The sequence below is a fragment of the Leptonychotes weddellii genome, chromosome 10 (assembly GCF_054177405.1).
Source record: "Leptonychotes weddellii isolate Sample4059 chromosome 10, ASM5417740v2, whole genome shotgun sequence".
Taxonomy (NCBI): Eukaryota; Metazoa; Chordata; class Mammalia; order Carnivora; family Phocidae; genus Leptonychotes; species Leptonychotes weddellii.
In genome coordinates this window covers 109,116,278-109,172,475 of record NC_138378.1, presented here as the reverse complement: position 1 = coordinate 109,172,475, position 56,198 = coordinate 109,116,278, and the positions used below count along the sequence as shown (strand labels likewise).

The window sequence follows — 56,198 nt, the reverse complement described above, 5'->3', positions numbered from 1 at the left end:
GGGAGCATCCTTCCTGGCCTCTTCCAGCTTCTGTGGCCCCAGGCGTTCCTTGGCTTGCGGCTGCGTCCCCTCCATTGTCTGCCTTCTCCTCCGCTCTGTGTCCATCCTCTGAGCGTCTCTTATAAGGACCCTTGTCGCTGGATGATCTCATCTCACAATCCTTAATTACATCTATAAAAACCACCTTTTCCAAATAAGGTTACATTCATAGGTTCTGGGGGTCAGAATGTAGACATATCTTTTTTTTTTTTTTTTAAAGATTTTATTTATTTGAGAGAGAGACACACAGCGAGAGAGGGAACACAAGCGGGGGAGTGGGAGAGGGAGAAGCAGGCCTCCCGCGGAGCAGGGAGCCCGATGCGGGGCTCGATCCCAGGACCCCGGGATCATGACCTGAGCTGAAGGCAGACGCTTAACGACTGAGCCACCCAGGCGCCCCCAGAATGTAGACATATCTTTTGGGGGGACCCCAATTCAACCCATGACAGGTCATTACATAACACATCGCACGTCTACACTATCCAACCTCTGCCCCTCCCAGCTCACGGCCCCCAGACCTCAGCCCGCCGCTGTCCACTCCTGCCCCCCACTCCCGCCCCAGGGCCCCCGCTGTTTCTCTAGCACACCGGGCTTGCTCGGGCCTGGGTTCCGCTGCACCCAGGTCTTTCCCGGAACTGCACATGGCTCCCGCCATCAGAGAGAGCGTTCTTCAGGGGGTCAGTCTTCGGATGTGGAGGTCTCCCCGGCCACCTCGTCTCAACTTTCGACGCTCTCCCAAGCACTTCCGCTCTGTCTCCTGCTGTGTCTTTCCCCCAGCACTTATCACATTGAACACGCATGCATTTTCCTCCTTTATCCTGTGTGCTGTCTGCCCTTCCCTAGGAGGCAGGGCTGTTTCTGCTGGTTCTGCTCACTGCTCTGTCCCAGCAGCTAGTTGCCTGAGGCTAGGCGGCCTTGGTTGAATGCATGAATGCATGAACGCATGAATGAATGAACGAACAAATGAGTGAATGGACAAGCCTCCGCTCCGGCTGAATTCTGGGTTCCCAGAAGCCTTCATGGACATGCTAGCCCCACTCCCCTGAACTCCTGGGACAACCTGGCCTCGGAGGGCCCACAAGTCAACCTGTGAGCATCCTCCTTATCAAGTCTAAGTCTAGAAGAGGGTCATTGTTGGTTCTGCAGATGCTCCCTGAGCCCACAACCAAGTCAGCCCCAGGCCCTGGATCTTTTCTGGCCCTTCTTGCTCCCACCTGGCCCATTCTCGCCCTGGTCACATTCAGCCATGCGTGCCCGGGGACTGGTGTGGGAAGGACAGGCGGGCCCTGCTGCCCCTGTGCCCCTCCAGAGCTGCCATGGGGGAGGGGTGGAGGGTGGGACAGGTCCTTCTGATGCACTAAAGCCTGGGATGAAGGCCTCCACGGTGGGCATTAAAGGAACGCACATGGGCAGGGCTAACTGTGGGGGGAACTCCTCCAAAACACAACCTCTACATTTGGTTGAAAATCCCTAACCACCAGTCTCCACTTGAGAAGAGGTGGATGATGGTCCAGAAGAGAGAGCCCTGGGCCTGGAGGCAGACAGGACACTGGCTTTCCCCTCACAGCCGTTGCTGGCCTTCTGCTTCCTCATCTCCAAATCCGGGCACTCAAACACGGGAGGGATAGCTAAAATGGGATTCTCCTTATATATTGACTCAAAGAGCTCTGTGGTGGCTGCCTGGAGCACAGAGTTGAGAAGGATTCTGAGGTTCAGTCCAGGGTCACAAGAAGCACAGCGATCAATTAGTGATGTCGGCCATGGGAGACACGAGAGTGAGCGCCACGGTGTGGGAAGGCTCAGTGAGATGATACATGAGGGTGCTTCGGGCTACACGTCTACATGGGGCTGTGGATGCCTGCTGTCGCCCCACAAGTCCGTGCTGAATTCAGTTGGTGACTCTGTGGCAGCTAGCGGGCACTGCTGGCCGGGAAATCCCCGATGACCCAGTGGGGACACTGCTCCTTTGCTCGGCTGGGGTGGGGGCCACGGGGCAGTGAGCCACTGCCCTCTGACTGGTGTGGGGCTGGCGGCTGCCGGCACAGGCTGGCCTCTGGCCTGGGGCTGGGACGAACACGGCCGTGGGCCTGGCCTCCTCAGCTGCCAGGAGTGAGGACTTCTCGGGACAGGCCGCCTTGGGAGGAGCTGGCCCAACATGAATAGAGCCTCAGTTTCCCCTCTGTGAGGCAGCAATCACACCAGCTATTGACTTTCCAGGTGGGGCAGGTGTAGCTGTGCCTGGCAGAAAGGCAACGGCCGGGTGGGTGAGTGGGAGCCCCGTGTCCCGGGGCAGAGCTGTGCTCCCCTAGAGGAGGGACCACCTGTTCCTACTGTGCTCAGAGGGGCCCTGTGGACTGAGCGTAGCTCTGGGGTCCAGATCATGCCGAACCACCAGCTCCATCGTTCCAGCTCTTCGTGCTCTAAATGAGGCAGGTAGGTCCAGAAAGAGGGAGTCATTCCACGCGGCACCCGGAAGGTGTCATGGGGGAGGGAGGGTTTGAGCGGGGCCTTGCGGGGCCCGTAGCCACGATGACAGCCACAGCCCGAGTCTGGACCGCTGACGTCCCCCAGAGGGCACCGTGGCCCGCTCGGTGCTGCTGCTTTTCCCAGCACAGCGGTCTTCTTTCCTACTTCTATATTTTGGTTTCTGCTGATTCTTCTGTGACATAAATGCAAATGAGACAACAAGCACAACAACTTCAGAGCCAAGGAGGCCTGCGGAAGGAGCTGTCCCTGCGGGACCCTGCTGGGCAGGGAAGCTGGGCCAACCTGTCCCTCAGCGCCTGCCCTCCCGGGCCCCGCCGGCGAGGAGGCCTTTTCAGGGCCCTGAGAGGGTAGCCAGGGGCCAGAGTTTGACGCCAGTCAACAAGAGTTAGCACGGCTCATGGCTGGATTTTTCACATTCTTTGTTTTTTTGTTTTGTTTTGTTTTGTTTTTTACCACTGGAAACTTAATTCAAAGGTTTTCCTGTGTGGAGCCCCAGAATATAAGATGGAGGAAGCAGTGACCCAGAGCTTACTCCTTACCCACTTTTTGGGGGCCCTCCTGAAACACTTCTTGGGCCACCAGTAGTCTGAAAACTACTGACCCACAGGATGTGACCCAAATATTTACATCTCTTCGTAACTTCTCCTTTCTGTTTGCCCCCCGCCTCTGCAGCCCCACCTGTGGCCACACCAGGTACTCCCTGTCCCGGGCCAGGCCCTAACAGGTTTGGACACTATCTGCTTTGTCATCCTGATTGCTAATCTCGCTCCCTTTCTTCCTCCATCCCTCCCATTTTTTCTCCTGGAAAACTCCTACTCATCCTTCAAGACCCCAGCTAGGATACCACTTTGGCAGAGAAGCTTACCTTGATCTCCCTCCACCAGCCCCTTGCATACAAAGACAAAGTGGCCCTTTCTTCCTCTCTCTATACGTCATCCTCCCCACCCCCCACCACCAACATCAAAGTATTCCTTCTACTGTGTTTGAAGTGCCTGTTTCCCTGTTTGTCCCCACAAGTGTCTAATCTCCTTCAGAGTCTGGCGTCTCTTCACCTCCTGCATTCCCTGGGCTGGGAACCCATCTGCCCCATATAGGTGACTGCTCTGTGTGGACCCGAGGGACTCGGCTCACTGGACTCTAGGTGGGATCTGGGCCACTTGATTGTGTTTGGAGGTCCAGGTCAGGGCCACCCCTCATGGCCACACATATGCATCATTGCTAATTTCCACATGAAGAGGGAGACCAGAGGAGGGAGGGACCCTGGGCTCCCTCCATGTTTATGGTGTGGCCCTGGGGCTGGGGGAGGTGGGGGACGGATGTTACAGGCCTTATAAGGCCCTCCACTTTAGCTCCGGCCATCCCCCTCGGCTCCCAGCCCAGTAGGAAAAAGGCATCCATTCCAGGACTCTGAAGCAAAAGGTCACTTCCTGGGACGGGGTAACCATGGCAGCATGATCCCCTCCCTTCCCCTCTCCCCCAGTAGCCGCAGACTAGCCAAGTGTCCTCACAAGCTCGGATCGTGTCCAAATTTACAGTTTCAGGCTAAGGAAGGTCTTGTGCCAGTGTTTGAGCCCTGGCCAGATCTCCAGGTATCCTGGGTGGTGTAAGACCTGCCGCTGACTTATTTGGGGGAGGGGGGACCTTCTGAAAGCCCCTGAGCCTTCTGCTTCCGTTCTCTCAGCTGTAAGAGAAGGAAGCTGATTTTGGTGAGAGGTGATCAAAACTGGGCTGAAGAAACCTTAGGATTCTACAGACATAAAGGGACTTTTGCCAAGCAAACTACTTAGCCTGGAGAAAACACATTGATTTTTTTGATGTCAGACATGTTAAAGCTCTGGGTAAGATTTTTTGCTTGAGAAAAAAAATAAAGATTTTAACTGATAAAAAAAAAAAAAAACTTGAAAATTTCGATGCATTTAGAAATCCAAACAGTGTGTCCCGAAATTCTAGGAGGTTCTCAAAGATTGGGACTGAGAGAAGTTCGCGGGAAAAGGAGCGGCTTTGTTTCCCAGCCGCAGACCTCTGCTATGTTACAACATTGCACGGTAGGGGGGCCTGGAAAGCCTCTTTCCTCCCGGTCTCTTGCCTCCAGGGTCAGCCTTTCCTCCACATTAAGACTGACTACTTCGGGTACATTGCTGTGCTCTTTAAATTCTTCTTTGAAACCTCCCTCCTTTTGCATGGGTTCCTGGGATGGTCCGCTGAGCTTTTCCCTGGCATATGGGAGGGAGGGGACAGATGCTGGGGAGGTCGGGTCAGGTTGGGGAATGGCTGGAATGGGGTGGGGGTGTGTGGACACGCAAGAGGGGCACAGGGACCTGAAGCCTGAGTGAGCACCAGTCCCTGGGGCCCGTGGCCTATTGGAGAGATTACTAAACTCTGCTGGAAAAGTTTCTATTTTTCTGCTCAGGCTCCTGGCATCCAAGCCAGGCCAGTAGCAGGGGCTGTTGGGATTCCAAAACAGGAACTGGGGCAAGAAGATGGAGGAGCTGTTACAGCCCAGGGCTGAGCCAGGACACAGCTGTGCTGGTATGTCCCACACTCCCTTCTCCCCCGGGGGCCAGGGAAATGTCTCTCACGTGGGCAATGCTCCCAGCCACAGGGTGCCGCCTGGATTCATGCCCAGCTGGGGACATGAGCCTGCATCACCCCAATCACCCTGGCCACCTAGGTAAAGCCAATGAGATGTGGGTACTTTAAAGTCAGATTCTGATACATTCCAAACTGGGAGTCTGTCTCCGGGGAGAGAACTGGGACTGGAGACAGAGGCCAAAGGAACTTTGAACCTTCTCTGCAATGTTCTTTTTTTTCCCCCCTAAGGAAAATGTATTCATGGAGTACTTGGGTAATAATAATAATAAAAAAATAACTTAAAGAACTTCCCATAAAAATATCAACTGTCTTACAGTTGACTCCAAACATGTTCCTATTTCGAGATGGGAGTCGGGATTGACTGGTTCAGACAGTTCTCCTGACTTGTCAGGTGGTTTGGAATCAGATCTGGCTCCTTGGGCCTCAGTTTGTCCATCTCTACAACGGGGAGGTGGACCCGATAGTCTCCAAGGTCCTTCCAGCCCTGACATCAGGTACCAAGAAGCTTCGCTGTGTGAGGCAGCAAATGGCCTGTCCCTCTGGCTTCCCCCGGGCCTTCTCAAGGTGGGCAGGGCTCACTGCAGCTGCAATGTCCTCTGAGCTGCAAGTGTGCAGAGGGTTGGGCATGGTTCCAGGGCCGTGGGGGACAGCAGAGCAGCCCAGGGGCTCCTTGGGCAGGTGAGCTGAGCTGCCCTTCCTGGGGAGAGTATGCCAGGCCTCCGAAAGCCTTCAGGGGCCCCCAGCCTCGTGGCAGTCAGGACAAACACTGGCATAGCAGTAGGGTTAGTCATGTCTCTCTCCGAGTTGGGGATTGAACAGCCGTGACCTGTGTGTGTCATTAAGACAGAGATGGTCTGGTTAGGGACATTGGCCCAGTGACCCTGCCCCCGGCACCAATTGCTATGACAACAGCTCAATAGGGTCCCCAGGGCCTAAGAATCCTGCTTTCACTGAGAGCGAGGTTGGCTGAGGTCAGACAAAGAGGGATTAATAGAGCCCTGTTCTCATTAAGCCACAAAGCACCATTATTACAAGTCGAAATGGCCCTACCAGGAGATGCACCATGTTTTCAAGCCACAGAGAGCCCAGTACACCAAACAGAATGGTTCCAGCATCAGCCTCCAAGTCATCCTGAGCCCAGAATCAGAGGAGGAGGAGAAAAATGAGAAACACCCAAATGTCCAATAGATGGTTACATAAAGCACAGTGTGGCCAAACCACAGCCCGGCCCGCACTCACGCACACACCAACGTTCATGATATTATTGCATTGACGTCCTCATAGTACACAGAAACAAGTTACAAAATCTGTCCATGAGATGACATTTAAAAAAAAAAATCACATATATATGTACATCGTGTGTATATATATATATATAAATCATTTACATATATACATATATGTACACACAGTAAAAATACAGAAGAAAATATTTTAAAATATTGCCAGTGATTATCTTTGGAAAGTGTCATTTTTTTCTTTTGGTTTATCTGTATTTTTTTTTTTTATAATGAACATATATTGATTTCTCTTGTATTTCTAAAAACTTTTATTTTCTTAAACATTGGTACAGAGAATTAGAGGGTGGTCATCCTTCCCCTCTGTAATCAAACTTCAGTTAATAAAATTCATGAGAGGACATTGATTTGGAGGGTCAAGTTTTCTTATAAAGAATATTTATATTCTAATATTTATAATGTAATATTAACTCAAGAACAAATATATATTTTTAAAATTTTGCATCAACCAGTATATAAGGAAATTATTCTAAATGATACTGCATATCCTCAGGCGGTATTACAACAGTGCAATGAAAAGAATTTATCGTTAGCTTTATCATTGTGAACGGTCCAAATTCTACCGTATTATGGCAGAGGCTGATCGGCAGGGCTATTGGATGAGCAGAGTGTTTGTACGTGTGGTGAATGAATGGCCTCAGATTACCCAATTTATTGAGTACCTAGACCTGCTTTTTGTAATTTTTCAGTCTGTCCCACTGCTGAGAAACTGGTAGTATGAGCATCCTGCCTAGAGCAACTCTTTCCCGTTCTTTCTAGTCTGGTGCTTCAAATCTGCTGTCACCTTGGAAAAAGATGTAGACAGTGTACTTGTTAAAAGTGTGAGTGAATTAAGAGAACAGAGAGCTGAGTGAGGCTTCAAAGTGGAGGCCCTGACAAGCTAAGATCCAGAGTTGGGGACGTGTTCAAAATTACCGGCTCCTGTAGGCTGGGGTCAAATCATGTAGCATCACATAAGTCAAGTTAAAGAGCTTGGACTTTATCCTAAGGGCAGCTGGGGGCTATTGAAGAATTTCAAGAAGGGAAGTGAGGTACTGATATTGGTGTTTTGTAAAAAGATGACTACAAGGACAATTTCACGTGGGGCAAAATGGTTGGCAGGAAGAGACAGGGGTCTGGAAACATGAAGGGAAGGGAATTCGGTTGTGGATAAATAGGTTATTGGGGACATTATATGTGTGTTCTCTTCTAGCTGATGAGCCCAAACACATTCTCCCCTTAGGAGGAGCCATAGGAGAAATTTCTTTCTGGCCTCTGTGCCAGGAAAAGGGAGGCCTCCCTCAAGCTATAGATAGATTTTTATGCCATTGGCCTGTGAATCTTATAACTTTATAATTGCATTTTCCTCTTTGTTTTGGCCACTAGGAAGCCCTGTGTATGTAATTCACACACTGACTTTACCCTTAGTTCTCTGAGATGCATACTTTCATTTTGCCTAGAATTCTTTATGTATAGTATCCTTCTTATTTGAATTTCCATAAGTAGTATCAAATTATGTTTGGATCAATGTGTAGTATCAATAAAAAAAAACCTTTAAAAGTCTTAGCTTGAAAAAACAAAAAAGAGAATCAATAGCTTTTGCTGTTTTTGTATGGGCATATTTCTCTATGTTAAATATTGCTTTAAAAAACAGGGAAGTCTATGACAGCAAAAGTATACACTACCAAAGAAAAACAAAATACACTGGGCTTCATAACAATTTGAAACCTCTGTGCTTCAAAGGACACTATGGAAAAAGTGAAAAGGTAGCCTACAGCATGGGAAAAAATACTTGCAAGTCATAGATCTGATAGGGGACTTATATCTGGAGTATATAAGGACCCCTTATAACTCAATAATAAAAAGTCAAACAATCCAATTACAAAATGGGAGAGAATCTGAATAGATCTTTCTCCAAAGAAGATATAGGAATGGCTAATAAGCACATGAAAAGATGCTCAGTATCATTAGTGGGAAATGCAAATCAAAAGCACAATGAGATACCACTTCATACTCACGAGGATGGCTATAATGAAAAGACAGATAGTAACAAGTGTTGGGGAGGATGTAGAAAAACCCAAGCCTTCACCCAGCACTGCTGGGAATGTAAAGTGTTGCATCTACTTGGGAAAACAGTCTGGCATTCCTCAAAAAGTTAAACATAGAACTACCATATGATTCAGCAATTCTACTGCAGGTATATATCGAAGAGAAATGAACACATGTGTCTACACAAAAACTTGTGTGTGAATATTCAGAGCAATGTTATTCATAATAGTCAAAAGGTAGAAACAACCCAAATGTCCATCAATTAATAAATGGATAACCAAAGTGTGGTCTAGCCATACATGGGAATATTATTTGGCCATAAAAAGAATGAAATGCTGACACATGCTAGAACATGGAGGACCCTTGAAAATATTGCGCTAGGTGAAAGAAGCAAGGAAAAAAAGCCATATATTTGATCGTTTTACTTATATGAAATGTCCAGAATGGGCAAATGTATAGAAGACAGAAATAGATTGAATGCTTAGGTCTAGGGGGGTTGGGGAGACTGGCATATGGTAGCCAAAGAGTGTGGGGTTTCTTAGGTGATGAAAAACCCTCTGAAATTTATTGTGGGGATGGTTGTGCAACTCTGTGAATATAATAAGAACCAGTGAATTGTACATTTTAAGTGGAAGAATTGTATAGTATGTGAATTATCTCTCACACAAAGCTTGTTAAAAAATCCTGGGAAGTCGCCATGCTTGGCCCACTCAGTAGACTGAGTGTTCTTGGCAACCCAGGTCTACATAGCAGCAGAGATGCATTGAAACTATAGCTCAGCCACTTCCCTGCTGGGTAACCTTCTTACGCGAGTCCCTTCACCTCCCTAAAATGGAGACAGTGATATTAGATGCACGGTGGGCTCGTGCTGGTCCTAAGAGGGCTGGCACTCAGTAGGGACAGACCCTGCTGTTTTCTGGAGGGCCCTCCAAAGTCCCCCACCCCCACCTTTCCTAAATGACTGGGACTTGCAGATTCTCTTTATGGGAATTGACTGCCATTGGCCTTGTTAATGTTTATTTTTTATTTTTTTAAAGATTTTATTTATTTATTTGAGAGAGAGAATGAGAGAGAGAGAGCACATGAGAGGGGGGAGGGTCAGAGGGAGAAGCAGGCTCCCCGCCGAGCAGGGAGCCCGATGTGGGACTCGATCCTGGGACTCCAGGATCATGACCTGAGCCGAAGGCAGTCGCTTAACCAACTGAGCCACCCAGGCGCCCGGCCTTGTTAATGTTTAAATATTTAAATAACAGTACTTCAGACTTTACAGGTCTCAGAAACTCAGAGAAGGTGCTGGAAGGCAGGAGTGTAGCTGGGGCCACTTTTTCCACCCCTGTTCCCCAGGGAGCCTGGCCCAGGGTGGGCCTGGGATGGTCAGAGAGGTGGCTGTCTGCCTGTCAGTGGTCATTTCATTGCTTGAACCTCAGCTGAGAAATGAAGAGCTTTTCAGTCTACACCTTGTGTGTCTCTCAGGCCCTAGATAAGCTGCCCTACTTTTTTTTTTAAAGATTTTATTTATTTATTTATTTGAGAGAGAGTGAGCACGAGAGGGGGGAAGGGGCAGAGGGAGAAGGAGAAGCTCCCCGCTGAGCAAGGGGCCTGATGCCATGTGGGGCTCGGTCCTAGGACCCCGAGATCACGACCTGAGCCGAAGGCAGATATTTAACCGACTGAGCCACCCAGGCGCCCCATAAGCTGCCCTACTTTTTAACAATCCCCAGGAACAGCCTGGGTCTGGAGTTCTTAGTCGTAAAATTATAGAAAGTCAGTGCGAGGCCGCTGCTGTTCCAGATGAGGGGACAGAGGCACAGAGATGGGCAGGCCCGGCCACAGTGGCCTCCCCAGCCCAGTTCTCTGGCGGATTCAGATACATTCACGGACCCCCTCTAGTGTGCTCCGCTCCGCTCACTGTTCAAGTGTGTTCCCGCACTTAATCCCAGCAACAACTTGATGAGGTAGATGTTATTTCCCCTTCTACAGATGGGAGCCCAGAGACTTGCCCAAGGTCACTCGGAGAGTAAGCACGCTGGGATTCAAAGCAGCCTGCCTGATGCCAAAGCCCATGCTCTTTCTCCCGGACTGGTCTCCCGGTTTCTCCATTTCAGAAGTCAAGCAGGTCACAGGGAGAGGGGTCTCCTCCACCCCCGTCCCCCACAAAGGACTCCTGCTCTAGACTCTGGATTTCCAGAGTTTGCTTGCGCCTGGCCTGGTTGTGCAGCTGCCCTCCCCTCTCCCTCCCTCCCACCTCACTCATTTCTTCTTCCAGGAGCTCCATTCCCCCCAGCCCAGGTCTGGCCCTCTCTCAACTTGAGCTTTGGAGCTTGGGTTTCAACTCCCATGGGAGAGAAGGAGAAAGCATTATGGACATCCCTAATTCTAAGCCTTGAGTCTATCTCTTAGGATGTCTTTTGTTGCCAAGGAAAATGAAACAGATGTCTGGCAATAACTTCACAGGTTTCCTGCCAAACCAGGGGAGAGCTTGTCTTTGGTTTAGAAGCAGCCAAGAAAGACAAGTCCCAGCCCATATCATTCCCAGGAAACGCGCAAACACACACGGGCTTCTCAAACCTGGGAGGCCTGCACTCCAGTGGCCAGGATTTCAACATCAGCTGTTGAAACATGCTGCCCCCCTTCCTCCATCTGCCTCACGCCTTCCATCCTCCACGGCCCCCTGGGTTCCCCGCCACCCCTCTGCTCCCCATCATCTAGTGACTCCATGGCCTCTTGTCCTGGCAGGCAAGGCCAACTCCCTTGCTGGGCTTGTTTCCCAACATGCCTTAGGTACACTTTTGTGTGTGTGGTAAAACACACATAACGTAAAATTTACCATTTTAGCCATTTTACAGTGTACAATCCAGTGGGTTGGTACATTCACAACGTTGTACGCCCATCACAACTATCTACTTCTGATCATTTCATCACCCCAAAAGAAGAGCGATAGTCATTACACAGACAGAAATGGGCACTCCCCATTTCTCCAACCCCTAGCCCCTGGCAACCACGAATCCACTTTCTGTCTCTACGGATTTTCCCATTCTGGACATTTCATATAAATGGCTTCATACAACATGTGGCCTTGTGTTCGGTTTCTTCTGCTCAGCTTAATGTCTTCAAGGTTCACTCATGTTGGAGCACATATCAGTACTTCATGGGCTGACGCGCTCTGGCTGAATAATATTCCACTGTGCAGATCTACCACCTTTTGTTTATTCATCCATCAGCTGATGGACATTTCAGCTGTTTCTATCTGTGAGCGATTTTATGAATGGGGCTACCATGAATATTCTTTAATTTTTAAAATTTTTATTTATTTTTAAGTAGGCTCTTCACCCAACATGGAGCTTGAACTCACAACCCTGAGATCAAGAGTCACATACTCTACCAGCTGAGCCAGCCAGGCGCCCCTCTACCATGAATATGCTTGTGCAAGTTTTGTTTGAACACCTGTTTTCAATTCTTTGGGGCATATACCTTTGAGGGGAATTGCTGGATATTACAATCATTTTTTGTTGAACTTTTTGGGGAACCACCATTTTTTTTCCTCGCCAGCTGTACCATTTTACATTCCCACCAGCAGTGTGTGAGGGTTCCAATTTCTCCATAGCCTCACAAACTTGTTATTTTTCCAATCTGTTTAAATTAAAGCCATCCTAGTGAGTGTGAAATGGTTATCTCATTGTGGTTCGGATTTGCGTTTTCCTGATGACTATTGGTGTTGAGCATATTTTCATGTGCCATTTGTATATCTTCTTTGGAGAAATGCCTGTCAAAGTCCTCTGGGCAATTTTAAATTATTTATTGTATTGTTGAGTTGTAAGAGCTCATTATGCATTCTGGATACTAGATCATTATCACATATATGGTTTACAAGTACTTTCTCCCATTCTCTGAGTAAATGTTCTACTCTCTTGGTGATGTCCTTTGAAGCATGACCTCCCTTAATTTTGATGACATTAAATTTATTTTTTCTTTTGCTGCTTATGTTTTTGGGGCATATCCAAGAATCCATTGCCAAATCCAAGGTCATGAAAATCTGCCCTTATGGTTTTTTCCCAAGGATTTTATAGATTTAGCTTTATATTAATTTAGGTCTTTGATCCATTTTGAGACAATTTTTGTACATGATGTGAGGTAGGATCCAAGTGCATTCATTTGCATGTAGATATCCTCTCTGGCACCTTCTGTTGAAAAGACTATTCTTTCTGCATTCAATGTTCCTGGCACCTTTGTCAAAAATCAATTGACCATAGATATATGGATTTATTTCTGGACTCTCAGTCCATTCCATTGATCTATATGTCTATCCTCGTACTAGTACCACACTATTTTGCTTAAACTCTGGTATATATTTTTCAATTTTTTAAATTTAAATTCTAGTTAGTTAACATCTGGTGTAATATTGGTTTTAGGAGTAGAATTTAGTGATTCATCACTTACATACAATACCCAGTGCTCATCACAACAAGTGCCCTCCTTAATACCCATCACCTATCTAGCCCATCCCTTGCCCACATCCCTCCAGCAACCTCAGTTTGTTGTCTATAGATAAGAGTTTCGCCTCCTTTTTTATCCCCTTCCCCTATGTTCATATGTTTTGTTTCTTAAATTTCATATATGAATGAGATCATATAATTGTCTTTTTCTGACTTATTTCACTTAGCATAATACACTCTAGCTCCATCCACATCGTTGCAAATGGCAAGATTTCATTCTTTTTGATGGCTGAGTAATATTCCATTGTATATATACACCACATCTTCTTTGTCCATTATTAGTCGATGAACATTTGGGCTCTTTCCATAATTTGGCTATTGTGGACATTGCTGCTATAAACATCGGGGTGCATGTGCCCCTTTGAATCAGTATTTTTGTATCCTTTGGGTAAATACCTAGTAGTGCAGTTGCTGGGTAGTAGGATAGTTCTCTTTTTAACTTTTTGAGGAATCTCCAAATTGTCCTCAGAGTGGTTGTACCAGTTTGCATTCTCGCCACACTATTTTAATAAATGTAGTTTTGTAGCAGTTTTTAAATCAGGAAGTGTGAATCCTCCAATGTTATTCTTCTTTTGCAAAATTGTTTTAGCTATTCAGGGTTCCTTGCAATTTGATACACATTTTATGTTTATGTCTGGGCCTGCCTGGCCAGAGGATGGCCAAATCACCAGTTCTTGCTGGTCTGACTGGCAGGTGCCCAGAGAGAACTGATGGCCATCCAAGAGACACAGGTGTTATAGGGCACCTGGCTCCGTGGCAGGTGGAGGCTGCTGACTTGGCAGGAAAACGTCTGTTTGTGGGCAGGACCTCTTGCTCCCTTCCCTCTTAGCTGGAGAGAAATCCTGTAAGTGCCCACAGTGATGCCCAGGCCCCTGAAGCCAGGCACCTCTGTGAAGACAGTGATTTGAGCCACAGAAAAGGCAAGCTTGGAGGGTAAGTCCAGAAACAAGCCAGATGAGTCTAGCACCATTATGTGAGGTCATACCCTCATGGGAGCCCTCAGCACCTCTCTGAGACCAGGCCAGAGCCTGTGGGGGATCCTCGGCCAGGATTGGCACCAATAATTCCCAGGAGAATTGGACAAAACCATCATGACGGTGGTATGCCCCTTCAGAAACGATGGGTCAGGTGGACCCAGAGTAAATAAGAATATAGAATTCTGAGAAACATAATCAATAATTTTAAAATTCCATATATTCTACAATAGGAATATATATTTTAAAATACCCATTGAACATTTATAAAAGTTAGTTAAGTGCTAGGCTGTAAAGAAAAATTTTTAAATTATAGAAAGCAGAAATCATACAGATCCCTATTTCCAGACCATAATGCCATAAGACTAGAAATGAATCACAGATGGATAATAATAATAATAGTGATAAAACCTTGGAAGCAAAAGCACAAACACATCAACACTACTAGTATTTAAAATAGCTCCTCACGGGCGCCTGGGTGGCTCAGATGGTTAAGCGTCTGCCTTCGGCTCAGGTCATGATCCCGGGGTCCTGGGATCGAGTCCCGCATCGGGCTCCCTGCTCCTTGGGAGCCTGCTTCTCCCTCTGCCTCTCTCTCTCTCTCTCTGTCTCTCATGAATAAATAAATTTAAAAAAATAATAATAAATAAATAAAATAGCTCCTCACTTTTAAACAGGAAATAAAAACGTCCAATTTAGACTACTAAAAAATTAATAAAAATGAAAGGATTATGAAATCTGTGGGCAGTGACCCAAACTGTGCCAGAGAAGATTCTGTAGCCTTACATATTTTTGAAAGTAACAACAAAAAAGGGAAAGTAAATTAAAAATGTGATTCTAAAAAAAAGAACTAAAAAAAACCCCAAAAAACAAAAAACCCCAAAACAAAACGAAAAGGAGAAATGGATCAAGTTAAAGTGGAAGTTAATGAATTAGATGGAAAAGAAGTAAAATAGATCCTTAAAACCAAAAACCAGTTCTTTGAAAAGATGAACAGAATAAATTTCTGACAAATATACCCAACTAAAAAAAGAGAATAAAGGGACGCCTGGGTGGCTCGGTTGGTTAAGTGTCTGCCTTCGGCTCAGGTCATGATCCCAGGGTCCTGGGATCGAGTCCCGCATCGGGCTCCCTGCTCAGCGGGGAGCCTGCTTCTCCCTCTGCCTGCAGCTCCCCCTGCTTGTGTGTCTCTCTCTCTGACAAACAAATAAAATCTTAAAAAAAAAAGAGAGACAATAAAAAAACCTAGAAATTAAAATAGCAGTAAATGAAAATAGCCACCAACATGAAGACAATGTTTAAAGTTATAAAAGAACATGATACGTATTTGACATCTGGACAGCTTTCTAGAAAAATCTAAATGATCAAAATTAACTTCAAAAGACTTAAAAAACATGAGCAAATTCATGTTCTTCGAAGAACCGGAATAATTACAATGAGCTAAGCCCCTCCAGAGAGCAGGGCCTTTCAGAGGTGAGTGGCCGGTGGGGATGAGGGCCCAGCGCGAGGAGGAAGAGGGGCAGACCTGGGGGCTGGCCGGGGGGCTTCACCAAGTGCTGCGTCATCTTTACAGCACGTCTGTTCTGATCTCCACGTGAGCCTGGGGACCCAGTTCTTGGGTTCAGGCTTGGGGCTCCCTCCTCTCTTCTCTCTAAACTTGGGACCCTTAAGCCTCAGGTCTAAGGGCATCTTCCGCAAGCTGAGCCCAAAGACACCAATGCCAAGAGAAAAATTCCTTCAGGAACAGGCAGGGACACCAGCAGGAGCTGCTTCTCACTTATTAGCAAAAATAACACCTTAGGCTTCCATTCAAGGGAAATGAGGTACCCGTGTGTAAACCTCCTCAAATGCAGCCACGTAGCACGTCTGCGCGTAGCTGACCACGGGACAAAACGAAACCTCTCTGTCCAATGCCACTGCAGGATAAGACTCTCCTGGGAGACAGAGGCCCAACCCTGCCCACGCCAGCATCCCTACTTGCTGCAGGGCCTCGTGAGCAGTCTTTGGCTCGCTACCCCTCGAGAGCCACACAACAGGACTTCCTTGATCGCAGCAAGCAAAGGTTCGTGCACTTTCCAACCCAAAAGGAGAGCCGGTGGAGGCCTTTGCCAGGACTGAGACTTCAAAGCCTGCTCCTGGGGTCCTGGTGGACCACTGAGTTTCCTCCCAGGAAGGTTCATTCTCTCTCTCTTTTTCTTTAAGATTTTATTTATTTATTTGAGACAGAGAGAGCACAAGCACAGGGAGGGGCAGAGGGAGAAGCAGACTCCCCCGCTCCGAGCAGGGACCCCAGGATCATGACCTTAGCCCAAGGCAGATGTCCAACCAATTGAGCCACCCAGGTGCCCCAAGGTTCATTCTCTTGAGGGCCCATGTAGTCCAAGCCCCTGGAGCTTGATGGCCTTTGGGAGAGCCCCTAGCATGTTTTCCTAGGACCGAGGCCCCTCAGCTTCATTCCATGAGAAGACAGAAGAAGGAACACCTGGTCATGCTGCCTCATGATTTGCTCCGGGGAGCTCACCCACCTCCGAAAAGCACTGTGCCATCTTGCAATAAATCTTCTCCATCTGCCTGTGCAGGACAACTACAGGGAGGAAAACAAAGATGAATATCATACAGATGAGAGAAAAGCTTTCAAGAACCAAGAACCAAGGCCAGTCAGTGCCCGAGCTTCCAGGCTGACGGGGTTTTGACCCCTCATTTTCCCCTTCATGGGGGGCCTCCAGTTCCTTCCCTCAGGATTGCCCATCTGCTGGACCAGGAACCCCTACCACCATGAACCAAATGTTCGTGAGCCTCAGCTGGAGCCCAGGGCTCCCTGGAGGCTGTGGAGAGTGTCACTGAAGATGGGGCCCGGCCTGGGGCAGCAGGGCTGACCCCTTGGAGAGGCAGACAGCTTCTGGGCTTCTGGGCTAATGAGCCTCAACTTGTGGTTCCTCTTTTTAAAAATAGACTTTACATTTTATTTTATTTTTTTTTTAATATTTTATTTATTTGCGAGAGAGACAATGAGAGACAGAGAGCATGAGAGGGAGGAGGGTCAGAGGGAGAAGCAGACTCCCTGCCGAGCAGAGAGCCCGATGCGGGACTCGATCCCGGGACTCCAGGATCATGACCTGAGCCGAAGGCAGTCGCTTAACCAACTGAGCCACCCAGGCGCCCCTAAAATTATTATTTTTTTAATATTTATTTATTTATTTGAGAGGGGAGGGGCAGAGGACGAGGGAGAGAGAGAAACCCAAGCGGACTCTGTGCTAGTCAGCCACTGGGCTTGATCTCATGACACTGAGATCACGACTTGAGCTGAAACCAAGAGTCAGACACTTAACTGACTGCGCCATGCAGGCGCCCCAAAAATAGACTTTACATTTTAGAGCAATTTTCAGTTCACAGCAAAATTAAATAGGAAGTACAGAGAGTTCCGACATCCCCTCCTGCCCGCACACACAGCCTCTCCTGTTATCACCACCCTCCGCCAGAGCGGTACGTTTGTTATAAATGATGAACCTGCATAGACCCACCATCTCAACAAAGTCCAGGGTTTACATTAGGGGTCGCTCGTGGTGGTGTACATTCTATGTGTTTGCACAAATGTAGAATGACACGTATCCCTCCTTACAGTATCATACAGCGTAGTCTCACTGCCTAAACATCCTGCGTGCTCCATCTGTTCCTCCCTCTTTCCCCTCAGTCCCTGGTCACCACGGATCCTTCTACTGTCTCCATAGTTGTGCTTCTTGCAGAATGTCCTGTTGTTGGGATCATAGGGTGTGGAGCCTTTGTTTAGATTGGTTTCTTTCACATGCATTTCAGGTTCCTCCATGGAAGGAAGGTCTTTTCATACCTCGATGATTCATTTCTTTTTTGTGCTGAGTAATATTCCATTGTCTGGATGTATCACCCTTTGTTTATCTATTCACCTACTGAAGGACATCTTGGTTACTTGGATACTTCCAAGGTTTGGAAATCGTGAAGAAAGCTGCTATAAACATTGGTGTGCAGGTTTTTGTGTGGATGTAAGTTTTCAACTCCTTTGCGTAAATACCGAGGAGTAGGATTGCTGGATTGAAGGGTTAAGAGTATGTTTAGTTTTGTACTATGGTTCCTTTTTCAACAGCTTTATGGACATACAATTTACATGCAATAAAATTCCCCTATTTTAAGTGTACAATTTAATGAGTTTTGTTTATAGTCATGCTCAAATTTTAGAGTGTTTGTCACCTCAGAAAGTTTCCTCAGGCACCCTTGCCCAGCCCCAGCCCCTGGCAACCACTGATCTGCTGTCACTATAGTTTTGCTTTTTCTAGAATTTCATATAAATGGAATCACCCAGTTTGCAGTTTTGGGGGTCTAGCTTCTTTCACTTAGTCTGTGTCTGACATCCACCACGTCGTCGTATCTGTTAGCATTTTTCTTTTCTTTGCTGAGCAGTTTTGCCCCGTATGGGTGTCCTTGTTGGTTTATCTGTTGACCAGCTCGTGGATACGCGGGTTCCTTCTTTCGGTTGGGTGTGTTCTGAATCCTGGTGCTATGAGCATTTGCATATGTCTTTGTGGGTGTAGCTTCTTTTCAAAGGGGAATGCAGGAACCCCACCCCCAGTCCTGGGAGATGAGGAAGCTGGAGGAGGCTCGAGGCATAAAGAGGAAGGGGCATCACGTCCAGGCCCTCTTCACAGTCTGGGCAGGCCACAAGCAGCCAGGACTGCCAGAAACCTCTCTCCACCCCACTTTCCCGCCCCAGCCCCGCCTGGCCAGAGGCTCTGTACAAAAGGTCAGGGGCCAGGAGAGGGAAACAATGTGTTTATTTCCTCGTCTCCATGGTGCTGGGAAAAGCTGTACTTGTTTTGGCGTGCGGGGTGTGCTGGGACGAGCTCCCTGATGCATGGCCCTGCAGGTGTTACTAGTAATCCCCATCAGAATGATGTCTTCTCCAGAGGCTCGTTTCCAGCATGTTCCATCTGCCCTCCCTCTGGTCACCCTCCACGGCCCATCCAGATCTAGGACGCAGGTCACATCCCAGAGCCCCTAGCCACCAGGCCCCTCTGTGGATCTCTGTGGATCCCCTCTGTGGATCCACAGCTGTGGCCCATGACCCCGACCCTACGTGCAGTGGCTGAATAGGCTCTGTTGCCCCGTGTGGCACATGGGCTCAGATAAGCCAAGAGGCTGGCAGAGAACACAGCCTCTCACCTCTGGCCATCCTCATACAGCAAGCCCCATCGGCTTCCCCTTTCTCCCCCAAAGGTCTGGCTCTCACTCTCAGAAGAGTGAGAAGGAGCACTTGAATCCTAGACCTGCTTGCAGTGCAACAAACAACTGAGTCACAACGTGGTGGAGTTTCAGTTCTTCACATATAATGTGTACTATGCGTCAGGTCCCGATCAAAGAACTTTACAAATATTAAATCATTTTCTCCTTACAATGACCCCAATGAAGCAGATTATTATCCCCATTTATAGGTGAGGACACTGAGGCACAGAGAGAGTAGGTAACTGGCCCAGGACACACAGCTGGCTGGTGGGAGAGCAGAGAGCTGACCCACACTTTCGGCCACTGCGCTCTGCTGCCCGCGGGTCGGTTTGCTGGTTTCATTCAGTCGTTAATTTGTGAAACTGTTTTATTGAGGTATAATTTAATGGTATAACTTAATCTAAAATTCACCCATTTTAAATGTGCAGTAGAAGAACTTCATTAGATTTATAGAATGGTGCAATCATTGCAACAAACCCCCCAAAAGATCCTTTGCGTCCATCTGCAGTCACTGTTCGTTTTGACCTCTAGCCTGACGCAACTGCTAATCTACTTTCCGTCTCTGCAGATTTGCCTCTTGTGGAAATGCCAGGGAAATAGAATCATACGCTCTGTGGTCTTTTTGAGTCGGGCATCTTTCGCTCAGCATGATGGTTTTGAGACCGGTCCGTGTCGTGTAGTCATCAGCACTTCGTTCTTTTTTATTGCTGAGTAATATTCCACAGTGTGGCTAGTCCAAATTTTGCTTATCCATCCGCCAGCTGTGAACATTTGTCTACAACTCTTTGTGAGGACATGCGTTTCCCTCTCTCTTTGGGTATATTCGTAGAAGTAGAATTGCTGGGTCATATGGTAAATTCATGTTCACCTTTGAAGAAACTGCCAGACTTTCACCGAGGTGCTGAAGCATTTTCCATTCCCGTGCCCGTGGATTTTACAGTCGGCGGGGGCCAGGGTTCCTGTCCCAGGGCCACCCATAAAGCCGGACGAGCCTGATGAGAATCTCGTCTGAGATTCTGTCTCAGCAGGCAGTAAAGTGAGGCCCGAGGGCCCCCGGCAGGTCAAGCAGAGCCTCTCTGCTGCTCCTGATGGTCTGAGAAACAGGGAGACACGACGTCAGCTGTTTCGCTGTCATCTAGAAGGATCACCTTCCGGGACCAACAGCACTTGCCGGGGGAAATCAGCTATTAAACCAAAGGAAAATGTGGAGACGTCGAGAGAGATCTCACCAAGTAAGAAAAGCCACTGGAGAGAGCAGGGGAGGCCCCTTCGGGCGCCTGGTGAGTGGGCCAGTGGCCCTCACGCTCTGGAGGCCGCTTCCTGCCACCAGCTCTGTCACGGCCTTTTCCAGCTTCCTCAGACGCCCAGTGAGAAGAGGATGGGGTGACGGCCGGAGGGCAGCCCTGGCGGCCAGCGGCCTGGGAGAGCCGTCGGGTTTCCACTGAGCCAGGGTTCTGAGCAGGAGGTGCTGTGGCCCCGCCGGGAAAGGCCTCCTCCGCACGGCGCACCCCTCTAGGAAGGGGGACACAGCCCCCCGTCAGCCGGGGCCGCTCCGACCACGGCTGACTCGCCACTGTGTGCTACATGTTGCCCCAAAGAGTTGTTTTCTTAGTAAGGCTTGGGGTTTCCCTATTCAGTGAAGAGATGCAACGGTTGACGAAGAGGTTTTGACATTTCGGGTGGCAGCTCCAACGAGAACGCTGACCCTGGCCCGTGGCGGGCGGCCCACAGAGACTCCCCGGCACAGACAGGGTCCTGGCTGCCATAGCCACGGAGCCCACAGGGAGGGCACTGGCCAGGATGTGACGGGACGGAATGGGACGCTGCCTGCCTCAGCTTACTCCTAACAGCCCATGGCTCAGGACAGGAAGTAACGGAGACCCAATCTGGGCCTGTCATCGCTCGGGGAAGAGAAGGCACGGTGGCCCAGGGGGGTCAGGCCAGCCCTTGGCCGCGTGGGGAAGGACCTGGAGCTCCACATGTCACACACTAACCTCTGGTCACAAGTGATGACGGAGGCTGCGTCCGCTATCAGACGCTATCCTAAGTGTCTCCCAAACCTTATATGGTGAGTTCCAGATGGCAGCCGACGGGCCCTCAGAGAAGGTCCTTGCCAGGCCCTGGAGCAGACAGTAGAGGTGCGGAAATCATCACTTCAGCCTGCCGGGAGGTCCCAGGCCCTTAGTAACCATACTGGGTGAAACAGCATCCTCCCAAAATTCATGTCCACCCGCACCCGTGAATGGGACCTTCTTTGGAAATCGGGGCTTTGCAGGTGTCATTAAGGTAAAATGAGATCATACCGGGTCCTAATCCAATGACTGGTATTCTTACAAGAGGGAATTTGGACACAAACCCAGAGCAGACACAGAAGAGATGGCCACATGAAGACAGCGATGGGAGGGACGCAGCTACAAGCCAAGGAAGTCCAAGGAGTGCCAGCAACACCGGAAGCCGGAAGAGGCAAGGAAGGATTCTCCCTGGAGCCTTAGGAGAGAGTGCGGCTCTCCTAACACCTTGATTTCGGATTTCTGGACTCCAGAACTGGGACAGAACAAATTCCTGTTGCTTCAAGTCACCCAGTTTGTGGCACTTCGTTACAGCAGACGGGAGGCTGGGCTCAGGTCACACGCAACACTCTGTGCGGGCAGGTGTTGGAGGGGAGGGAAGACGGGGTGAGAGGCTGCACAGGAGGGGGGTGCCTCCTTCAGCTGCGTCTGCTGTTTGGACAGGAGGCCCATGGAACAGAACTAAAACTGGGGGCTCAGCACGGCTCATGGCAGATCCAGCTTTAATGGCTCATGGTTCTCCATCTTTGGGACCCGTCGTGCCTGGGAAAGGTACCGTACCCCATGGGTGCTCAGGAGACGTTCATGGCATCTCTCGCTCCCTGTGTCCCCCGAGCCCCAAAGCTGGGCCTCCTGCCTGGTCCTGGCCTCCCTCTGCTTCGCCCTGGATCGATGGCAGGACTGGCCAGTCGGGCTGGAGGGAGCTAACTCAGCTTTACTAAAAAACCAATTTAGAGGCTGCTGCTGGCTGCTGAGTTGGCAGAGATGCGTTGGCACCTCTGAAAGTTGTCAGGAGGGATTCCTGCTTACCCAGGCTACGGGCTCAGCCCATGATCGCCGCTCCAGAGGCTGTGGTTTTATCCTGAGTGTGAGCCATGGAGAACAAGAGCCCGAGGTCAGCCAGGAGCGGGATTAGCATCGGCCCTCCAGGTTATACTCACCACGTCGTTCCATTCACCACGTTGTCTGTATTCAGCACCTGGCAATGAGTGCTCAGTGCCCAGGCTGGATGCCGGGCCGAACTGAGCTTGCCGGCAGCTTCTGACCGCCCACCCAACAGCCGGCCGCTTCCCATCAGCGTTCAGCTCGTCCCGGGCAGGGGTCCCCCTGCGATGCGCGAGTGACCAGCCCATGGAAACTCTTCCAGCACGAATAGGACGTCAGAGTCCTGCTGGCCCCTTTACGAGAGCCCAGGGGAGTCTCTTCACGTGGCACTGTGGGCTGTGGGGTAAGAGGATGTCACACAGCCCAGCTGGACTGAAACCTAGATCCTTCCATGCCCTGAGCCCGATGGCTGGTTTCTCCAAGGGTCCTTCAGTCAACGATCCCCACCGGGGAGGCCTCAGGGTGCTGACGGGGAATGGTTTGGAGTGATCAGGGTTTGCACTGAATAGTACCCTCCAAAACTTGACACTGAAAGGTCAGCCACTCAAAAAGGCTCTGGGTGTTGACCACGCCTGCTCTGGGCAGCCATCAACCCACGCAAAGCCCCAGCAGACCGCGAGGTGCCTGCTGCCCCGTCGGGGCCAGCATCCGGGCCCTTCTCTCTTCCCCAGGGTATGCTCAGCCGGACGGCCGGGGAGCTGGACGGCTGAGCAGGATTTCCCACACCAGGCCTCCCTGGAGATCCCAGGGGTGGAGGCAAACCAAAGCCTAACGCTGGGTGTTTAATCTCCGCACAGAGCGTATCAACACGGTGCCAAGGGGGCAGTGAGGCACTGAGGCCAGAGGGCCCTGAAAAGCGGCTGGACTTTTGCTCTCTTGTCTGTATCCAGTGTGAGGACTCGAGCTCTGGGGCAGCCGCCAGAGCTCGTGGAGGAGAAGGAATGTTCCGGACAGTTGCACGGACATGAACACGGGGCACCAGAGCTCAGAAAGGTGGGTGCTCCCCAGAGAGCCCCACTGCACAGCCTGGCAAGGCCAGGAGCTAGGAGGGGGACTTTCCAGCAGAACTGGAGTTCCTGGCTTCCCGAGAGGAACAATGCCGGGAGGGAAGGGGACTCCGGCCACAGATGGCGCATCCTGCCCATGGAGCTCCCAGCAGCTTCCAAAGGCCGCTGTCCCCCAGTTCCACCTCTCCGTTTTGTCTGGCGAGCTCTCAGCTACAGGCTCTTGGCTGTGGGGTCCTTCTCAGAAGAGCCCAACTGTTTGTCCTTGGGAGCCAAGACCCCAATTCAAGCTTGGCTACAAGAGCCAAACCCAAGTGGTGGGAGGAGGCCAGTGTTGGCCCACAGACTGCCCCGGCTCAGGGCCTCGCTGGCTCCTGGGGACTAGTTCTAGTTCTCCAGTGGCTGTCAGTCCGCACAGCCATCTGCCCAGGACCTCTGGGGTCCTGGCACAAAGCAGCATCTCAGACTCTGAGCTCCAGCAGGGGTGAGGAGGCCAGGACAGGTGTGTGTATGGAGGGGTGGGTTTACTTGATGTCGGAGCTTAAAGAGCCGAAGACCAGTCCAAGCCTAGGCCAGTCCCCACCATGAGGAGACGGTAAGCCCGGAGAAAGGAAGGGTCCTCTTTCCAGACTGTTTCCAAGCATCCTGGCTGGCCAGTTACTGACCCAATGATTCCTTTGGGGCCTGGGCCTCTGGCCCCTCTGCCTCAGTTTACACAGTGGAATTCTCCCTCTAGCCTCAACTCACCCTACCGAGCAGCAGCCTGGGGGCCTGGGTAGAGCCGTGGCAGACCCCAGGGTCCTTCCAGGGCAGCTCCCCTTGCCGAGCCCACTGTTAACAAGATAATCTCCCGCCCTCCCCAACATTCCCCATTAGTCCAGGCACAGAAAAAAACCACCATTAACAAATGCTGGAATGAGTCACTGACATGAACTTTATTAGATCACTGGGTGTCATGGGTTCACCAGATCACAGACCCGCGGTGGAGGACCAGCCACAGTTCGAGCATCATTATCCGGGGACGTGCACATCCTCACTTAAGTGTCTAGGAAGCACCAGGCCCCCAGGGAGGAGGCCAGTCTGCGTGGATGAACCCACACTGGAATGACCCCTTCCGGGCACCTGGCAGCTGAGCCCCCTGCTCCGATGTCACAGTCGCTGAGTGGTGGTGGCAGAACAGAGAGGCAGCCCTCCCCTCAGCACTCACTCCTTCCCAGGCCTTGCGGGGTGGGGGCGCCAAGGCCTGGCGCTGAAAGGGGAAGTGGAGTGGCAGGTGAGAGGAGCCCTGGAGCCTGCGCAGGGCCCTGGGGAGAGAGGCCTTGGAGCCCGGGTAAGGCAGAGAAGGTGTGCAGCTCTCAGACCTCACGACTGCCTACTTCCCGTCCCTCTGGCCCAGGCTGGGGGAGGGCAGCCTCCTCAGACTGGACAGCTGCTGAGGGTGCCGGGGTGCAAGAGACGCAGGACAGAGCAGAGGGGGTGGTCCCACGCCCTACGGGTCTGGGCACAGGGCAGGAGCAGGGTACTAGAGACTGATGGTGGCCAACAACCAGCTTGGTTGGGGGCCTCCCTCAGGGCTTGCGGTTGCCCCCGATCAGGAAAGCATCTGGGGTCCTACTTCCAAACCCCCTTCCAGGGTCCTTTCAAGCAGGAGAAGCCGAGGGACAACAGGGGTTGCGTTTCACTAAAAACCGTGTTTCATTAAAAACTAGTTCGGAACATGAAGAATATATTTAAAAAGATATTCTTTGCTCTATTAAACATCGTTCACTGAGAATTTCCTGAGCACTGTGCCATGCCTCGACCCGGGTGCCAGGGCGTGGGGGGTCCAAGGGAAGTCTAAGGCACTGGCCCTGCTCTGGCACAGGGCTCCTTCTCCCTGGAGAGACGGTCTCCACTGCTGAGAGGCCGGTGAACATGTCCAGATCTGGGGGACAGGGAAGGCCTGGCACCACCCACCTCTGGACAAAGTGCTCCAAGCAGTAGCCAGGAGCATCTACCTAGGCCCCCCGTGAGTAGGCCTAGCTGTAGGCCCAGGCAGTGTTCGGACCACGCTGCTCAGAGCTGCAAGGGTGGACACTGGCCATATGGCCAGAGGCCCCCGGAGGCCATGGTCTGGCCAGGTATTCCCTGGGAAAGGAGGGAGGACGACCAGGGGCTTGTCAGGCTGTCCACACCCGAGAGAGGCAGGGCTGGGCCTCGTGTCTCCCTCAAGATGGGCACATGGGAAGGTACCTTGCTTAGCACCTGAGGACCAGAGGCAGCTCAGGGACACTCCACCCAACCAGGCTCTCCCAGGTACCCCCTCAGCATCCATCCCCCGGGGACCCTCTCGGATCCTGCAGGCCCCCAGGAGCCACACTGCCCAGGGACTCCAGCCCCCACTCCCAGGCTGGGTGGACCCTCCCTGCTATGCAGTAGGCACGAATGGACACAAAGTTTCCCTGCCCTGAGTAGGACATCCCAGGGTCCCTGCAGTCTCAACTTCATCCCGGGGGCTGAGCTCCTGGTTAGCAAGGCACCCCACATGCTCTCCCCTCCACATCCATGTGGCTGAGACAGTTCGGGCTCCAATTCCTATGGTGACCTCTCTCTCTGTGCCCTGCAGGGTTCTATGACCCCACAGGCAAACAAGACAAGACAAAAACCCAAGGCAGTACAGGGGTCCTATGACCTGGGCGTCCACCCCCCTCCCCTGGGAACAGAGGTCCTGGCCCTGCAGGGCACAGGGCCCACCTCACCACATCGCTCCGGGGAGAGGCTCTGCCGGCCCAGGGCCAGTCCAGGGGGTGGGGGCGTCAGAAGAGGCTGGGGTCGGCCCGGCCGGGCGCATCGTGGTCCCGGATATACTGTAAGATGTCCATCTCATCCATGGCTTGAATCTGTTGCTGCTTCTGCTGCCCCACCACGGCCTCCGACAGGCCCACCCGGGGGGGGACAGCTGGCTTTCTGGGAAGCGCCAGCCTAGCGGCCACTGGCACTTCACACTCAGGCTGGGGCTTGGGGGTGGGCTCAGCCCCCAGGTTCAGAAGCTGGTCCAAGTCCTCTTCAACTCTAGGGAACCAGAGGGGAAGCTCTGAATATGACGGCCCCGAGGCAATGGCACCCCACTCCGGGGAGCGCGACAGGCCGCGCCCCAACCTCTCCTTTCTGCCAGCCTGCCCCACAGCCCCACAGCACAGGGGGAGCAGAGCCGGCCCCTCGCAGCCTCTGGAGGGCTCTGCTTTTCACGTGGTCCCCCTCTAGACGATGGCCCTTTAGGGGACTTGTCCTTCAACCTCTCAAGAAGTAAGAGTAACAGCTGCTGGATGCAGAGCTCCCGCTCCGTGCCAAGCAGCCCAGACACAGTATCTTGTTTTATCCCCAAGCCCTTTGGGGGTACAGCTGCTGTCCACCCTGCAGACGTGCAGGCTCAAGCCCCAGGCCGAGCTGCCCGTGAGATGACCGCGTGTGATGCTGCCTGAGTCAGGACTAGGGCGTCTGACTTCAGAAGCTGAGCCCTCATCTGGACCAAGTTCAGCCCGAGAAAGACTAAATGAGGGGATCTGACCATGGTGGGGTGGGGCTGCCCATCCACGGTGCCCACTGTGGGCCACCCGGGTGCTAGACAGAGCCTGCCGAGAGCGGAGCCATGGTCCCGGACCTGAGAGCCCACCGTGCGGTGGGACTAAAGCCTGCAGCAGGGGGACGGTCACACAGGACCCGCCCCAGGTACCGGACGGCGGTTGAGCAAAGCAGACCACAGCCCAGCTCTGCCCTCTTTGCCTGAGGAGCACCTCCTGCCAGTTCCTGGCGGAAGAACTCCATTTGGTCTGGAACCAGGAGACAGAAGGAGACCCAGGGATGGGGGCAGGGGGGAGTCTGGTAACACTATCGTAGGGGCTTTCACAGAGTCACACGGAAAATTCCCTTTGAAATCCTAGGGCCAATTTTTGAATTCTTAAAAGAGGATTCCTGGCCCTTTACATGCTTCCTAAACCAGCGACCAGCAGAGACATCCGCACAAGTGCTGCCCACACCTGGGCAAGGTGTCTAAGGGCATCTCAGTAGGCTGCATGGGGACAGGGGAGGAGGGTTCAGGTGCCGGAGGCAGAAGACCCCGGTGTCCCCAACCGCGAGACAGTAACGGCGGCATCACCCAGCAAGGGCTGCAGAGCCGCCGTGGGCCCGGGAAGCACAGCACCGAGCCCGGAGCGCAGTTCCGTTTCTCTCCCACTACGCTTTCACCAGCGGCCTTGGGTCCGCTTCATCACGCTCCTTCCCTGGTCCTCAGTCTCCCCATCTGTCAATGGGATCCAGCTCAGACATGGGCCGGCCTAGGAAGAGGCCTGTTTGGGCGTGGCGTGCCCAGCACCACCCTGCCTGCCAAGTACCAGCTGCCAGAGGAGCTCCGGGTCACTGCCTGCGGCGGGGCAGAGACCCCAAAAGCAGAAGTCAGAGCCTCTGCGGATGGCAGAGATGTCCTTCCAGTCCAGACCGAGAGGGCCTGGCCCAAGCCAGGCCTCCGAAGAGAGGTAGCTGTCTTGGGCTTGCGGCAATCCCCCCAAGTGTAACCCAGCATGGGCTGCTCCTGACCAGACCCCCCAAGCAGCAGCTCTTCCCTGAGCTCCCCACGGCAGGTGCTGGCTCCTCCTGCATCCTCCACCGGAGCTGGAGCCCAGGGAAAGCTTGGGGGGCACTGAATTATCTGCACGCAGGGGCCCGTAGGGAAACAGACCAGCAGCTAACAGCCCATGTCAGCGTCCACGATTTATACAGCTGGGGCAAACACTGCTGGGAACTCACCAGAAGCTGCTGAGGTGGTGGGGGGGCACCCCTTCCCACGTGCTCTATTTGTACCCAGGCACCCTGAGTCACGGCTGGAATTGGGTCCCACTAACGCAAGGTCCGGCTCCCAAGGAGAGGCTGCGGGGAGCTCCAAAGACCCCAGCCCCACTCCCCCTCCCCAGGCCCCTGCAGGGGACAGGCCACCCACTGGCCTGGCTGCTCAGCAAGAGGGAGCTGAGGCTTGTCAGACTCCAGCACCTGCCGGGCACAGCGCTCCGGGGGGCTTCAGGCTCGCTGATGGCCACGATGGCATGAACAGACGCGTGACAGCATCGGTGAATGAATGAGCATCAGGAAGCTTTTTTATCACAAGCAACCCCGATCGCTGCCCGGAGAGTCACAGGGCCAGCACAAAGGCGAATAGAACCCGGCTCCCGCTCTCCGAACGTGAATTCTTCATCACCAGCTGTGTGGCAGAGTGAAGGCAGGGCCACGGACACCCGTTCTCCAGTAACCCCCAGAGGGCTCTGGGGGATGCCAAGAAGCACGCCAAAGGGAGAGGGTCCCCGAGACCAACGGGAACGTGCAGTACCCCACGCTGCTTCCCACTCATGCCCTCAGAGTCCTGCTGAACACTGGTATTGCCCCAGCCATCCGGCCACAGAACCCCCTTGAAGGCAACACCGGAGTTCTGCAGAACGCGGGTCGGGAGGCGCTGGTGTCAGACTCAGAAGGAACCGTGCCAGCGCAGTCCCCGGGGAATGGCCTCCCTGGGACGCACTGAGTCCTGGAGATGGCGGAGCCTCCCCGGGCAGGGCGCACTCAGGGGGGCCCTGCCGCCCTCCTCACGGCTGAGTCTGCTTCCCCGTGCCTCAGTCTCTCCTCTCAAGACAGCACCGCCCCAGCTTCTCCCAGCCTGCCGGGGCGGTCAGGGCCGAGGACACAGATGACAGTGAAGAGACGCCAGGGGCCACGGGGAGCTGTAAAGACGAGACAGCGTTCGCTGTGACCCAGGCATTGACAGGGCTGCCTAACAGCCGAGGCTGCTAACGAGGGCGCAGATGACAGCCTCTCGGCACCACATAACCGTTCCTGGAAAGACACAGCTTGGCCTCCCGTACACCGCTGAGCAAGGCTGCGTTCTGGGGGCACGGATGACGCAACGGAGACGCACAGTCCCAAGCACGCGGAGAGCGCAGCCGGCACACGCCGAAGCCTGGGGAGCGCTGCCGGCCCGGGGCGGGAGGCAGATCTCCCAGCCTCCTCTCCTCTAAGTGCTTCGAGAGTCCTGGAAGGAGCAGGGAGGACAGGACACAGGCCGGTGTCCTGTCCTCCAGTTGGGGGAGCCGTGGCCTTGGACCAGTTACCTCTCCCACACTCTGCTCTCTAAAACAGAGATCGAGCCTAGGTGGGGGGCCGTCGTGAGGATGAAATCGGGCCGCGTGTGGAGTCTAGCACACAGACCACGGCAAGTGCTCTGAATAGGTGCTGGCACTTGTCCACCCACCTCCGCGGAACAGACTACGCCTCACACTCCCTTCTCCAGCCCGCGCTGGGACCCTGCCGGGACTGGCCGCGGTCCGGCACATCTGCACTTTGCTCCCCCCAGGAGGGCTGTGTGCTACCAAGAACCCATCTTAGTTGTTCCCAAACCCACTTATGCCAATTATACTTGCTCTTGCAATTATATAGTTTAATTATTCTTCACATAAACTATAAAAGTGTGAACATGGAAAGGAAAAGACTTGTATTCATGAAGTTCTTTCTGGAACCTGCAGGGCTGCGTGGGGCTGCGGCCCACCCCCACCCCAGCCCCCCCCACTGCCTCCCGGTCAGCGCCCACCCACAGGCTCCTGCCTCGGAGGGGCCAAGATGGCCTCCCTTGGAGGCCGAAGCTGGGAGATGCTCCCACACAGGGACAGGTCCCTGGCTCTGTCTAGGCTACTCTCAGGGCTGGCGGAGAAGCACCGAAAGGGACAGGTGGTACCTGAACAGCTCCGCGTGGGACATGGGCCCTCCACTCTCACTGGCGGCAGGCAGCAGTAAGGGGTCACCCAGAGGGACTGCACCGCCGAGGTCAGGATCTTCAAACAACTTCAGGGCTGTGGGGAAGGGAGGAGCAGAATGGTCCAGAGGACGTCCTGGCCCGTCCTCAGCTGCCAAGAGGGTACAGGTGGAGACAGCCTCGCCCAGCCTCCTGGCCCAGCCTGGAGACAGTGGGCAAGGGAAAAGGCTGAGCACAGAGAACCCGAGGAAGAGGCCCAGGTGGGGAAAGAGGGCAAGGGACAGCACTCAAAGGCGACGCTGAAATTGTCAGGACATGTCCTCAGAGCCGTGAGGCCAGGACTGTGTCTGTCTCATCGGTGTGTTCTCAGGCTCAGCACAGAGTCTGGCCCTCAGTGGGTGGTCACCAAGTGCTGGCTGGATTAATGGGGGACAGCATTTGTCCATCCTGAATGAGGACCCAGGTGGGGTGACAAAAGGTCAGACCCAGGGACAAGTACAGAAGTCCCAAGGCTGCTCGGCTTTCCCCTTTCCGACTCTGCACAGGACCCTCCAGTGGGGTTTATTCAGGTCACACAAAATCTCTCATTAGAATCCAAATCGTACAGAGCCCCAGCACACCTGGGTGGTTGCATCTCCTTCCCAGACAGTGCCCACATCTGGCCACTGGAATGACAAAGATGCCACCTCCTCTTCCATGGGATGATCAGAATAAACATACAGCCCTGCAATGTTCCAGGCTATGGGGACACAAAGTGCAAGACTAGATTTCTCCAGCAGAAAATCTCCATAACCTGAGTGTGTACCACGTCGAAACAGGACAAGGAGAAGATTTCCACTGTGCTCACATGGGCAGGTCCAAAACCACTTACAAAAGGCTGGTTGGGTCACTGAGCGGACACCCAGAGTGAAGGAAATGCCTGGAGGCTCTACTTACGGTCCTGGAGGGGCATGTCCTCTGCGGGGCGCTGCGGGGAGAGCTTCGTGCTTGGGCCGAAGAGCCCCTCATCAGGGTCCACCTCCTCATCAAAAATGGTGAGTCGGGGTGAGGGTTTAGGCTTCACAGCCACTTCAGGGCGTTTCTTGGACTTCTTAGAGCTACGGAATCACAGACACAGCTCAAGGTTAGGACTTTTCATGAGAGCCCCGCCGGCTGGCGCAGGTGGCCTGGTCAGAGCCACGCAGGCGAGGTGAGCCTGAGCTTGTGTGAAGAAGGAACTTTCAGGTGCCCTGAGGTGTGAGGCCCTGCTAGCAGAAGCGGCTGAGCCCTGTGCTCCGTCAGGGTGTGCGGGAGGAGCAGGGAAATGTCTGAACGAACCAGATGACTGCCGGACAGCTCCCCGCCCAGAAGGGCCAGCCAGGACTCAGGCCTGCCCGCATGAGCACCGGGCAGAGAAGCTGCTCTCCTTCTGGACGCTGTGGGGGCCAACGGCCCCTCGTGCTCCCAGGGCCAGGCTCAGTCACTTCACAGCCACTTGGAAAGGGGGGTGGACGTAGTCTGAGGCTGGGAACAGGTGGTACCCAGGGACCAGCAGAAAGCAGCCTCGAGAAGTGAAACCTCCGTCACTCCAGCAAACACTTCAGTCCCACTGAGCGAACCCCACCTCCTTCAGGAAACCTCTCTGGCTACTCAGAGCCCCACTGGCTCTGTCACCCCCACCAAGGTCCCTTGATGTCTCATTCATCCACTGGCCAAGGTCCTGCCTTGGACCAGATGGTGCTTCGGAAAACTGGGAGAGGGCACGCCGGAGGCTTCTGGGCCACGGGACTGCATCCTTTCCTGCCCCGGGTGGTGGTGACACAGAGCGCATGGAAGCCTTTACAGACTCGAACCCTGCAGGTCTGCATACATAAATCACATGGCGAATAAATAAACAAACCTCGTTTTACTTTAACACAGCGATCCAGTCCCTGCTGTGGATGCCAAAATTAGCCATTATAAGGTTCCAGCAAATAGTGAAAATACGCTTTTTACTGGAAACAGGATTTCTGGTGTGCCCGTCTCCCTGGCAGGCAGATCCACTGGACAGAGGTCACCGTCTGAGCGCCTGTTGGCAACACAATGTGGGAAATTGCAGAAGCCCTGCCCGCCTTGATGGCACCGACCAACCAGCGGCAGATGGACAGAACGGCAGGCGGCCCTGGGTGCTGGAGGGCAGGGTGCTCAGAGGCGACCATTCCCACGTTTGGCTGCAGACTTCCGGTAGAATCTCAGGCTCAGCTGAGATGGGAGAAGCTACGGGAGCTGGAAAGGCACCCGCTGCTGGGTCACACCTCCAGGATGGAGCACACCTATGCACTCAGGGCCGAGGCCCCACTCACGGTCCTGTGCTCTTGTCCCCTTGAATTGTCCCCATAGCAGGGAGGAGATGCAGGATGGGGTGAGGACAACAGGCTTGGGCCTACACATTTCGAGGACGAGATGGAGAGCAGAGGCTCAGTGGCAAGATTGTGCCTGGAAGTCCCAAGCGCCCCTGTCCCTGCTTCCTCCATCCTGGGCACAAGCCAGACAGGCTCAGGGCACAGACCCCTAGGGACACGCCTCTGCTTTGGTGCCACCCCCCGGGCCCTGCTTGTGGTGCTGGGCAAGGTGGAAGGAGCCAGGCCTTCTCCCTCATCACAGCGAGTGCTTTCCAGAAACTTCAGCCATGCCACCTCACACACCCTGAAGGGCCAAGGTAGCCTGCTCCGACAGGGACACCTGCTTTTAGTTTCACAGATCAGGCCGAGCCAGTTCGCCTTCATGACCCCTGGGAAGTGGGTACCAATGACAGGCCATGCCCCTCGAGGCAGGCCAGCCAGAGACGGCCCTAGCTGAGAGCTACGGGGTCAGAACCCCAGGGCCGGCCCAGGAAGCTGTGTTGGACTCTCCGAGGAATCTGGAGCCACTGGCCCAGCCCGGGGCCTGTGGGTTCTGCCCCACTGCTGCCCTCAGTCACCCAACAGCCAGCCCTCACCTGGCGCCCTGGAGCAGGGGGCCAGAGACTTCCCACGGACCAGAAATCAGAGGACGGAAAGGAGGAAACTGTCTGGAGAACAAAGGAAGTGAGAGAACAAACGTGATGAATTCTGTCTGGAGAAGCTTCAGAGATCTCAGTGATTTCCCTTCTTACACCTACTTCTGGTTCTGAGGACACAGGTTAGGCCAGACTTTCCTGCTATGTGAATTTTCCTCTCAAATTGGATGAATGATCTTGTTTTTCTCCCCAGAGACATTTCTGATCTTTCATTGTCTTGAACTGACATAAAGTGAATCTATGGCTCGTGGGGCCGTTCAGTCGGGCACCCTCTGTACTCTACCCCATCCACCCAGGCCATCCTCCGTCCCCAACTCTCCCTGACCGTCTCCAGGGGACACAAAGAACAGGCAGGAAATATGGAGCACTGACAGCTCAAAGCCCCAGGGTCCTGCTCTGGTCGGCCCCCGATCTTTAGTCTCTGGGACACGAGAGTGTGCCTGGTCCAGAGCAGACGCTCAATAGATACTGGATGAAAGAAGGATGGAGGGATGAAAGGAAGGAAGGAGGGGAAAAGGGAAGGACAGACGAATGAACAGACAGATGGACACAGATGATAGTACATCTCTTGTCCAGACTGATCTCTACCTGCTCCTCCAGGAAGAGTGGAAAGGGCATGAAGACGGGGTTCCCAGCACCAGTCGGAGACAGAGACGGTACCTGGAAGGCTTTGCTCCTCCGAAGCTGGTCTCCTCACCCGCCCTCAGCCACTCTGTACGCAGCAGGTGTGTTCACTCCGAACGCCCTCTGTGACCCAGCACTCACGAAGCACCTCCCATGCGCACCTCCGGGCTCAGCAGTGTCCCCAGACGCTCACAGCTGAGACTCAGAGGCCCATAAACCCCTCATGACCACACAGGGCACCAGTTCCGGAATACGCGGAGCACAGGGGAAGGATCCAACCCAGCCCTAGGGCTTCCTGGAGAAGGCAAAGCGAAACAGACATGGACTCAGGCAGAGGAAGTGAGCCCCTCATCTGTGGGGGTCTGCCAGGGGCATGGCTTGGGCATGATCAGGAACCGGGTCCCCAGGGCAGCTTGGCTCACGGTCCATGGAGAAATGATGAGGGCCTGGCCTGGGGGAGCACTGCAGTGTGACGGGGAGACGGGGAGACAGGGTCAGGGGGAACGTCAGAAGGCAAAAGAGCTCCTAGAACATTTGGACTGTGAAGTGATCAGTGAGCAGAAGGGGTGTGTCTAGAATGATGCCAGACTTCTGGCCTCAGGGAGAGGTCAGGCGTGTCCTGGGTAAGGTGTGTCTAAGCCCAGTTTCTTCCCCTCATTCACAGACTGCATGAACGAGGACTCAGGCTGCATACACGGGCTGCAGCCCTGCCCGCCCCCACCAGCCCTGTCCCTGCTCTACTCCTGCCCACTGTCTGCGGGTTGCGCCGCCCAACTCTGCCGTGCCCATCTGCCACCCGCCGCTGCACCACGATAAAGGATGCTTCTCTTCTCCCTTCGGCGAAGGGCGGGCCAACAGGATTAGACTCTTGTCACCAGGGCTAGGGCAACGGGGCACGGAACAGAGAAGTGAGCGGTGGACAGACCTCCTGGTAAGCAGGAAGGAGGTCACCTGAACCTGGGCAGGCTCGAGCCCGGCACAGGTGGCATGGGGGGAGGGGGTGGGAGCAGGCGTGTGGAAGCAAGTCCCTGTAGCATGCAGGTCCAGCTCTCCTGCTTCGTGTGCCTGATGGCAGACAGCGGTCCAGGGCGGGCCACATCATGCGGGTGGAGCAAACTGGAGGGTGGCGGCCCGGCGAGGCCGACAGCTCCCACAGTCCAAGGAGCAGCCCTGCTCACGGGGCTCAGGGAGTTGTGGCGACAGTGACGGACAAACGACGGCAGCCCCCCCTCCAGCCACCCAGGGGGTCTGTGTCCGTGTTCCCGGATGCACCTGCCCCCCTGGCCGACCACCGAGGGGCACCAGCTGCCCAGGACCTGTGTCACTTGAGTTGCGGGAGCATCTCCTGGACGAAACAGAAGGTGCTGGATCCTTCTGAAGCCAAGACTCACAGACAGCACGACTTACCTTCCAAGCCAGGGTGATGTTTAACCAAATACAGAAGTCAACCTTCTTTCCAATCATACAATGTTCCTGCTTTCCAATAAAGTATTTTTCATTTTAAAATTTTAAATTCAGTTTCTTTTTCACTGAGGGAAAATCTTCAGAGTGCCCATAAATGAGCTTTTGTGAAATGCTATTTGTAGTAGTACCAGGCCTCGGGGCCTCCACGATGACCCAGTCATCAGCATGGTGCGGCTCATGGAAGACAGGCAGCCGCCCCGGGAGCTGGGCCAGCCTCCCCGGACGGGAGCTTCGGGGAAGCGCTGGACGGGGGCTGAGCAGAGTCGGGAAAGCGGCGCTCCAGGCAGAGACCGGCCCGGCACAAAGGCCAAGGTGGGAAGCGCCAAGTGGCCAAGAGCCGGGCAGCAGGCACACGGGGGAGGAGAGTCTGAGGGGAAGTCGGGGCACAGCCCAAAGGGCCTGGGGAAGAGTCTGGCCTTTTTGTTCCGGGTAAGCAGCCCTGGAGGGGGAATGCCAGGGAATCCACATATGACCTCAGGCCAGTCATTCACTTCTCTGGGTCTGTTCCCTTAGCTCTTGCATGGGAGTAAGGAATGCTCTGGAAGCTGGAGCCCACATGCAGACTGGCACAGGGCACAGTGGGAGCCCGATGCTGACAAGGTTCACATCATGTTTCCGCCCCTCGAGGGACTTTATTCTGGGCCCTAAATAAATAAACAAGGCCTGCCTGGTAAACACCCATCATTTGCTGTAGCCCCAGGGTCACACTCAAGGATCTTTCTCAACAGCCGGAGCCTGACTCCCCAGGCCACTGAGCCTCACCTGAGGGCTCACTGACCAGGCCCTCATGATGCCCCTGCCCTCTCAGCTTGTGCGTGCTGACGTTTCTTCTCTGCACGGGGGCCAAACCCTGCCCCTCACCTAGCACACACCTGCACCACCACTGAACCAGGCTGGTCTGGGTGCAGGGGGTCCGCCCCCCACTGCTGGAAAGCAAGGACCCAGCTCTGGCCGCACCCGAAGTGCCCCGAGAGACCGAGTATACAAATGCGCAGAGCAGAGGTCAGACAGACCTGTGTCCCACACCCTGCAGCAACCAGCCCAGGAAATCAAACCACAGCTCTGCGGCTAGGGCCCGCGATGGCCAGGGCTTGATCGATAACTGCCAGCTACCCTAATCTTTACCCTGGTTTCCCTCTTCATAGGACCAGCCAGAGCAGGCCAAATATGCTCCCCCAACCGATCGCAGGGCGTGCAGGATGCCCCACCTCCAGGCGGCAGCCTCCCTCGCCACCAGCCACCAGCTGGGGCATACCCGAGCCTTCTCTTTCCCACTAGGAATCGTTCCTACTCCCAGCCTGCCTCCGAGTCTCCGCTAAATGCAGGTCTGGCGGCTGACCCCTTCCTTGCTATGGCCAGCTCTCAATCAAGGCCTCTGCCTGTTTCTCACTTGGGCCGTCTTGGTTTCTTCCCACATCCCCGGTGACACTCCAAATGCTCACGTGACCCCTGAGGCCTGGCAGTCCCTGCGATTGCAAAAACCCATCATCCCCATCACCCACCCCAGAGAACACATGGACGAGGGCTGGGAAACTGGCATGCTGGCCCAAAAGGGGTCTTAGCCTGGAGGGAACAGGCAAGGTCCTGCCCGGAGCCCCACGGTGCGTGACTGGGTGCGTGACTGGGTGATCTTGGGCAGGTTCCCGAGTAATAACCACGAAGACACTGGATTTGCCCTCCAGTCCCTCAGGTGAAAGGCTCTGTCTGTCATTCTAATGCTCTTCCTTGGGGGCAGCCTGAGGCAGGCGGATGGCAGGTATGACCTCCCAAGATTCCAATCCCCAGGGACTGTCCCTTCAATCCCACGAGGGAGAGCCAATCAAGCCGGCTGCTGGGGAGCCAGGCTGTGGGAGGCGGCCCTGCCGCCTGGCTGCAGCAAGTCCCACAGCTTGTACTGGGCGCTGGGAGCCGCATTCCACCACAGGAAATGGGAAGGCTGCCTTTACTTCAAACAGCCCAGGGCTTCCTCAGAGCAAAGCTGAAGTAGCGATAATAACACACAAAGGAAATTTCCTATACTACGTCTCACTTTATCCTTCTACCACTGGGGCTGGACTTTGTCTTTCATTTTTAAAGAGAGAAACTGAGGCGCTAAGATGTTCAACAACGTGCCCAGTGCCCTCTGGGATTTGAACCTGGGACTGCCTGCCTCTAATTCTGCTCTGGGCTGACCGCACACCCAGCTTTCCCAGTGGCTTTCAGACCATGCTCGAAGGGCCTCGGCCTTCCACGGAGCCACTCAGGGCCACGGGGAGGTGAGCTGAGGCCGAGGGGGCAGACATCCAGTCTCTACTCCTGTCCCAACCGGGCCAATTCTCCCTCAGGCTGTTTGATACACACTGGGGCTCTGTAGGAATTTCTCCCGCACTGAAATTTTTACTACTGGATTTAAAAAGTGGACAACGGATGCCTGGGGGGCTCAGTCGGTTAAGCATCTGCCTTCGGCTCAGGCCATGATCCCAGGGTCCTGGGATCGAGTCCCACATCGGGCTCCTTCCTCGGGGGAAACCTGCTTCTCCCTCTCCCTCTGCCGCTCCCCCTGCTTGTGCTCTCTCTCTCTGACAAATAAAGAAATAAATCTTCAAACTATCACCTTAAAAAAAGAAACAAAGAAGTAGAAAGCACCGCCACACTGTTCATCCAGGCCAGTCTTTGTGCGCTAACATGGATGGGGAGATCCAGTCAGTAGAGCACATGCTGCCGCCCTAATGAGGGATGTGGTGGTGACCAGCAGGACGTCTGTCACCGTGCCCCCTGCATTCCTCATTGATTTTGGTCCCAGGCCAGGCCAGGGCTGAGTGCTGTCCGCAGAGGTACACGACAAGGCCCGCCAGCCCTGGCTCCTGGCCCTCCTGTGACCCGGAGAACCGCTCCTGGCAGATGGCAGGTGGAAGGGGGGCCCCCAAGAACCCCTGAGCCCACCCTCCTGGAAGCCCCGCGGCCAGTGAACCTGCTGCTCCTGCCTCATTGCCCTCCTGCCATATCCCAGGCTTTCAGCAACTTTGGTTTCTGGGGCTCCTCAAGTGTGAATTTCCCCATGAATCACTAAAGAACTCCCGGGAGCCCCAGTCCAAGGGGGCCTCTCATGCACTCCAGGGTGCTGCAGGGTTCCCAGCGGGCCTGCTACCTCGGCGGGGGCCAGAACACCAAAGGCGTCCAAGCCCGCGAGCGAGGCGGCCGAGAAGCCGCGGCTGTGCATCTCCCCAGGTGCGGCTGAGACCACCTGCACACCCCGCCGTGGCCCACCTGGGGGACATCTTGCTTCCAAATCTCAGAAATAGTAGTTTTGTGTGGCGACTGATGGACTTGGCAACTAACCTTATTGTGGTCACTACTTCGCGATATATACGCGTATTAAGTCACACCGTACACCTTAAGCTCACACAGTGCTATATGCTGATTAGTTCTCGATAAAGCTGGGGCAGAAATCAATAAATCTCCAACGGGAGCAAGTCTGGGGGTACCTGGCAGTGTGCCGGGAGGTCTTCAAAACCACAGGGTCATCCCAGAGCAGTGATTTTATCTAAACGTAGGCAGTAAGACATTTTTATACTAAAATGCGTATTATTCTTTTGTGAAGATAAAGCAACATTTGTATAAACAATTGTGACAAAATACATGATTCACACTTCAAAAAAAGGTCCAGCTTCCCCGCTGGAGGCTGCACAGGACACTGGGCGGTGGCCCCCCTTCTGTGAGCAGAGAGCGGGAAGTCCAGCCTCGAGGGAAGGCATGTCCATGTAGGAATCAGCCTGTCCCTCGGGGTGCTGAGGATCCTCCCGGACTGGGGGTTGGATAGGGTGGGTGCTCCCTGGGCACCAGAGGAAGGGGTGGGAGGCAGCAGCCTCGCAGGTACGCAGGGTTTGCAAAAGCAGAGAGGTCTTCCCAAAAGAGAGGGATTAAGTCCCTAAAGAATCCTTCACTGGAGGGGCACAACCAAGGCCCCCGGGCCAAAGCTTCCAGGAACTGGCTCTAGGGCAGTTATCTGGGGGGAAAAGCTCCATACACAATAAAGTTCCTCACTGCCTGTAATAGCAAAAACCCTCAGAAAACACCCAAACGCCCCCAGGCAAGCGCCTGACAATGCCACTTAGAACGCATCGACCCTGTGGACTAGCACAAAGTTAAGAACGTAGAAGTCTACTTACTGATCTGGAAAGACCCAGTATATAAGCTGAGAATAAGCAAATTATGGAATGGTGCACACAACGCAGCCCCATTTGGGGTTACGAGAAACGTACATCCAGAGCGTATTCCTTCAGGGAGAAAGGCCTTTTCACTGTGTTTTCAGATTTTCTGTTACCAGTCGTGTATTATTCAAGTTACGATTAAAGATGTTCCTAACAGGGTATTTCCAGCAGAAGGCAGAACTATTCTGGTAGAACTTCATCTTTCTCAGAAGTGCGAAGTCTCGAAAACAGAGAGCAAAACCCGAAAACTCTGTGGGAGAGGAGGGGACCAAGAGAGGACGCGGAGAGAAGAGCCAGCGCAAGAGGCATGTGCGCTCTGCGTGCAGTCCGCGGGTCACCCCAGCACGAGGCTGCTCCAAACCCTGCGGACAGGGGAGCAGCAGGGCCAGGACGGGCCGGCCAAAAGCTCCTTCTGTCTCAGGGCGCTCAGCACTGTGCAGCAACTTGCCTTTGCCCCTAATCAACACCAGGTTTAAGAGACAAAGAAAAGCCAGGCCAGTCCCAGCACGGGGCTTTGTGCTGGCCGGCCCCCCCTTCCAGCAGCCTTGTGGTAGGGCAACAGCGCCCCGCCGGGCCCACGGCAGGAAGGACGGACGGACGCCCGCGCCCTGGAACCGAGTCTGCTCCAGAAAGCCAGGCCCAGATGGGCGCTTGCTGGCGGGGGCTGGGCGCTCAGCTGGGGCAGCGGGGTGCCGCATCTGCAGGGCAACTGAGGGCCCTGGGGGGGCGGAGAAATATGCATGCAATGCCCACGTCTCCTGCGAAAACCACAATGCTCCCCACTCCCCACTAAAGCCAGGGTGGGCAGCCTGTTCAAGAGTCAACAGGCCCAGGGCGCCTGGGCGGCTCAGTTGGTTGAGCGACTGCCTTCGGCTCAGGTCATGATCCTGGAGTCCCAGGATCGAGTCCTGCATCGGGCTCCCTGCTCGGCGGGGAGTCTGCTTCTCCCTCTGACCCTCCCCCCTCTCATTTGCTCTCTCTCTCTCTCAAATAAATAAATAAAATCTTAAAGAAAAAAAAAAAAAAGAGTCAACAGGCCCATCTGGGTGCCCCAGGAGAGGACACGGGTGGGGGGGCTGCCACCTGCAAGGCTCCGCCAAGTCCCTGCTCAACTGTCCTCAACGTACCCATCTGTGAAAGGGGGATAATCCCAGTGCTCTGCCCACCTCCCACACTGCAGAATGACTGGAATCAAAGGGCAGTCAGGGTGACGCCGCCGAGTCGTGACCTGCCATTTGGGGCTGCATGAATTTGCAGGAGCGACCTGTCCCCAAACTTCAGCTTCCACACACCCCCCACCCACACACACCATGAGCCTGATACCACTGCGGCTCCTAGAGCACCATTTTCCACACCAAACCCACACAGGTCCCGAGAGCCATGTGGTGTGTCATGACCTCTTAAAAAAAAAAAAAAGCAGAGACAGAAATGTCTCGTCCCAGGAATGGGAATCGGTTCCTGGCATTTAATAAGCTCTCAGAAACCTCAGGTGTTATTCTCCCCGATGAGGGCAGTAGTACTGACTAATGTCACACCAGCCCTTACAGGGGAAACCAGCAGAAGGTTTTAAGCCTCTGGGGTCCCTTTTATTTTATTTTTATTTTTTTTAAACATTTTATTTATTTATTTGACAGAGAGAAACACAGCGAGAGAGGGAACACAAGCAGGGGGAGTGGGAGAGGGAGAAGCAGGCCTCCCGCGGAGCAGGGAGCCCGATGCGGGGCTCCATCCCAGGACCCTGGGATCATGACCTGAGCCGAAGGCAGACGCTTAACGACTGAGCCCCTCTGGGGTCCCTTTTAGGTGCTATGTTTTCCCGGGACTGGCGACAGTGCTGGGGGGCAGGTGGTCCCAGACGGCTGACACATCCCTCGACAATCTGCTACCGGAATAAGTAGGAAATTCAAGGCGGCCCTTGCCAACCCCAAAGAGCATTTTCCTACCCAAAAAAGGAGCCGCTTTGCTAAGCATGACCCTCAGCCAAAGGCTGGCGCAAACCACTGAAGTCCTTCTCGGTCTGGCTTTACGTGTGGTTACTCAGAACAACAGAGAGCGTGAGTTCAAACACAGCCTCCTCCCAACCAAAATAAAGCCCAAGAAGGGCCTGCAGGCCGTGTAAGGCTGATAAGAAGAGGCTACCACAGAGGTCTCCCCACACAACCTCGCTGCCTCACCCCCAGGGCTGCTGACCCCCCGTCCAGGTCAGGGCGGCTGCAGAGGGCGGGGGGACCTGACTCGGGGCATCAGGGTGCTGCATGACTTCCGGCTCTGGGCCCGGGTGTCCTGCAGCGCCGGATCTTCCCTGAGAGTGAATCCTTGTCCTCTCTAGGCTGGTCATAGGGCAGCCCTGCAGCCATACCTCCTCCTGCGTGTCCCCAGCCTCACATGCCCCCCGACTCCCCCAGGATAGGAAAGCTGGTGGATGGTGGGCAGAGCTTCGGGACTGTGATTTTCACGTCCTTTACACTGAACTTGCCCCTCCCTGATTTCTGGAGACGGGCCTCTCTCGTCTGTTGACTGCACTTCGATCTCTCATCAGGGCAGAGGGACTGTCACCCCAGGTCTGCGATCTGATTCGGCGGAGGAGGTGGGGCAGCAAGCTGCGGCCATGAGAAGAGTGAGCGCTAGCATTCATGGTAACTCAGTCTCCACAAGAGCCCTACAAAGCGATGCTACCATGACCCTATTCACTGCAGAAAACTGAAGACAAGGGGTAAATTGCCAGGGACATACTGCTGGTAAATGGCAGAGCCAGGATCAAGGCCAAGCAGTGTCCAGGACCCTGAGCTAGACTGGAATCCCAGGACTATTATTTACCAGCTGCCTGACCTCGGGCAGGGCACTCGGCCTCTGCAGGCTTCAGTTTCTTTAATCTGTAGAATGGGATAATAGCATCTCCTTGCAGGCAGGGTGTCAAGGAGACCGAGTACATGAAGTGCAGAGTACCAAGCTCAGCGTGTAGGAGGTGCTCAGAAACACTGGTTCCCACCTTGTTCTTGCACGTTTGGGCCCAGAAGTGGTAAGGGCCATGGGGTGGCTGAGTCTGTCTGTCTGGGAGGTCCCGCCCCAACACCTCAGCTTGTGCCCACTGGACGGGCCTTGGGAGCAGATGTCTCTCTGGTCTCATGCTGCCCCAGCACAGGGTGGTCGTCCAGTGGGAGCTTGGGAGCAGCACACTGACTAGGGAAGGCAGTCAGGGGATTAGGAAAGGGGAAGGCGGCAGATGACAGCACCAGGACACCGAGGGACCGCTGAGACCATACCTGGCTTACCTCTACTTCCCCACTGTACCTGTGTGCACACACCTGTGTGCATGTATGTGCATGTAAAGGGAACTCAGCTGAGTGGCCAGGGGGCCTGCGGCTCACTCTACCTTCTTCATCACACACAGCGGGCACCTTCCAGGTTATCAGTCCCTTCCACTCATGTGATCCGTGGGCCTTACAACTGCCTTGTCGGAAGGCAGGGCCCAGGTCAACAGCCCTGCTTTAAGAACAGTGACACGGGCCTAGGGGGCTTCGATCACGGGCCACAAGCCCCAGGCCATCAGTGATGAGCTGCGTGGAGAGCCCAGGGCTCCTGGGCTGCTGAGCTGTCAGGGGTGGGCAGCCCTGCCAGGACTCCGTACAGAACTGGGGACCAGGGGCCTGCCCTGTGGCCAGGGAGGAGAAGGTAACATCTGAGCCCCGCCCGAGCACACCAGGCCACAGGGAGTGATGACCCAGGGAAACAGGTTTTCTCAGATGCCCGGGACGGAGGGAGGGACGGAGGGAGAGAGGAGCCCTCACCAGAGAGCCTGGAGCAGGCCAGAAGGAGGCCCTATCCAGGACATGGAGACCTACCGCATGATGCCCAGAGGGTCCAGTGCTTCCTCCTCTTCCTCCTCGGAGGAGTTTCTTGCGTCCTCGCCCTTCTGGCCTGGGATGGGCAGACCCTCAGCCTCCGCTCGGTCCTGTTGCTCGAAGAAGTCGAAAGCCCCCCCATCATCCTGGGCCTGGTTGTGTGCATCCAGGACAGAGACATCTCTGCTGGTGAGGTCCGCAGCCCCTGGGGATCTGGTGCCTGTCGAAGGAGATGGAGGAGGGCCCCTGACGTCCACAACCAGGGGACGAGGCAGCGCTGCCGTGCACCCAAGCTCCTGTGCTGGGACCTGAGCTGGGGGCCTCCCGCAGCATCCTGGGACAGGGTGCCGGGTCTGGGTGCACAGGGGGCAGCCGGGGCTCCAAGCCTCGAGCCTGTAGTGAAGCCTGGAGTGGAGTGGTTATAGGTGCGAGCCTTGGAACCAGTTGGTAGCAGGGCAATAGCCAAGCCTACGTCCACTGGCTAAGGGCAAAAAAGCCGGCCAGCTTACATCTGTGGGGCATATCAGGGAGCTCTGGCAATCCAGCCACGGATGAAGGCTGGCTCCAAGGGTCTGGGCGCTTAGACTATGAACCCAATGGGTGCACAGTGAGCTCATGGAAGATTCCAGAATGAACTGTAATGGCTCCATTACAAAGTGGCTTACATCAGCACTTCTCAAAGCATGGTCCCCAGATGGATATCCATGATGCGGTAAGCGCAGAAAGGGAGAGCAAGCATCTGGAAACATCCATAGCAGCTTGGCATTGTCACGACATCCAGACATGTGATTTCGTATTTGTGAAAGTATCTGTCCGTGACAGATTGGGAATACGAATCTAGTCCTTCCCCACAGATGGATTGAGAAATGTGGGTTTAGACTACTTGTTCACCTCTATCCAGATAGTTACTGGGTAGAAGATCTTTGCAAGCAGTTCCTATTAAAAAAAAAAAAAATACCACCCTTAGATAAGGGACCTATAGTATGCCTGGGAACAAGATATTAACACATACGTCAAAGTAATATGTGTTACTGCGTTACATAAATCTAGGCAGTAATCATACATTGCCTTATACTATGCTTTGTTATTAGGACAAATGTGAAAATACCACTCAAAATTTCAATTCCGTGTAACAGGCATTGTGTAAAAAGCATTTCACAGGTATGGACTCATTGAACTATTGTAAAAATCCACGTGAGAGATCCTGTTCATGCCTCTACTTTACAGATAAGGAAACGGAGGCACAGAAAGCCTAAGAGAGTCAAACCACTGTATCTTGCTTCTCTGTTACAGAGGGGCCGGGAGATCTGGAGTTTCTTCCAGTTATGGATCAGCGGGAGCCCCCATATCACAGGCAACATAGCCCACTGGGGGGCAAGCAGGTTGTGATCTTGTAGCAAACAACTCGGGGCCCACAGGTGCAGGGGAGGGGCTGGAAAAGGAGACAAGTAGCTGGGGCTCTGCCCCGGCCTCTGTGCATTCACTGGCTTTGCTTTTTTTCTTCCTCACCCCTTTAAAAAATTTTTTGGCTTATTTGCTGTTGTCTTCTGAAAAACTCTGTCTTGTGACGCTTAGAGACGGCAGTCATTGGGAAGAAAAGTTAAACAGAGTGGTCCAAAGAAGGGAGAAAGTCAGGGGGGAGAGCCCAGCACCTCCCGAGGAGACCCCTCCCCGCCCAGGGGCACATAAGCACTTCATCTGCCTTGGGGCCTCTGTGCAGGCCTGGACACTGGGGTGTGCGGAGCGGGGGGTGCATGTCAGCTGTCCTTCTAGAGGGCGGGCTCCATCGAACGCGCCTCACACGCAGGGGCTCGCGGAATGCTCACGCCACCTGGCAGCCAGGCATCCTCCCGTCTGACAGCTGAGGAAACCGGAAAGGGGGAGGAGGTGGCTATGGACACGACCTGCAGGGTTTGAGGTCCCCAGTACTGGACCAGTGCGGGCTGAGCCTCCGCCTGCTGCCAGAGCCATTAATGTCGCTGGTGGGCGCAAGCCGAGGGGGGTGTCCCCGGGGGCCCGGTCCGCAGGCCTGGCTGGCAGGAGGCAACGTGGGGGGTGGGTGCGTATGGGTTGGGGCGCTCTGGGGGTGGCCAGGAGGGGCACGGGTGGGGTCAGACCACAGAGAAGGCCCCGTGTGAGCCCTGTCCGGCACCCAGGCAGGCAGCGTCCTCCTGCTGGCAGCGGTGGGCCCGCTCTGGCCCAGCCAGGGGAGTGAGGCCTGGTTCTGGGCCAACAGAGGCCTCAGAGGTTAGGGACAGAGCCTCAGGTACCTAAGAATTCTAGCAGCTCTGGGCTTCCTGCCAACTCGGCGTCCTTCGAGACACAGCGCAGAATCTCATTGAACACGGCTCTTCTTTCCCGGATGTCGGACTCCCCAACGAACAGGACCTTCTTGGGGAGCGGGGGAAGGCTGGACGTGGGGTAACGACTGCTCAGTTTCTGGTAGAACTCCTCGATCTCACTGTACTTTTTGGAGACCTGGAATGAGAGGAGCATGAGGCTTCCCGAATATTCTCCCCCTCACCCCGCCCAGACAGCGCAGAGGCCGGCCTGTTTGGAGAGACGGTCCCCAGGACAGCTGCCCCAGGACAGACAGGTGCCTTGGGCATGCCTCATTCCCTCTGACCCTCCACCCATCCCCCTGCCTGGGGCTCCATTCCCAACACCCCCTAATCTGTGCTAGGCTAAATTATGAAAGTCTTAGTAGCCAAAGGGGAGATATAATCATGGTGGATTCCATGCCCTGTCACAGGTCCAGGTAGAGACCTGTGACACAGGGACCCCGGCCTGGCCCACAGGTGACCATGCCTGCTTCCATTCCGGGCCTGCAGCACATTAGTGGGGGGACCTCATGGTCTGGCCAGCTGTTAGGTCATCTTCCTACAACAACAGGAATCACCTCTTCTCAGCACGGATCTCTGGATCATTCTCCCCTGCAGGAGCATCAGCCTTCTGGTGGGGACGGTCCTTACAGTGCTCACGTGGAGAAGAACCACATATGGCAAGGTTGTTTTCGGTGCTACTGTCAGCCAGGACTCCCCCCACCCCACCCCCGCTCCCCGCACCCTGGGACCTCAGGGAAGCAGGCAGGAAGGGCGTCTCAGGCCATCTGAGTCACCCTGAGACAGCACCCTGTCTCCGGCTGAGTCCGCTCCATGTGAGGCCACCCCAGCATGGTCTCTGCCCCACACCGGCCAGGCCTCACGTGGCGTGAGCAGCCTGAAGCGTGGCAGGGTCGAGGCATCGCTGCGGATGTAACCCAAGGTGGGCTCTCAGCTCCCAGCCACACACCCCACCAGCCACCTAGCATCCTCCCTTGTCTTGGACTCTGTGCTCTCCCCTTGTGCGAGACCTGTCTCCCCAGCTCCTCTGAGGGAGCACGGAGCATACAAACAAGGATAGTCCCACTCCTACTCCCAGGCCAATGCTGGAAATGCCTGTGGCTGATGGACGAGACCCGGGAACCCTGGGGCACGGTGGTGTCAGAGCATGCACCCTGGCCAACTAGAACTCTCCCCAGAACCCCCAGCCTGTGAGGGGTTCAGATGCTGGCAGGTGGCTGGGTGGAATTTAGATCCCCAGCACCCCCACCCCCCACACACTGGGGAGTCACCTGGGACAGGGGACTGTAGCCTGCAGTTGTCAACACAAGAGCCTGGCTCTGGAGCTTTCCTGAGAACAGCCCTCAAGGAAAGGTAAGAGGATCCCTTCACACAAGGGATGCAGGCTCCAAGCCCCGCCCCCGCCGCGGTCCTGAGAACAGGTGACTCCAGGCAGGCTCCACCAGGGAAGCTCTGACCCTGAGGGTTGAGCGCCCTCTGCTGGCCTGACAGCTCCACACTGGCCCAGCCCACGGACCCACCGGGACTGTGGTCATGGAAGCTTCGAGTTTCCAGAGCACTGACCATGCGAGGGGCCAGGAAGTTTTAAGTCAGAGGTGTCACCCCATCCAGGACCCACATTCATCAGTGTTCCAAAGCCAGGGCTTTTCAAGTAGCTACCTGAACAGTGGCAAGAGGCTGAGAGGGGCAGGGAGTGCAGAGGATGGGAGCTCCCGTGCGTCTGGCATGTCCACGTGCAGGGCAGACGGCAGCAGCACACGGGGAGTCCGCTAATCGGCAGGCATACCCAGTGCCCCTTTCTGGGACTGGTTTTACTTTCTGATTAGCAATTAAATTCATTTTTATGTTAAAGCATGTGTATCCTTTTCAGGAATAGAATGCAAAATGTTTTTTTTTTTTTAAAGCTAAATCATGAAACTTCAGAGATTTTCTGGCTTTGGGTTACATCCCCAGATTTCATGGGGGGTGGTGGTGGTGGTAAATGCATTCTCCTCTGCCCTCACAGGTGGTTCAAAATGTCTGAGAAGCACTGCAGGAACGGCCACCCAGGCCATGCACACGCACCCTTCAGGGCGTGGGTGTTACTGGTCAGAAGAAAGCAGCACCGGTGTGATGCATGGAGGGGTCAAGCTGTCGTCACACGTGAGGCTGGCCGTTGGCACAGCACGAACAGGCTTGCCTGGATGCTCCTCGGGGCTCCCCGAATGCTGCCTCTCTGTTATGCCCGGAGACGTGACCTCAGATATGCTCTTCTGTTCCCGTCCCCGAAAACGGGCGTGTGTGGAGCTCCACAGGGGGTCGGGCCAGATTGTCAGGAGCTGCAAACCCCCACCACTCGGGGCCAAGCAGAACCAGAACCACCACCTAACATTAGACCTTGATTCTCACCCAAAGTCAAAGTAGCACATGAAAGACATGTCCTTTAGATGCTTCCCATGTGTTAAATCTCCCTCAAAGAAAGACCCATGCCATGCATTTTTATCTCTGAGAAGGTGACGTCTCTGCTCCTAGGGCACCGGAGCGGGGTCACTCACTGTTTCCCTTCCTGTCTTGGCTGCCAGGAGATTCAGAACGAACCGCGTGCAAACCTGTAGCTACTGATCCCGTCTAGACCATAGGGCTCTGGTTCATCTTACCTTTATTTCAAAGCTCTCTCTTCCCTTAGCTCCTGTGACTCCACGATGCCCCCTTCTCCTCCCTTGGCCTCAGAGGCTCCTCCCTCTCCGCGACCGTCCCTGGGCTGCTGAGTCTCTGGGGTTCCCTCCTAAGCCCTTCCCTCCGCCCTGAACGTCCATTCTCTGGGCAACCTCATCCACTCCCAGACTTTCAACATCACCTCCAAGCTGACGCCTCCCACACCTGCCTCCTAGGCCTGACAGGTCCCTGGCTCTAGCCTCATGGATTCGTCCTCCTGTGTCCATCAGACAGACACTTTATACTCTACACAGCCCCCCCGCCCCAAGACCTGCCCCTCCGCTCCTTACTTCCGCTGGTGCACATGATTGGTCAGCAGATGATATGCACGTTCCCGTGGAGATATTTTACAACCCTCTGTGTCCCCCTCACACCAACCACTGCTGGCCTGCCTCCAGCCCTCCCCTGGAGCATCACTGGTCTGGTCGCTGGGCCCCCTACCCCTGCCCGGTTCCTTCCAACCCAACTCCACTCCCCACCGGATGGGCCAGTGAGTCACTCTCCTACTTAAAACTCCTCTTTGGCTGCAAGGCAAGTCAGGCTCCCTACACGCCCTCCATGACCCGGACTCTGCCCGTTGTCTCCCGCTTCCTTCGGGATGATGCTCCACGGCATGCAGTTCCCCGCACACGACCCCCACGGCTAGCCTCCGCTTAGGCTGTGCCCTCTGCCAGGGGGCTCCTGTGCCCCAGTGCTGGCTAGAGAAGCGCCCGCTCCCTGATGCTGCTCACACCGTGGTGGCAGGTGCGTCTGTGCGCCTGGCCCCCTGCCCCCTGGGCCCCCCCAGGAACATCCTGGCAGAGCCCCCAGCTCACCAAGAACTGGACGACATCCTCGGGCCTGTGCTTAGCCGACTTGAACGCAGCCAGCCGGGTAACCACCAGGATCTGGTACTCCACGTGGCCTGACATCATCTTGCCCCGCACCTCCTGGTGCTGGGGCACGGTCAGGTCGAGGCCCGTGTGGACATTCTGCACTCGCCTGCCAAAGGGAGAGAAGGCAAAGGAAGCTCAGGTTTAAGTCAGCAGGCCTCTCGAGTGACACGCAGACAGGACCTCAGGAGGATCCTGCAGGCCTGGGTGGGGGGCACTCTGCAGGCTGTCCTTAGTGGTCACTGCTTCGGGCCACCTGCCCCGCCACACACCAGCCTCTCCTAAGGCCTGGCTTCCCAAGCCTCACGCGTGGGTCCTGCCTATGGGCTGCTCCCAGACCCCGGGCCGTCCCCAGCAGCAAAACAAGTGGGAGCAGAAGAGACGGGCTTGTGGAAAGTCACCCACAGGGAGGAGTGTTCCATACACTCGGTGCATGAGCCCCTGCAGGATTCGGAGGGATGGCATCTGGGGGCTCTATTCCCGACAAGGAACGTGCCTGGCTCCCTGCATGTAGTGCAAGAACGAGACACCGCCGGGAGCCTGGGTAGACACGCATCTCTTCAGCGAACCGGAGGGCAGCGGGGCTACAACCGAACCTGCCCAGGGCCCTGGATGCAGGGTCCTCCTTAGCCTCGGGGCCCCGCAAGGCACTGAGAAGGCTGCTGCATGAGGCTTGGAGAGGGTGCTCAGCAAAACAGCACAGCTCTCGCAGAATCTGTCAATGCTACACCAACGTACTGAGTTGTATGGGGGGCAAACAAGTCATGAAACGTTTTCCCTGAAGTGATAAAAAAAAATACGGTAACTGCATCCCCATCCTTTGTAAGGGGGTAATGCAGACCCACGTGTACAACTACACGTGGACAGGACCCCTCATCATCAAGGTCAAACCTTCTATGGGCTGGGCAGGACTCCCAGAACACAAGTAAAGGGGTGCTCCTAGGAGGAGGGCGCTTCTGGGCTAAAACTGTACCAGGGCAAGGCCCTTTCCCTCTCTGGACTAAGGTCCCAATCCCTCAAAGACACTCTGTCCCCCAGGACTCCTTCCGCGCGGATTTCTCCCACCTCCACACCAGGCATGCAACACAGTCACCATGGGGATGCCGTCTGTCACCCACCAGGGACAATGCCATACGCCCGCATGTGAAGTGTGCACCTACACGAGCATTTTCCTGGGACCCAGGGCACACCGCCACAGGCTGATGACGCGGGGAGGCCCAGGCGACACCAGATGTACCTTTGTGAGATGGAACACCACACCTAAGGTATCAGCCCTCCTTTCCTTTGCCCAGTAACCGAATGAGTGTGCTTGGCCTCGCGCCGAGCGAGCCGGGCTGCTCCTGGCTTAGCGCGCGGTGTGCACGCGTGTTCCCGTGATGAGCGCAGGAGCGCAGAGCCCACTCGAGGTGAGCCTCGCGGCGGCCAGCGCTGCTGCAGGCTCTCGGGACCTCAGCTGAGCCACTCCTGCTCCGGCAGCCCTACAGGGGACACCACCGCTGGGACCCACTTGAAGAGCGGGAAAGAGACACAAGGGAGTCACCTGCCCGGGTCTCCGCAGGTCAGAGCTACCCCAGAGCCGGGGCTGCCTCTTGCAGGGTGGAGGGAGGACTCAGGATCATTACCGCAAGGAAGCACAGGCGGGCGGAAGTGCAGAGGAGGGGGGCCTACGGCCGGGCTCACGCTCTCCCTCTCAGTACCCCGCATCTGACCACACCGGGACCCGCAGTCCACAAGCCCGCTGCCTTCCGCTGTCCCTCCTGTTCCTGTCATGCCTCCTCAGCTGGGAGGCCCTGGGGTGCCACGGCTGGAACCACGGCTTCGGGCCCCAGCTCCCCCGCCCCGTCCCGAACTCTCCAGTTCTCTGCCTCCTTTGTACCGGGGCCCAGCAGCCGCCCGGGACGGGGACAAACACTCGGACATGCCACCCGGTCCCACAGGGAATTCATGGCCACAAGCAGCAAGCTGCAGCCTGGGCCTGGCACCCCTCCCTTGCTCTAGACCTGGGCTTCTCCAAGTGTGGTCCCCACCGCAACGGTGTCACCTGGGAAATTCAGGTCACTGAATCAGAAGCCCCGGGCCCGGCGGGGGGGCGGGGGGAGGGCGGCGGTGGACACACTATCTTCAACTGGAGGAGTTGACAACTCCTCCAGGTAACAGATGCAGCAGCCACAGCCGATACAGAAACTTTATTTATGGGCATGACATGGCTCAAGGGCGTAGGGTGGTCAGCTACGCCTTAGACCAAGCTTCTCGAACCTCACAGGCATCCGAGTCACCTGAGGAAGCTGTCAATAGGCAGATCTGGATTCAGCAGGTCGGGCCCGGGGCCTGAGAGTCTGCATTTCCAGCCAGCTCCCCCGTGATGCTGATGCTATTCTGCTGCTCCTGGGACCATCCGCTGAGCAGCAAGACATGGAGTCTAAGCCGCCTCTCTCAACAAACCCCTGATAAACCCCCAATGCCTGTTCTCCCGACAGCCCTGCTTATTTCACCAAGAAGGGCAGCAATGAGAGAAATCCCTGAGCCTCCCCCACCGCCGGGGACACACTGGTTGGCTCCTACCTGAGGCGATCTCCTACTCAAGGCCCGCTTCTGCAAGTCTTCCTTCCCCTCTTCTCTCTCTCCCTCCACCCCCCCGCACTGTCCCCCTGCTCCCAAACCCACAGTTCTTCACTGCCTCACCCAACACTCCCCCAGGCCCACTCCACTCCAGTCATGCTGGCCTCCTTGCTGGTGCCCAAGCACCATCCCTCCCCGCCCCCCCTCACCCCTGCCCTAGGACATTGGCTCTGCTGTCCTCTCTGCTCGTACGGTCTTATTCAAGATATCCTCATGGCTCTCTCCCTCAGGGAGTCAGGATCTGCCCAACTGCCCCTCTATCAGAACGACACTCCTGGACAAAACAGCACTCACTCCTATCTCTTCTTCCCTGCCGTTGAATTTTCCTTCATACCATTTATCATCCCTGACACATTATCTGTCTACCTCCTGTCTAGCTGTCCCCACTAAAGCTCCATGAGATGGGCTTCATTCTGTTCACTGCTGTGCCCTAGAATCTGAACCAGTCCTTGGCACAGAGCAGGTCAGTAGCTGCTGGATGAACGCAGGTGTGAGTGCGCGTGGTGATGAGCGGCGGGGGGCTACGCTGGGAAGCTGCGCTGGGGCCTGACTGTGAAGAGCCTGCCCGGTGACTGGTCTCGAGCGTCTGAACCCACCCTGTGGGCAGGTGCGAGTAGGAAGGAGTGAGCACCGCCCCCTGGGCCTTCATCACCAGCACCCATGCCCGTGGGCAGGCCCTGCAGGATCAGGGCAGGGAGGGAAGCCACCCACCCCCTTCCCAAGCACCCCGCACCAAAGTCACACCCCACTGCATGTGGCTGAGACAGATGTCTGCTGCCGGCACTACTCACACCTTCCAATCTCAAACCTCCTTTTTGCAGAGAATGAAACAGGCTCAGGGAGAGGTGACTTAGGGAGCACCAGGTACACCTCTTGCGCCTATGAAGACACAGCCTGTGACCTCCCTGGGCCATGCAGGGGGCACCAAGCAGGTTCTGGGATCAGGGTTTACTTACAGAATCACATTTTTCTAGACCTGAAGTTACAGGGGCGCTCAGATTACAGCTGGAAAAAGAACAGTTGGGCTGGGAAAGACATACATTCATTTAAGCAATAAACTGGCATCTTAGACCAAGATCCTGTGTAGGGGGAACGAGAGTGGGGTCTATGAAAATACCTTAAGTGAGTCACTCTACGAAAGACTCAAAGCATGTGCATCCCATGCTTTCCAGGATCCATCTTGCACCAGGTCCCCCAGGTCTGGGTCAGTGTGAGCCCACCCGGCACCTTCTGCCTCCGAGGCCTCTAACTTGCACTTCTCCTGAGCTACCTCCTTGAGGAGCTGCCACCTCTTCTCTTGCCTTCACCTGGTTAACTCCTACTCTTCCTGAGGGACGTGGCCTCATTCGCCCACTCCTCGAAGTCGGGTTCCGCACTTGCACTGTGCTCCCAAGGAACCTGAACCTACTGCCCGCCCCCCCTTAGCTTCTGGCCCCCCCGCAGGTTTGTGTTCATTCCGTGTCCCCTGCAAGGCTGGGCCTTTTTTGATTCACCCCCATCCCCAGGGCCGCGCACTGGGCCTGGCACACGGTGAGCACTGAAAGGAGCCATAAACTGTATTTTCGGGCTCAAAAGAAATGAACGCACGTCTGCAAAGGGGACAGGAGACCCCCTCTCCGCCCGCCTGCGGGGCCAGCCAATCCCGGCCTTCCACTGGGTCCGGGGCGAGTTCGTTACCCTTTTAAGGGCCTCAGTTCTCCCCATCTGTAAAACGGGGACACTCAATGCGCCCACCTCTCCTGCAGGGCGGTGGAGGGGCCGACCCCAGACAACCCGCCGGGGCGCTGGCGAGGCCGCGCCGCGGGCCCACGGGGCCAGCCGCCTCCGCCTGGTCCTCGGACGGGGCCGCATCCGGCTCGATCGCGCGCACCCGAGACGCGGCGCCAGGCACGGGGGTCTGGCTCACCTGGAGGTGACGAACACCGCCGGGGACTGCATGACCGCGGCGGCTCCGGGCGGGGCGCACGGTCACGGGACCCGCGGGCGCCAGCGTCGCCGCGTCCCCGCCCCGCGCGCTCGGCCCGCCCCGGCTCCGGCCTCCGCCCGCCCCCTGGTGGCCACCGAGCTCGGCCAGCGGCCGCTGTAAATTTCCGGCCTTTCTGGAACTTTGAGCAGTGACCACGCCCCGACCGCCCTGCGCCGGCTCTGCGTTGTCGGAGGCCCGTGTCCAGCTAGGTCACGCCCCCTGTCTCCCCACCCGCACCCCTAGTGCCCGGACCAGGGTCCTGAGCCAACGCGGCGGCCAGGAGGCACGCGAGGATAAGCGCAGGAAGCTTGTTGGTAACCGCAAGGCCTGGGCTGCGCCACTTGTCCTGGTGGCGACAGTGCCTGGGTCACTCTTAAGAGAGTGCCCAGAGTGTCCCGGTTCACACGGTAGATTACTGGGCTCCGCTGCCTTGGGGAGAGTGTTGGGAAACAAGGCAGCCAGTGGTCATGGCCCCGGGAGTGCTTAGAGGAGGGTCAGATGAGGTAACCTATAACCCAGCAAACAAGATCAATTAGACCCGCGGGTGGGGCGTTGTCCCAAGAAGCAGCCCCTGACGACTCCAGAGGCCTTCCAGTAAAAGAGCAACAGGGCCTTCTCAACAAAAGCTTCTCAAAGCTTCTTTCCTCTCCCCTGCTAAAGAGATAATTGTTCTGACTTGTTAAAACCCCACGGAAGACTTCCTGAGACTACTGCAATGGGCTCTGGACTATCACAGCAGGGGCATCAGGCTCAGCTCCGTAGAGCAAGGGCACGTGGGGATCGATGCCCAAGGGTCTGGAGGAGACAGCAAGGGGAGGAGGTTCCTGCTCAACCGACCTAGCAGGATTCTTGCTGAAGGCAGGCCAGAGCTTAGACATCAAAGGTGCAGATGTGGAGGGTGATCAGATTCCCTCTGGGGTGGGGTGGGGTGGTGGGATGGTGGGAGGCAATTGTCTCTTAGCTGACTCAACAGGATTCTTGCTAAGACTGGGCCATCCATGCAGGTTGCAGGGGGCGAGTGGGGTCAAGGTCAAGGCTGATTGGAGAAGAGGGATCAGAGGAGCCTGAAGTTTGGTCAAGGAGACAGTCCAGGAGGATCTAGGGAAGCACTTACACCCTGAGCACAGGTGGGGGGTTGAGGGGACTCCCCCTTGTTGCTGCAACTGGTAGCTTGCCTGTCACCCATGGCTTGCAGGCAAGTGAAACTCACCCCTGGCCGCAGGGTTCCTGAGTGCACAGCACTGGGGCACTCGGGGCTCCTGGTGCCTGCCAAGAACACGACTGGCTCCCCAGAACAGAGCAACCTGGTCCCTGAGAGCAATCCCACTTTCTGTGTCTGTGGGTCCTGCTTGCCCCTATGTGGCTCCAGTGGATAATTGTATACAATGCACGGAATGTGGGATCTAAATCTGATATTTTCTGCTTCCTGCCTGACTCAGGGAGCCCCTTCCATGGCTGAAGCTGCAATAATGCAAACCACATTGCAGAGGATCTTCTAATTTCCCTTCACACTGCCCTGGAGGAATGCTGCAGGCATCAGTTTCCCCGTACCCGGGAAAGTCCCTGGGCCCCAGGGGCAGTGCAGTCTGCAGCCCATGGGGAGTCTGATCCGAGCTCTGGCCGCATCCTGCACTAACACTCCCTTGTCTCTGGTGGGGTGGGTCTTCTGGGGATCTGCTGATTTTTCTCTGTCCTCTAAAGTGACGCTTTAGCATTGTAGGGGTCTAGGCATCCCAAGTGGAGCCAGAGCACCACCTCCCTGGTTACTCAGCAAACGCTCCCAGCCACAGCTCTGGGCCTGCGACCCTGCAGGGCTTTGAGGATGCAGAAGACCCTTGGGGGACTCATACATCACTCAGGAACAGTTGGAGATGTCAACATGGATGCAGGCCCAAGATGCACAGGGAAAGACAAACAACTAACTCCACCTGGGGTTGGGCCGTACAAGGAACTCTTCCCGGAGGAGGTGGTTCCAGACCTGGGTCATGAAAAATGTGAATGTTGTCTCTGAGCTTTGGGTTTTCTTATTGGTGAAACACACATAATGGAAACCTTTAATTCACAGCACTGCTTGAGACTAAATATGACTGGGATGAGAGGAAATGTATGGTAAGCACTGTAGATTAGTGACCCCGAAGCCATTCACAGCACCCTTCCTCTTCAACTTTTACTGCCACAGAGGCTGGAAAGGTGAAACTCTCATACCCCCAGCCCCCTTTGCAGTTAGGAGGGCGCATGTGACAATTCTGGCCACATATATAGAAGTTCCTGAGGATGATTTACCTTACTAGGAGAAAACTCTTTGTTTCTTCCTTGTCTTCTGCCTGGAAAGGAAATGTGATGCTTGAGAGGCAGCAACCATCTTGTGGCTGTGAAGCACAGGCATGAATTTGGGACTTATCCATTGAAGATGGGGACCTGATGGCCCATGAACTATCATACAAGCCCTAGACTCTTTTTTT

At 54.8% G+C, this 56,198-nt stretch overlaps 1 protein-coding gene and 2 long non-coding RNA genes across 5 annotated transcripts; all 3 read right to left on the bottom strand.

Moving 5' to 3' along the window:
- Nucleotides 1-7,194: 7,194 nt before the first annotated feature.
- Nucleotides 7,195-10,651, bottom strand: LOC145715979 (uncharacterized). Its single transcript, XR_014138304.1, has 2 exons — nucleotides 9,668-10,651; nucleotides 7,195-9,449 (listed from the first exon to the last, which is right to left on the bottom strand). It is a non-coding gene; the product is annotated as an uncharacterized LOC145715979 (long non-coding RNA).
- Nucleotides 10,652-16,127: 5,476 nt separating this feature from the next.
- Nucleotides 16,128-53,832, bottom strand: HS1BP3 (HCLS1 binding protein 3). 3 transcript variants are annotated; one of them, XM_081797132.1, is made up of 7 exons: nucleotides 53,677-53,832; nucleotides 49,095-49,260; nucleotides 45,514-45,721; nucleotides 43,244-43,463; nucleotides 31,044-31,204; nucleotides 30,090-30,204; nucleotides 16,128-16,495 (listed from the first exon to the last, which is right to left on the bottom strand). In XM_081797132.1, the coding sequence occupies exons 1-7, from the start codon at nucleotides 53,706-53,708 to the stop codon at nucleotides 16,429-16,431; spliced, it is 969 nt and encodes a 322-aa protein (XP_081653258.1). In that variant the 5' UTR covers nucleotides 53,709-53,832; the 3' UTR covers nucleotides 16,128-16,428. The 3 variants fall into 3 exon arrangements, with proteins under 3 accessions (XP_081653258.1, XP_006746333.2, XP_081653259.1); XM_006746270.3 differs by lacking the exon at nucleotides 16,128-16,495 and adding an exon at nucleotides 24,255-26,389; XM_081797133.1 differs by lacking the exon at nucleotides 16,128-16,495 and adding an exon at nucleotides 28,541-29,082.
- LOC145715978 (uncharacterized) lies at nucleotides 51,323-53,668 on the bottom strand. The gene is made up of 3 exons (XR_014138303.1): nucleotides 53,505-53,668; nucleotides 52,727-52,795; nucleotides 51,323-51,549 (listed from the first exon to the last, which is right to left on the bottom strand). It is a non-coding gene; the product is annotated as an uncharacterized LOC145715978 (long non-coding RNA).
- Nucleotides 53,833-56,198: the final 2,366 nt, after the last annotated feature.

Bases quoted from the DNA above. Each gene is read 5' to 3' on its own strand.
- HS1BP3 (XM_006746270.3), bottom strand. From the start codon at position 53,708: ATGCAGTCCCCGGCGGTGTTCGTCACCTCCAG. The intron at 43,464-45,513 runs GTACCTGAGGCT...CTCCTTCGACAG, and splicing joins AGAGCTGCTAGAATTCTTAG to GCACCAGATCCCCAGGGGCT. The intron at 30,205-31,043 runs GTAAGTAGAGCC...CCTTCCCCACAG, and splicing joins GGACATGCCCCTCCAGGACC to CCCTGAAGTTGTTTGAAGAT.